Here is a 66,502-nt window from a genome sequence, read left to right as displayed (position 1 = left end):
AAACAATTAAAAGTGGGGAGGCAGTATTTGATCCTTTGAACTGAGCCTTACCAGCGACTCGGCGAGGACTTCCCTGCGCACGTGGGGGAAGCCCCGGCGGTCCAGCTGCTCCAGGTGGGCCTGGCAGCGCGAGTACGAGTAGGGCCGGCACAGCGCGAAGTGGTACACCTCCTCCTCGCGGTCGAAGGCGAACGTGAACGACAGCACGTACTGGTTGCGGTGCTCCGGCGAGCGGTAGTAGTACACCACTTGGTTGGGCAGCCTCTGCCTGCAACCCGCCAGGGTCCCGTCACACAGTGGGCCTGAGGACCGGTGGAGGTGGCCGAAATTCCGAACGCGTTTTGAACTCCAGAGTCGTTAAAGGGGACTCGAACCGAACGAGTGACCCCACCAATGGATTCCTCGTTCGGAGAGCAATCCATTGGCGGCCCTACACGTTTGGTTCGAGTCTTGTTCAGCGACTCTGGAGTTCAAAACCCGTCCGTGATTCTGACCGCCCCCACCGGTCTTCTGGCCCACTGTGCGCCAGGGCGGGGTTCTGATTGATTTTCAAGCCGGACCCCAACTCCAGTTTCACCAACTCCCGCCGCGGCTCGGCTCCGGCTTCGCGTTCGCGTCCGTTTGGGTGCGAACTCTGGCTTCCCATAGTTCCCGCCTTCCTCCAACAATGCGCTTGGATGCTGGAAGCCGAAACTAGCGGACCAAAGGACTAAAGCTCGCTAAAGCTCCTTACCACTTGGGCCTGGTGGTCGACCGCACGATGGGCGTCATCCCGTCCAACAAGTGGTTCTTCTTCTTGCTCATGTTGACGATGTTGAATATGACCCTCTGCAAGCAGGCCAAGCAGGGGCACAACATGAGCATGGGCGTAGGGCAGGGCGAGGGGCGCGCGGCGCGACGCAAAAAGTGGTGTGGCGTTCGGGGAACGCGCCGTCATCATTAATGCAGAGAATATTGAAATATGTGGGAGGGAATGCGACTCGGCGCTGGATGCTGGATGTTGGGCCGTGCGCTGCCGAGCCTGCCGGCGACAGCTTGTTACACCCCGACCCTTCAATACCCTCCCGCGCTCACACACGCTCCACGCTCCCGCCACGCTCCAGCCACGCTCCTCGCGTGCTTGTCCCAGGGTTGTCCCCTTCTCCAGAAACATACGGATTATACGCCACGAGCGCCGGGGGCGGCGCGCTATTGGCTTAATCATGCCTCCCCCCTCTCCACTCCCTCTCCACCCCCGACCCACACCCCATCCCCTGCCTGCAACCCTTCACCAACTCCGAGGCGCTCTCGACCCCGCCCCGCCCCGCCCCGCCCCGCCCCGCCCCGCCCCGTCGAACGGCTCCAGCATCAACTCGGCTCGCTGCCGGAGTGCTCGGAGTGCCGGGGCAAGATGCAACCAGAGTGCATGCATTGCAGTGCGGCGTTGCCGCATCGCCGCGGCGCCTCTACTCCGCTAATTGCTTTTTAGTAATTATTCCTTTTTTTTGGTTGCCGTCATTTGTACTCCGAAAGAGCGAGGGGCGATACTCCGTCCCCCGTGTGGTGCGAACAGGAGTGGCGGTCAAAGAGGGCTTTTGTTCTAGACTGGAATCCGCGAGGTTTCTCCAGCGCCTGCAGTGTAGGCAGCCCGGGCGCAGCCGAGTCGTCGGGACTGCATTCTGATCTCAGTCAGCGAGTCCGAATGCTCTCCGTTCTAGCTGCGCTGCGATATGTCACTCAAGCCACGGGTAGGCTTCGCTGGACGGGTTCAAGGACGGGTCACTTCACCCGCATGCTCCCTGGAAACTCCCCTGGAAACTCCCCTGGTGGAAGCTATCCCTGGAGACTGCGGCGTCGGAGAGCTTTGCGTCTGCCACGCGCGTGCAAAATGCAAAATGAAGTTTGACGTGTGCATTTGGAACGTCCCTCGCCGCCCAGTTGTTTTTTTTTCTCGTTTTCTATCTCGCTGCTTTGTTTAATGTCTTGCTATAGCTCGCCAGCCCCGCGTCGCGTCCAGGTCGGAAAGAAAGGGCGAACAGCGGACTCATTCCGAGAGCCTCGTCGCTCTGTCTCTCTCGCACTCATGGGGCGGCCCTCGGGGTGCGAGAGAGACAGAGCGACGAAAACGACTCTCGGAATCAGTCCGCAGCACTGTTGTGGAGCGACGTTGAGTTATAGGACCGGACCATGCTGGACTCGCTCGACTGGACTGGAGCGGCACCGCGGCACGAGCCACACTAGGGACCGGCCCCAGCCGCCCCAGCAGGGACAGGCACTTCCAAAAGTAGCCCCGCTCTCTGGAGGCCCGGCCCTGGCTCGGCCGCGGCGCTGGAGGCTTAGGGTGCCGTTGAAAGGGGGACGAACGAGCTGCTAAACTTTGTGGAAGTCCCCCGGTCCCTCCGGCGCTGCCTTCGGCTCGCCCTCCCCGTCCACCAGGACGTTGACCCCGCGCTTTTGGGTCGGCCTGTACGGGGTGCTTTCTGTCGGATTCATATCAGCTGAGACGCGTACGGTGTACGGCACTGCCACGGCACTGCGAGGGCCAGTGCTGGCCTCCCCCACCCTCTCCCAAAACTCCCCCACCCCACCGGGCTCCCCCACCCCTCATTCAAATGAGTTAAAAAAGCTGACCACGAGAGGGGTGCGGAGGGCCGGCTGAGCAGCGCCGGGGTACAGTCTGTACAGTCACCCGCAAGAGACGAGTACAGTGCGACACGTGCGCCACTGTTAAGGCCGACCCCCCGCGACCCGCGTCATAGCCAAAGCCGAAGTTTCCGCGCTGATGGAGCATGTCCTTTGGCTCCAAGTTGGGGCAGGAACCCGACAGGGAGCCCGACAGGGACAGGCGCGGCTTGACTGAGCCGTGCCAAGTTCAGCGGCACCGACAGGCCGACAGCGGACTGATTTGCTTTCGCCGCTCTGTCCCTCTCGCACTCACGGGGCACAGTGGGCCAGAAGACCGGTGAGGCGGCCAAAACTCCAGACGCGTTTTGAGCTCCAGAGTCGCTAAACAGGCCTCGAACCGAACGAGTGACCCCACCAATGGATTGCTCTCCGGACAAGGAATCCATTGGTGGAGTCACACGTTTCGGTTCGAGGCCTGTTTAGCGACTCTGGAGCTCAAAACGCGTCTAGACTTTTGACCGGCTGTACCGGTCATCCGGCCCACTGTGCGGCCCTTTGTACGCCCTGGCCGGCCGGGCTTGGGCGCCGAGGCGGCGAACCGCCATTTCGCCCCGGGCCGCCTTTATGTAAAATATGGAGACTGCAACGAAAATGGCACTAGCGGCGGCGGAATATTCGATGCCGCACAGGAGAGAGGGAGAGAGGGGAGGGGGAGGGGGAGGGGGAGGGAGCGAGAGAGAGAGAGAGGAGCCCGGCGTAAAGTTGTGTGTGGTAGGCGCTGGAGCGGCGCGCGCTCCGCGGGGCTGCAGGCCGCCTCCAGAACGGCGCGTTGTCTCTCTCGCACCTCGGCTGGCCCGAGCGGCCCGCTCGGCCCGCGCATGCAGGGAATAGAGCTCGCGAGCGAGGGGCACAGCGCGCGTATCATGCCGCACAGGAGATGGCGGGTGGAGACCTGGGAGACCATGGCAGAAAGAGGAGCCGGCAAATCTGTGTGTTTCAGCGCTTTAGCGCTTTCACGTTTCGCGGGCTGTTCAGAGTTTTCGCCTTCGAGAACAGCGCGTAATCCCCAGAATCCCGAGCCCGTCGGCCCGCCGAGTGGAGTGGAGCCCCCGGTCGCGAGCGCCGCCCGGAGTCGGCGGCCCGCTGGAGCCCTGCTGGAGCCTGGAGAAAGGGAGGCCAGGCAGATCGATGTGCAATTTCCAGCTTCCAGCGCTTCCAGCGCGGCATGCGGCGAGAGTCTCGGCCTGAGTACGGAAGAGAAAGCCCGCAGCCGGCGAAGCCCGCGAAGCCCTCCGACGCTGATAACGTGATTTCCACGTGAGCCGAAAAGAGTTCCCGCGGAGTAGAAAGAACAGTGGCGGCATCAACGCCCGCCCTCTCTTGTCTCGCTCTCCTTTTGAGGTTCGCAAGGAATGAGGCGAGGGAACGCCAGCAGGTGCCTTGCAGCAAACAGTGCGAACAGCTGACTCTGCCTGGCTGAATTTGTCCGGTTTCTCTCTTTCGAAATGCCGAATGGCCACGCCGATGCGGAAAACACCCCGCGTTTCTGCCGAGCAGACTGATTCCGAGAGTCGTTTCCGTCGCGCTGTCTCTCTCTTGCACTCACGGGGCGGCCAGTATCGGTGCGGGAGAGACAGAGCGACGAAAACGACTCTCGGAGTCAGTCTGCTGGCTGCCGCCATGCTGCCGCAACGCATCAATCCGATGCCCCCGATGTCATGATCGCGCAGCGGGGTGCAGGGCGGGGGACGCCCAGCCCAGCCCGGCCGCAACGCCCGGCCCGGCCATCGCCGGGATCCGGGATTTGGCGCGGAGACGTGCGCTGCAGCGATGGGGCCGGGCTGGGGCACAGTGGGCCAGAACACCGGTGGAGGCGGCCAAAGTCCCGGAGGCGTTTTGAGCTCCAGAGTCGCTAATATGGACACGAACCGAACGCGTGACCCCACCAATGGATTGCTCTCCGAACGAGGAAGCCATTGGTGGGGTCACACGTTCGGTTCGAGTCCCATTTAGCGACTCTGGAGCTCAAAACGCGTCTGGAGTATTGGCCGCGTGCGCCGGTCGTCTGGCCCACTGTGTGGGGCCGGGCTGGGGCCTGGGCAGTCTGCAGGCTCGTCCCGAGGAGTCGCTCTGTCTGCGTCGCACTCCAGGGGCGTGCCGGCGTGCCGCGGCGGTGCGAGGGAAAGGGAGACAGTGAGGGAACGCTTCGGGGTCGGCGCGGGGGCGCGGGTCGAGAAGGGGAGGGGGTGAGCGATTCCCAAGCAGTTTCCGCGGCCTCGCCCGCCGCGTTCCGACCGATGGTCCGATCCGCGGGCGGAGCGCGGAGCGGCCACTCTGGAAAAGTTTGGTGGAGGGCTGGGGGCCGGTTTGTTCTTCCAGCGAGTGGGCGCGGCGCACAGTGGGCGCGGCGCACAGTGGGCCAGAAGGCCGGGGGCGGCCAAAACTCTAGACGCGTTTTGAGCTCCAGAGTCGCTAAATGGGACTCGAACCGAACGTTTGACCCCACCAATGGATTGCTCTCCGAACGAGGAATCCATTAGTGGGGGTCACACGTTCGGTTTAGCCCACTGTAGGGCGTCGGCGCGGGGAAACAGTTTGAAATTGGCGCTCGGGCAATCACTCGCAGGGCCCCGGGTGTGGCGGTGTGGGGCGCAGGGTGCAGGGGTCGTTATAAGGGGGAAATAGAAGGAGATGAAAGACGGCTCCTCCCGGCAGGGCTTGAAGCCTCCAGGCTGGAGGCTGGAGGCGCCTGGAGGGGCGCAAATGGAGTAGGCTCTCTGTGCCCCCGCTCACGTCCCGGCCCGACCCGGCCCGGCTTGGCCTGTTTCGCAAACAACCAGTGCAGGAACCACGTAACGGGCAGACGCCATGGCGCAGTTATGATGGTATCACGCGTCGAGGCCGCCCCGCCCCTTTGGCAGGGGGTGCGCCGCCCCGCCGCCACGCCGCCAGGCAGCCCCCCGGCCGCGCGCCGCCACGCCCCGCGCTCTGCCCCGCCTCGAAGAATAGACTTTCCGAGTGTCAATGTTGCCTCGGCAAACACGGAATGGACTTTACTTGGGCGTCGCTCCGTCTCCGTCCGCCTCTGCCGAACGCGCCGGTCGCGAGAGAGACAGAGCGACGGAGTCAGTCTGCTGCTGCTCACACTGCCAGTGCACCTCCCCGGCCAGACCTTTCCCTTCGTCCTTTGGCCGCCTTTGCCGGTGCGCCGATGAGTAGCAGTGCCGCCCTCTCGCGACTTCCGGGTCGTTGCCGCCCTCCTCCCCTCCCCCTCCCCTCCGCCACTCGAAAAGCCGCGCCTCGGCCCTTGAGCCCTCGGCCCCTCGGCCACCGGAAGGCTGATACGTGCGACAAGCCCGCGTGATTTGAATACTTGGGCCACTCCCCGGCCAGGCCGCGGCCCTGCTCGGCCCGGCGGGGGGCTGAAGCAGGCTGAAGCAGGCTGAAGGCTGAGGGGTGCAGACCTCTTCCGAACCATAAAGTAGCGGCGGTTCGCTGCCTTTGCCTGCAGGCTGAGAGTCGTCCTCGTCGCTCTGTCTCTCTCGCACCTGTACGGGACGCCCCATGAGCGCGAGAGAGACAGAGCGACGAGAGCGACTCTCGGAATCAGTCGGCAGCCGAGCGAATCCGAAGGACCGCTTCACCCACCCCTACGGGGCGCCCCGCAGGAGAGCGACAGAGACAGAGCGACGAAACGATCCTGGGGAATCCTGTTGGGAATGGCTCGGCAGCCGCCCAGTCGCCAGCAGGCCGAGCAAGGCCTCACCCAGGTCAGGGAACACGGGGCGACCTTATCTGCCTGCGTACATGCCTGGACTTGTGCCAGGCCGGCAAGTGCTCTCGACGCTCTGTCCCTGTCGCACTCGCGGCGCGCTTCGCGGGGGTGCGAGCGAGACAGAGCGACTGTTGAGCCTGAAGGCGCACGGCGGTCCGCGACCTCCGCGGCGAGCCGCCGCGTGGGGCGTTGTTCGTTATTCCAGCGAATGGAATGAAAAGCAAAGGCCCCCGTCGTCGTCGGCGGCATGGCGGCGCGGCACGGCGCGGTCCCCGGGGCGAGGCTACAGGCCCCCGAGGTAAGCAAAGCAAGGGCGGATCCAGGGACGGGTTCAGGGGGGGGCGACGTCGTGAAAGTTGCCTACCTACAGGGGTTATGTGCGACTTTTTGCCTACCTTTCAGGCGGCTTCGCCGCCTTCAGGGGGGGGCGACCCCCCCATCGCCCCCCCCTTGGATCCGCGCCTGAGCGCGACAGTGTCGCGGCAGGGGAAGCGCGACAGTGTCGCGGCAGGGGAAGCGCGACAGTGTCGCGGCAGGAGAAGCGCGACAGTGTCGCGGCAGGGGAAGCGCGACGGCCTCGCAGCAGGAGAAGCGCGACAGTGTCGCGGCAGGGGAAGAGCGACAGTGTCGCGGCAGGGGGAAGCGCGATGACGTCGCGGCAGGTGAAGCGTGACAGTGTCCCAGTGACAGTAGACGATACTTCAAAAAAAAATTATAATAAAAATATAGGGTTGGTCAACTGTGGGGTAGGTCAACCTTTTTTGTTAATATTTATAACACTATTATTTATAGTCCCCCAGCGAGACGCGCTGTGCCAGCGTCAAACAGCGAGGCTGTGCCAGCGTCAAACAGCGAGGCTGTGCCAGCGTCAAACAGCGAGGCTGTGCCAGCGTCAAACAGCGAGGCTGTGCCAGCCTCACACAGCGAGGCTGTGCCAGCGTCAAACAGCGAGGCTGTGCCAGCGTCAAACAGGAGGCTGTGCCAGCGTCAAACAGCGAGGCTGTGCCAGCGTCAAACAGCGAGGCTGTGCCAGCGTCAAACAGCGAGGCTGTGCCAGCGTCAAACAGCGAGGCTGTGCCAGCCTCACACAGCGAGGCTGTGCCAGCCTTACACAGCGAGGCTGTGCCAGCGTCAAACAGCGAGGCTGTGCCAGCGTCAAACAGCGAGGCTGTGCCAGCCTCACACAGCGAGGCTGAGCCAGCGTCAACAGCGAGGCTGTGCCAGCCTCACACAGCGAGGCTGTGCCAGCGTCAAACAGCGAGGCTGTGCCAGCGTCAAACAGCGAGGCTGTGCCAGCGTCAAACAGCGAGGCTGTGCCAGCGTCAAACAGCGAGGCTGTGCCAGCCTCACACAGCGAGGCTGTGCCAGCCTCAAACAGCGAGGCTGTGCCAGCGTCAAACAGCGAGGCTGTGCCAGCCTCACACAGCGAGGCTGTGCCAGCGTCAAACAGCGAGGCTGTGCCAGCGTCAAACAGCGAGGCTGTGCCAGCGTCAAACAGCGAGGCTGTGCCAGCCTCACACAGCGAGGCTGAGCCAGCGTCAAACAGCGAGGCTGTGCCAGCCTCACACAGCGAGGCTGTGCCAGCGTCAAACAGCGAGGCTGTGCCAGCGTCAAACAGCGAGGCTGTGCCAGCGTCAAACAGCGAGGCTGTGCCAGCGTCAAACAGCGAGGCTGTGCCAGCGTCAAACAGCGAGGCTGTGCCAGCCTCACACAGCGAGGCTGTGCCAGCCTTACACAGCGAGGCTGTGCCAGCGTCAAACAGCGAGGCTGTGCCAGCGTCAAACAGCGAGGCTGTGCCAGCGTCCGCGGCAGGGGAAGCGCGACGGCCTCGCGGCAGGGGAAGCGCGACGGCCTCGCGGCAGGGGAAGCGCGACAGTGTCGCGGCAGGGGAAGCGCGACGGCCTCGCGGCAGGGGAAGCGCGACAGTGTCGCGGCAGGGGAAGCGCGACTGCCTCGCGGCAGGGGAAGCGCGACGGCCTCGCGGCAGGGGAAGCGCGACAGTGTCGCGGCAGGGGAAGCGCGACGGCCTCGCGGCAGGGGAAGCGCGACAGTGTCGCGGCAGGGGAAGCGCGACAGTGTCGCGGCAAAGGAAGCGCGACAGTGTCGCGGCAGGGGAAGCGCGACAGTGTCGCGGCAGGGGAAGCGCGACAGTGTCGCGGCAAAGGAAGCGCGACAGTGTCGCGGCAGGGGAAGCGCGACAGTGTCGCGGCAGGGGAAGCGCGACGGCCTCGCGGCAGGGGAAGCGCGACCAAGGGCGGATCCAGGGACGGGTTCAGGGGGGGGCGACGTCGTGAAAGTTGCCTACCTACAGGGGTTATGTGCGACTTTTTGCCTACCTTTCAGGCGGCTTCGCCGCCTTCAGGGGGGGGCGACGCCCCCATCGCCCCCCCCTTGGATCCGCGCCTGAAGCAAAGCCGAGCCAAGCCGAGCAAAGCGCGCCGAGCACGGCACTGCGACTTTCGCGGACTTGTTACGTTGCTCCGCGCAGGCTCAGTCTTTCATTACGCGCGGAATTTAATTTCCAGCCACTCCCTGCCAGATGTGCCCCGCGTGCCCCTTCGTCGGCGACGTCCTGGCCCCGGCCTTGGTTTTATCAGGGAGCCACCTCCTTTGAGATTGCGAGGAGATCGGGAGCCCTATAGAAATCCCCGCCGCCGCGTCGGCCTGGGGCCCTGGCCCTGCACACAGTGGGCCAGAAGACCGGCGTCGGCGGCCAAAATTCTAGACGCGTTTTGAGCTCCAGAGTCGCCAAACAGGACTCAAACCGAGCGTGTGACCCCACCAAAGGATTCCTCGTTCGGAGAGCAGTCCATTGGTGGGGTCACACGTTCGGGTCGAGTCCTATATAGCGACTCTGGAGCTCAAAACGCGTCAAGAGTTCTGGCCGGCCTTCCGGCCCACTGTGCTGCAGCCCCCGGGGCCCCGGAGCCGCGGCCTCGCCTCTGGAACGACGTGCTAGAAAACTGGAGCAGCGAGGCTGGGCCAACGGCAACGTGTGGCCTTTGTCTTGTCCATGCGAGTGGCTGGAGGCTGGAGGCACTAGGCTCGCTGCAGAAAACGGAAGTCTCACTCAGCTCGCTCCATTCTTCCCTTTCTGAGCCGCACCACTGGAAAGAGAGGCGTACACCGCGTCAGCCGTTTCCCAATTTCCATTTGTTTATTCCGCAGCCGATGTTTTCGGGTTCGTGTTACTTTTTCTCTCTTTCCGCGCGTTAGTTTGAGATGCAAACTGCGATTTGTTTTGTTTCCGCGCCCCTTCGTCGGAATCGTTCGGGGTCCGCGGGAGCGCGGCCGAGGCTTCGGCAAATCGGCCGGGACCGCGGCATGTCTTTGCATTATTTATCATCCACTCCCGCGCTCAACTCGCGTTCCTTCGGTGCCAACTGGCCGATGCTGGCCGACCCCGGCGGCCAGAAACAAAAGCTTCGCACCGCCGCCGGCGGCTGGTGGCTCTCCCTGGCGGCCGATCTGGTCATCACCGCCTCGCCGACACGACCGGACACGACACGACGCACCGGCAGTCTCATCCGTCTCGTCTCATTCATGCTCTGCCTCCTCGCCTCCACCTGCGGGCTGGCGGGGCTGGCCACCGCTCTCATCGCGTTGCCATGGAGACAGACGCCTCTCTCCCTCCGATTGGCTCAGACAGACAGGCAGCTCCTGTGTCTGGATCAATTGGTCGGACAAAGAGCGCATCTCTCACTCCCCGAGATGGTGTTACGGGCTTTCATTCAGCGTCTGCCGCTCATTTGTCATGAGCGGTTTTTTAAAATTCGGCATTCTTTATCAGCAGAACCGCTTCTGCCCTTTCCATTCCGAATTCCTTCTCCGGGCCGAATGCCACGAAGCATTCTGATTGTTTTCGTTTCCATCGGTTGAATATCAACCCCGGCGCCCCCCGATTCTGTCCGCGGGAGTCCAGAATTCCCTGCTTTCCCGTCGTTCGCGTTCCGTCATGTCGCGAGTTGCGTCCTCGTATCCACGCGGTAGAAGGCTGTTTGCACAACATAGTACCCGATTTGTCCGCGCGGAGGCGTGGCGCACGCCTGACCGCGCCGCCAGTGTAGTAACAGCTGAAGGCGGAAGTAGACGTCACTGCGTTGTTTCGGTTTCGCCACTCGTGTTGCACCACCACGCATCTGCCGGTATCTCCGTCTCCCTCGCTCGTCAAATATAGCTCCTATATTGCCACCGAGGCGTGAGGACGACGGAAATTTCGTTTCCTTTTTACCGATAGCTGTGTGGTTTTGTTTGCAAATTGATTGCAAAGTGTTTACGCTCCACGGGGTCGGCACCGCGCCGCGGTTGACGTCGAGAAGAGTTCGTCATCGTACGTGTTGTCCAGCCGTCAGCAAGCATGCCAGGCCGCGCCATGAAGTAAGTGAGTCATGTCGGGTGCACCATGTTGATCGAAAATGTCGAAAGCAAACGCCCGCTGTCGAATCTAGATTCTGTGGGACGGGGAAACGCGCGGGCGTTGTGCACACGATGTAAACAAGCGGGTGGCCGCGACTGTCAGTCAAGTGCAGTCAAGTGGCGGTTATTGGTTGTTGTCCCTCTTTTTGGAACGAATGTGGAAGTCGTATTTACGATGGCACCTGTCTGATAGCTTGGCTGGAATGTCGGCTGTGCTGCTGGGATTGAAGCAAAACAAGCACCAGCTTGTCGGCTGTCTGAGCGTGAGGCAGGGCCGCTCTGCCGCCGGCACGCCGGCGTATCGGAAATCCCTCTGCATCCGACACATTCACGGTATTATTTGATTCGCGTCATTATTATTTTCGGCGGCCCGGTCCGATCCGAACGTTTTCTAACACAAGTTCATTTCATGTTCCCACCCCTGTGTCGGGACGAGTTATTTTCACTCCGTTTTCACTCTTTTTCGTGTTTTCTGTGACTCGTTGCCTTGTTATCGATTTCCGTCCAAATTATGTGTCCCCCTCGCTGTGGAGTGAGTGCGGGTGGACGGGCGAGGGGCGAAGTGGCGTCGCGGGCCCGGGCAAACGGGCACCGCCACCAAACATTGTTCCGGTTTTTATCAGAAAGCATTCCTTCGTGAATGCGGCTGCCATCACAGCTCAATTTTTCAACAGTCGGCAGCGTTGACTTTGACAAGAAAGGTGGGGGTCACGTTGGGCTGCCTACCCGCACGGCGTTTCGCTTCGCCCGCCCCATTTCTTGCGGCCTTCCTTTCCGTTCCATAAATAAAGACATGAATTTTGAACGAGCGTGCGTCTGCGCCCTGTCTGCTGCGAGTTTGCAGGCCGTTTGTTGCGCCACTGTGAATCAATGCGTGACTCTGAGTGGGCGCACGCATCTCCACTTCCCCTTTCACGTTGTCACTCCCCTCCCTCCCGTCACTGTCATTTCCTCATCGATTTCTGCGCAAATTATAGAAGCCCACTCTGATCCCCTGTGGTGCGTCGGCGGCGCGGCGGCGCGGCCCGGCCTCCGCTGCAGACGGATTCCGAGAGGCGTTTTCGTCGCTCTGTCTCTCTCGCTCCAGTACGGGGCGCCCCGTGAGTGCGAGAGAGACAGAGCGACGAAAACGAACCTCGGAATCAGTGTGCCGGGTGCGCGCTGCGCGCAGGCAGCCGGGCAGGGCTTAGCGCGTCGTGTCGGGGCCGATATTACCCCGTAATGCCGCTACAGTGTCATTACCCCGAGCCTCCCTCGGCGCGCGTTACCCCGCATTACCCCGCGGGGCCCGAAGGGACCCCGAAGGGAGCCCCCCGCCGCCTCCATGCCGCTGATATCGCGTGGGGCTGTCGGGTTTTCTCAACAACTTGAGCCATTGTCCCACTGTCGTCGTTTTAGTTTCGGCAAATGGGTCCCCGGCACGGTGAAGACCGCCCCCCTCCCCCTCCCCCACGCGCGGCGACGATGGATCGCGCGCCGCTGGAGACGATGTCTTGAATGAAATTGATTTAAGTAGAGCGTGCCTCGCGACAGTGCTCGGCGGCAACGAGCCTCGCTTTGATATCGCTGGAATTCGCCTCCTTCCCTGCATGGTGCCGCCCCGCCCCGCCCGCTCCCCTTGTCTCTGTCGAAACCCCTCTTGGCTGGAGGGCTTTTCAGGCCGGCTGGAGCCGAGGCTGGAGCTAAAGCGTTTCGGTGCGAATGGGGAGCCGCCTCGTGAAAGGGGTCTGCTTGGGCTCCAGCAGGCTCCAGCGCGCGCGCCCCTGGAATTCCGCGAGCCGGGTGAAGCCTTGGCGTACCTGGTCCAGGCGGATGTTGTCGACGGTGAAGTGGAACCAGATCCGGAAGCGCGGGTTGCACGTGTCCGGCCGGATGAACAGGTCGTACTCGTACTCGTTGACGAGGTCCACGCGCCCCAGGTTGCCTGCGGAGTACGGCGGTCACGTCGCTTTCGGCGCTCTGTCTCTCTCGCACTCATGGGGCGTCCCGTTTCGGTGCGAGAGAGACAGCTATGAGGGCGTGGCCCAGAGGACCGGGTGGATGCGGCCAAAATTCTAGACGCGTTTTGAGCTCCTGAGTCGCTAAATGGGACTCGAACCGAACGTGTGACCCCACCAATGGACTGCTCTTCGAACGAGGAATCCATTGGTGGGGTCACACGCTCGGTTCGAGTCCTGTCTAGCGACTCTGGAGCTCAAAACGCGTCCGGGATTTTGGCCGCCTCCACCAGTCTTCTGGCACGGTACTGCACCTGTCTCGAAGGCGGCGTCGAAGCACAGGTGGCCCTTCTTGGCCTTGCCGCTGTGGCCGGGCGGCCGCATGACGACGCGCGACACGTTGCCGAGGCCGCCCTCGCTCTCGCTGTCGTCGCTGTCTGCAAAAGAGTGGAGTAGGCATGAGAAATCGCGCCGCACGCTCGATCCATCACCATTTAAATTCACTCCGCCCGGCCGGAACACCGGAATGGATTTCTCATACTCGGCTCGGCGACCGAGACGGATGGCGGGGCCGCGGGGCTGGCTGCAGGCTGATTCCGAGTGGGATGTCTCTCTCTCTCTCGCACTCATGGGGCGCTCCATTCCGGCGCGAGAGAGACAGACCGACGCCCGCACTGCGCGGAATCAGTGGGCTGGGCCGCGGGGGTGGGGCGTGCCGTATCTCCGCCGGCCAGGGCGGCCAGTCGACTGATTCCGAGGGCGGCCTTCGTCGCTCTGTCTCTCTCGCACTCGTGGGGCGTCCCGCATAGGTGCGAGAGAGACAGAGCGACGAAGGCGGCCCTCGGAATCAGCCGACAGGGCGGCCGGGGGTTGGTCGGTCGCTCGGACGGCTATTCCTCAACGCGAAGGGTAGCTCTGCGTTTAGGCTCGGGTTCGCGACACGCCCGGGATAAATGTCGCCGCCCGATGACGCATGGGCTGGGCCTGGTGGGTCGCCTGCCGGTTTGACAGGTCTGACGGGGCGGGCGGCTCTCATCTAGATTTGGTCGTTTGCCTCTCTAGCGAGTTGGAGTGTGTTATCAAGCAGGACAGCTGTTGCGCTGGCGGCGGCGCGGCGGGAGGGGCGCTTGTCTTCGGCCTTGACTGGGTGCCGCGCCCCGGGGCCCCGCGTCACTTGACCTGCACGATGAGCCCCCCGGGGGGTTGGGCCCCGTTGGGGTCGCCCGGGGAAAGCATCGGCACGTCGGCATGATCCATCCGAATGGCAGCAGGTTGATTCCGGAACGATGCTCGGTCGCTCTTTCTCTCTCGCACTCCCACGGGACGCCGCACGAGTGCGAGAGAGACAGCGGCCGGCGGAGCACGGGGCCGCTAATGTGGCGGCGGTAGACTGCGCGGGGCCGCGGGCCGTGGGGCGTACGCGGCGGGGGGTGGGGCTCCAGCGGGCTCCAGGCAGACTCCAGCACGGACGGCGTTTCCTGGTTCACCCCACCCCCTTCCCCGCCGCCCGTGCGGTCGAGGCGCGCCCCGCTGTCTGGCTGCGCGGCCGTGCCGCCAGGCAGCCAGCCAGCAGCCCAGCTCCGCCGGCCGCGCCCTCGCGCATCATCGCCGTCCTCCCCTCTCGCTCGGCCATGGCTGGCGGGGCTGGCGAGGCTGGCAGCGACCCCAGGGGACAGGGGTGGCGGCGCGGCGCGGGGCGGGCGGCTTTTAAATCCAGCGACCTGTGCCGCCGCCGCGTCTGCGATGTCTGCGACGTCTGAGGGGATGACACTGGCGTGGCGCACCGGCCAGTGGTCAGGCCGTCGGCCCGGCTGCGCGGCAGCGACTATGTACACACAGGGGTGGCGCGTGAGTGGCAGCGACTGTGCACCCGCTGGAGTGCATCGCGCAGCAGCGGCGCGGCGGCGCAGCTGTTTGGAAGGCCGCCTCCCTTCCCCGCTGCAAGTGTGTGTGTCCGTGTGCAATGTGCATGACGGGGACGTGCGCGTGGCCGTGCTGGTGCAGGCCGTGTTGCAGGCCGAGGGGGCGTGTACCTGAGTCCCCCATGGGGCCGGCGCCGGCGGCAGGGCGATGGTTGTGGATGGACTGGCGCGGCCCCCTAAGGTTGCAGCGCCCCCGGGGGCGCGGGGTGGGGTGGGGCGGGGCGGGGCGCGGTGCGGCGGGGCCGAGATGTCGCCCCCGTGCACCGCGCGGGCCGCCCGGGCCCCGCCCACGCCCTGGGATGCAGATGCGGCGGTGGCGGTGGCTGACGGCAGCTACCCTTGCCTGGGCGGCGCTTGGCGGCGCTTGGCGGGGCCTGGGCGCTGCTGCCGGCGGTGGTGACGGCGGGGTGGCGGCGGCGCCCCCCGTGCCTCCCCTCCCCTCGCCGCGCCGCCACCCTCCGCCGCCCGGCCACGCCTGCCCTAGCCTGGCGGCCTGGCCTACCCCCTTGCTTGGCTCGAATCGATTTTCTGCGACTCCGGCTCGTGGTACTCCGCGCGCCCCGCCCCACCCCGCCCTGGTGTGTCGCTCCGCGACGCCAAGTAGTGCCTGCGCTTTTCCGACGCCGTGGCCGCGGTTTTGAACACCGTTAGGAAGTTGATGTCCAGGTGGTTCTGGTTTTTCTAGTGGTGTGCACTAGGCCCGCCCTTGTCCGACGTTGCCCCGGTGGGCGCGGCCCCGCGACCCGGCGCGGACGGATTCGCGGCGTGCCGCACATGCGCCGGGACGACCGGGATGTTGCCCCCTCCCCCTCCACCCCCACCAGGAGCCACCCTTAGCCGAAGGCACGGGACGGCACGGCACGGGTAGGGCCGCGGCTCTGCCAGTCATTTAGTTTCTGCACGGTACGACTGGACCTTGTGTTCTGTTTGTAGGGAGTTTGTCGCAGTTTTTTGTTTGTTGTTTTCCCTTCAATTTTTGATCAGTTCGTGTTTATTTCGATATCTAGTTCCGTTCTCCGTTTTCCTGACGGTATACCACCACATTTATCGGATCGGTAGGTGATTTTTTCCTGTTTTTTGATTTTGCCTTTTAGCTCTTTGAGTTTGTCTGTCTCCTTTTGTTCGTCTGTGTTGCTTTGGATGTGTCTTGTTTTGCTTGGTTTGCTTGGTTGTGCCCCCGTCCCCTCACCGGTCACAGTGCTCAGTGCAGTGTAAAATCAGTGCAGGACTCGGTCGCGCGATGACGAAATGAAAAGTGCGCGACGTTTTGGAATAAAACAACATCAACATGACCAACTTGCTCAACATCTACAACAGCTACAACATGGGCGGCCCCTCCGGCCCCCCGTTCCCCTACTCCACCCTCACATCTACATCTACAAGCGCTGCAAGCAAACACATGTCATTCACCCCGCCCCGAGGGCCGCGAGGTGGTGCCGCGCCTGCGGCTCCAAAATGGCGATCCGCGGTGTCCGCGGCCTCTGCCTCCACCGCGGCGACCTCGTCGACGGGTGCGCCTGTGCCGAGGCAGCCGAGGCCGTGCCGGTGGCGCCGGTGGCCTCCACCTTGGCACAGAGTGAGTGTGCTAGCCTTCTCCGAGGACGGCGACGACGGGCCGCCGCGCCGCTGCAGTGCTCCACCGGCCTCGGCCGCGGTGTCCGAGGCCCAGCGCCGAGGTCCCTGCCCCGGGTCCGAGGCCGTCGGCGTCCTCCCTGGTGGAGGCCGGTGGACGCCGAGGGACGTGCGGGCGCGCGGTCTGTGTAGCTAGTCGCGTTTACCTTTCTAGCTAGACCGGGGCCTCGACCAGGGCCTCCAGGAAGGGAAGACACCCCGCGGAAAGGGTGGCCGCGAGGTGCAGTAGTTGATGTAGCTGGCGCATGGAGCTGCGACTCGCTTTTGATGTTTATCTAGTCGTCTCGCCGAATCCAGGCAGCTGGAGGTTGGCCAGTGGCGTGGCAGCGTAACGTGAGAGAGCATGTCACCCCGTCGGTGCATGTGTAGTAGTGGTAGCGAATGTGTGTGTGTGAGTGCGTGTGTGCGGGATGGCAAACACCTGTTCAAATGGCAGCAGCATCAAGTGCGTCTTTGTGCTGTGCTTTGGGGTCGCGGGTTGAGAATGAGCAAAAGGATGCGGGCGTGCTAGGCATTTTTTTTTGTAAAGGGACCGGCACACACGCGGCACGTTTGCGTGCGCGGTGCGTGCGCCGTGCGTGCGTGCGCGCCACCTAGCGGCGTGGCGTGGCGGTCAGGCTGGCACCCTCCCAGGAGCAGTGCGCGGCCGCGGGGGAGGGGGCACGGCGGGCAAGGGCGGGGTGGGTGCGCGCGTGCTAGAAGTAGTGGTTGGCGGGGGTGGGGCAGTGGAAATGCCGCGATGGAGATGAGAGATTAGGCCTGTATAAAAGCGCCCCCGGCGTGACGCGTGACGGGCCGGTGAGCGGCGCTCCGCGTGCGGCCCGTCGGCCCGCCGGGCAGTCGGCCGCACAGTGGGCCAGAAGACCGGTGGAGGCGGTCAAAACTCTAGACGCGTTTTGAGCTCCAGAGTCACTGAACTGGACTCAAACAGAGCGTGTGACCCCACCAATGGATTCCTCGTTCGGAGAGCAATCCATTGGTGGGGTCACACGTTCGGTTCGAGTCCCATCTAGCGACTCTGGAGCTCAAAACGCGTCTAGAGTTTTTGCCACCTCCGCCGATCTTCTGGCCCACCGTGGGCCGTCGCGGTGCTGGACAGCGCTGGAGCGGAGGCCTTCCACCCCGCCGGCGGCGGCCATGGCGGCGCCGGAGACACCTGCAGCCGCCACGCACTTCTCGTGCTCCGCGGCGAAGCCGGTCCCGCTCGCACCCCGACAAAGCGAGCCCGACCGTGATTGAGTGGCGAGTGCGCTATTGATGAAAATAGATGGAAGGTGCGAAAAGATGACGCGCGGGGAGCTGGCGGTGCTGCAGACCGAGAGTCGCTTTCGTCGCTCTGTCTCTCTCGCACTCATGGGGCGTCCCGTGTAGGTGCGAGAGAGACAGAGCGACGAAAACGACGAAAGCGAAGCGCGATGCCGCGTTCCGCGTACCGCCGGGAGGACGGGCCGCTAGAACGCTGGCCGCACGGGCCGGGCCTGCCGGGCCGGGCGAGACGGAGGGTGGGGTGGCCGCTCCCCTGGCCGCTCCCTCCCCCGCGCCGTGCAACCCCTCCACCCCCCTCCCCCCACCCCGCTCTCCTTCCCACAGGACCGGGACGGCACCGGGCCACCGAGCTGGCTGGCTCGCTGGCTGGGCGGTGCGTTGCGAGGGTTTAGTTGTAGCTCGGCACGCTCCCAGTTCGGTGCGCTTCGGGTCGGCTTTTATTTTTTATTATTTTTATTTTCTGTTCTCCCGGGCGTTACTCGTTCCGTCTTCGTTTTGTAGCTTTTTTTCGTTTCCTCAAGACAAACCGTCTGGTACGTGGATTTTTTTTCTGTTTTATTTTGTTTTTGTTTTCCTTTCCTGTGGATGCGTTTTGAGGACTTTCGTACCAAGGATGTACCAGTCGGTGCCGGAATCCTGAGCGTGGATGGATACTCTGGTTAGAATCTCCCCTTTGGCTTGACCGTTTGAGGACGTGGGACTTGGAGCGACGCGGGGCGGTTCGGCCTGGCCATTTGAATGCGCCGCTCGTAGACAAGCCGCAGGACTGCCAACCTCCCTGCACCGCCACTGCTCCTGCTTGCTCGTTGTGTGTTTGAAAGCGTTGCCGTTTTCCGGCGGGACTTAAGTCCTGAGACATCGGAAATCGGTAACTTTCGCCCCGAAAAGTATTTGCTTCGATATTGTAGGTTAGGTTTTAGGTCCTTGCGCTTTCGTCATGTTGCATCAGTTCCGTCTTTCACCCCTTTACCCTTAACCCTTACCGGTTTTCCAAGTGTCACCGTCACCGCACTCGCCTTTGTGGCTGTGAGCATTTTCGCCCCTTTTGGGCGTTAACAGTAGTTTTGACCGATTCAACTTTTACCGGCAAGAGATGTGAGTCTTTAGATTAAGATCATCTGTGCAAAACTGAGTATGTAGCAGTGCTGAAGCTGTGTTCCCCGCTCTTGAGGGTTGGCCCTGTGGGGTTGAGTAGAATGAGAATAGTCTAGATTTAGGTTCTGTCAACCACATGGCTGAAGTTATTAAGTGACTGTTCTGTGCATTTAGTAAATTACTTGTATTCACCATAGATTCATTGTTTATTTTGTGGCTTTTGTTTAAGGATGAATTAGTTTCACTAAATTTCTTAGGTTATGAAGTTTGAATGAAGGCTGCCATTGAATGCGGCAAATGCTGTTTTGTTTCCGAACGTTTTGTCTTTTGTGCAATTTAAACATGAATTGTACTTCGGTATTAGCTCAGAGCTTGCGTTGTTTATTGTTTTATTCCTGTCGAGTGGGATATAACGCTTGATTTGCCTGTAAATTTTTTAAACGTATCTGCTGTAAGCTTGTGAGCCTTATCACAGTGATGCCATGTCGATAGGTATTCCTGCATGACTTAGTACCCTTGAGCCAGGACCACAGCTACCCCCTTGCTCAGTACCTCAGGTCGCTTTGGAGCTGCATTGGCTCACCATTCCGGATGATAATTGTTGTCGACGAATCAGTGAATTAGGGCCAAGTAGTGAAGGGTGTTGAAGGCTGCTAGGAAATTCACCTTGATGTGTAATGTGGGGCAGATGGTTGCTACTGCACGTCGGGGCTGCGGGGGCAGTGGGCGTGGTGGTGGTGGTAGTGGTAGTGGGGGGCGGGAGTTGGCCATTGACCGGGGAGGCCGAGCCCAGCCTGGGCAGCCTGGGCAAGCCTCGGCTCGTAGGCCCGGAGGTGCCCAGCGGTCCCGTCGGATGCTGTAAGGGGAGGGTAGCGAGGTGACTGACTGGCGAGGCTGGATTGTAAGGGTGGGCTGCCTGGCTGGCTGCCTGGCTGCTCGCAGGCTGCGACAGGGGCGTGGCAGGGTCGCGCAGGGGTGCGTGGCTGGAGCGGGCTGGAGCGGCGGCAGGCTGTCTGCACGGGCCCCACCCTAGGCCCCCGAGCCCCAGCCAGCCCCACGTGGGGCCACGGCGGGCTCGGCGCGCCCTGCGCAGCCCTGCGCGCAACAATAGAGGGAGGCGCCCCTCCTGGAGCCGTTTGAGCAGGGCGCTTCCGTCTGTTTGTCTGTCTGGCTCTTTGTGTGCGTCGGGTCACCTGTGAAGCGCGACGCTGTGGCGGGGCGGGGCGGGGCGGGGCGGGGCGGGGCGGGGCCGCCGACTCCTCGTCGTCGGGGTCGTCGCCTCAAGGAAGGGCGCCTCCCCTTGTCGCGGAGGCCAGACTCGAGGGGAGCGGAGCGAGCGGAGCCAGACGCGAGGACCGCCGCAGCCGCCCCGCCCGCCGACTGATTCCGAGACTCGTTCTGTCTCCCTCGCGCTCGGGGTCGTCCCGTAGAGGTGCGAGGGAGACGGCGACTCTCGGGAACAGCCTGCAGCCGAATGAAAAATTGAAGGGCGAGCGGAGCGGATTTCGGCGACGCGACGGCGCGGCGGCGACGGCTTGTCGGGCCAATAAAAACCCCCGACAGTCAGGCAGATGGACTCGGCGTGGCGGCGCAGGCCGTGCCCGTCGAACTCCAGTGACTCCGCCGAGGGGCTGCTGCTGTTGTTTTGGGCTAGGCCTTCCCTGGCCGGCCGGCGCGGCGCGGTGCGTGGGGCGCTGCTAGGCCTTCCCTGGCGGGGCCTTGCCAGGCCCTGCCGGCCCGGCGATGACGGCCTGCAATTTTAATGGCTGGGTTTGTGGCGGCGCGGCTCTTGGAAAGGTCGTCCGTGTGTTGCGCGGGGCCGCGGGGGCGGCCGGGGGCGGCGCCATGCCATGCCAGCCATGGCCTGCGGTCGGCTCATCGGCAGTTGACCCCGCGGACCTTTACGGCCACGGCAGGGCCTCCGGGGTTCGACGGCGGCCTCGGGGTTCGGGGCACGCACCCCGCATGCTGGCTGTCCCCAGGTCGGCGACGGAGGCAAACGCCCCCGCGTTTGACGCCTTGGAGTTTTAAGACGGCAACGATGATCCAACAAGTGGCGCGCACGGCGGGGGCTCGGGGGCGCCGGGCTAACGCCGGGCAGGCAGGCAGGCAGGCAGGCGTCCAAGTGTTGTTAGTCCGTTTTAAAGGGCGCGCGGGCCGGGCTGGCCGCGCCGCGGCGTCGCGACGCCCATGTGGTGGTTTGGCGTGCGATTCGCGGAGTGAGTGAGAGAGCGTGGTGGAGCCTTGCCGGCTTTTGTTGGATCGATCTTCCTTCCCGGGCGTTGCCTGGCGTAGCATGGCGTTGCCACATTGGCGCAGCGCAGCGCGCTACGGCCGCAGACTCCCCGTCCAGACTATTGAACTACTTCCCTCTCCCTCTCCAGTGTTGCCGTCCCGCGCCGCCCCGTCATCCCTCCCTCCCTCCCCCGGGTCGCTAGTCTCTACCCCCGGTGCCTTCCCTTCGCCGCGGCCGCCGCCCCGCCAGCCCGCCAGGCTGCCGGGGTTGGAAAGGGGAGCGCGCATGGCGTGGCGTCGCAGCGCCGCGGTCTCGTCCGGCCGGGGCTCGTGTCGACTCGCTAATTTCTCAGAATCCGCCCACGCCACAGGTTCCGCCTTGTCCGGGTGCTGGGCTGTGCCCAGTGTAGTTGTCAGGTGGTGGAAGGGATCTCGCTCATCCCCGTGCTGGCCGGCCGGCCGGCGAGCTGGACGACGACGCCGCCATGGCCAACATGGCGGTGCTACTCGCTGAGTCCGGCCGGCTCGATACTGGCCTTCACTGGCTACCGGTGCTTGCTCGGTCGGTGCGCCGGGAACACTCCGCACAGTGGGCCAGAAGCCGGCGGAGGCGGCCAAAACTCTCGACGCGTTTTGAGCTCCAGAGTCGCTAAATGGCACTCAAACCGAACGTGTGACCCCACCAATGGATTGCTCTCCGAACGAGGAATCCTCTGGTGGGGTCACACGTTCGTTTCGAGGCCTGTTTAGCGACCCTGGAGCTCTAAACGCGTCTAGAGTTTTGGCCGCCTCCACCGGTCTTCTGGCCCACTGCTCCGGGGGCGCTGCTGCCGTCGGCCGGCGTCCCTCCCCGCGCTGCCGCTGCCGCCGCCGCGCCAACCCCATTGACAGCGTGGCTGGCTGGCCTGGCGGGCTGCACGCAATGCGTCCCCACCAGCCTGCTGCGCCTGGCTGCACCCCCGACGAGGCTGGCGACGCCCGGCGACGCCCGGCAAGGCGCCGAGACGGTGGGGCGTAGCGTCGCGTAGCGTAGGGGCGTGCGCGAACCTGCGTGCATGCGGAGTGGCGAGGTGGCCGAGGCCGCGGAGGCGTGGGCCGTCTGACTGCGTCGGTCCGACCTGTTGGTCACAACCTCCTCGCCGCCTCGGTGCAGCGCGCACAGTGGGCCAGAAGACCGGTGGAGCGGCCAAAATTCGAGACGCGTTTTGAGCCCCAGAGTCGCTGAATGGGACACCAACCGACCGTGTGACCCCACCAATGGATTATCCTCGTTCGGAGAGCTATCCATTGGTGGGGTCACACGGTCGGTTCGAGTCCCATTTAGCGACTCTGGAGCTCAAAACGCGTCTCGAATTTTGGCCGCTCAACCGGTCTTCTGGCCCACTGTGCCGCGTACGGCGCGTGCGGCGTGCCTCCGCCCTTGCAGGCTGCCCGTCCCGCGGTCGGCCAAGACGTCCGACTTGGCGCTCGCGGAGCGGAGCGAGTGGAGGAGCATCCCGATGGGACTTCCCTGCCGGTCTGGGCGCACGGCGCGCAGTGGCTCCTGGAACTTCTGGAAGGCCCGGGCGGTCGATGCTGCCTCCGTCGCCGCCCGGATGTGCTGGCCGGTCTGTGCTGTGGACCGAGCGAGTCGAGGCAGCCAGCCCCGGGATGTGGGCGGGTGAAAGGTCACAGGGCACGGCGGCGGCAGTGGCGGCGCCGCGACCGCTGCCTCCCCTCTCGGTGCGTCTCTGTCTGTCGGTGCGCGCTGGCGTCGCGTCGGCCGCACAGTTGCAGGGCGTCGCCGCGGCGCTCTGGGCCTCCACGTGTTATGAATAAATCGGGTGGCACGGCTCGCGGACCCGACCCCCGCGGCCCCCGCACAGGGCCCCTGCCCTGCCCCTCCCCGACCTAGGGTACCCAGGGCAGTGTGCCGGGTGCAGCCAGCGGCCGGCCGGCTTGCCCGGTTCGCGGGCCGGGGCCGGGGCTCGCCCGGCCCTCTAGGACGCCCTGGGCCCCGAAAGGGCGCGGGACGAGCCCCCTAGGGGGCCCGGCTGAGCCTCCGCCGGTGTGGGCGTCCTTGTGGGGCCGGGCCTCTAATTTTAGACTTCCCCAAACTTGCATGCCTGGAGCGCGCCGCTATTTTGGTTGGAGGCGGTGGCGCCGGTGGCTGTGGGGTAAGCTAGAAGCCGGGCCGGCCGGGGCGTGGCCTCCTGCCTACCGTGTGTGTCGTCGCGGGCCTGCCTGGCGCGCACCGCGTAGCCGCGTACCGCGTCATTAAGGGCGGTCGCTGCGCGGCTAATCGATAGTCGCCCCGCGCGGCCATGGCGGCTGCGTCCGAGCCGTCCGCGCTGTCCGCGCCGGACGGTCTGCTTTGCCGCCACGCCCAGCCGGCCGGCTCGCGCAGCTCGCGCCGGCGGCGCTCTCACACGCGGCCTTTCCGTATGATTGAATGGCGGTGGCTTCGCCCGCTCCACCCTCGCCCTCACGCAGCCCCGCGTGTGATCGAGTGGCGGCGACGTCCTCGGACGCAACCCTCTCGTACGATTGAATGGCGGCGGCGCGGGCGGCGCTGGCGCTCAGGACGCGTAGGCTTCGGTAGAGCGGTCGGTGGCGTCGCCCGGCGTCGCCCTTCGCCGTGCCGTCGGAGTGGCGGAGGCAGCGCCGGCAGCGGTGCCAGATTGGCGTCCCCTCGGCGTCACTGATCCGCTCCCTTCATCTCCGGGAGGCCCTTCCCTTCCCAGCCCTTCCCCCGCGGCCCAGCCGCCCAGCCCTGAGTCCAACCCCGCCCGCCCTGCGCCTCCCCGTAGTCCCGTCGCGTGGACGCAGCGGGCGTTGTTATTTGTTCGATACCCGGCTTCATTGACTCCGTCCTAGACCCTGACCCCGGACCACACCGGCGCCCTCAGTATGCCGAACAGCGCCTGGTCGCTCTGTCTCTCTCGCACCCCTGCGGGGCGTCCCATGAGTGCGAAGGACAGTGACGACAGCACTGCTGGCGTCAGCGTGGTGGATTCTGGGTGCACTCCGCTAGAATCCGGGGTCGAGTCTCGGCCGTCTCGGCGAGGCGATGGCTATGATGCTCGCTGACAGCCCGGCCCGCCCGGCTGGCCTAGAGGCTGGCCGACCCCCGGCCCTGGGGGGCGGGGAGAATTGGCGGTCGGGGTGAGCTGGGTCGCAGCCAGTAGGCACTGTGTTATTTCGGTTTCCATGCCCCGCCTCGCCCCGCCCCGCCCCTCCTTGCCTGATGCCTCGCCAGGCCACTGTCAGGCCGAGAAGTGCATTACGGATGACGCGAAGGGCGTGGAGGAGGGGAGAGGGAAAGCCCTGTAACCCGGGGAACAGATGACGAAAGTTTGAAGCAACGCGGACTCGCAGTTTTGGTAAAAAAAAAAATGTACGAGTAATTAATTTGTTGTTTTTGTCTTTTATTTGTCTGCAGGTTTGAAAAAAAATTTACAATGATGCAAAATGGAATGGACACGATGCCGCAGCACAACGGGACAATGCACACCAACTCGTCCCACAACTCCTCCGCGAATTCCAACGAGGAGAGCAAGACCAATTTGATAGTCAACTACCTTCCACAGACTATGACACAAGAAGAAATACGGTCTCTATTTTCATCTATTGGTGAAGTAGAGAGCTGTAAACTCATCAGAGATAAAGTCACTGGTAGGTTTAACTAGAGTTTGGCACCAATCTTGCATGTCTTGCATCTGGTGTCGACTCGAATCAATTTATGATGTTGCTTAAAAATGGAGTTATTTACCGTTTTACTTTTAATGGTGCAAAATTGAATTGTTTTTGTGATCTTACATACACAGGACAAAGTCTGGGTTATGGGTTTGTAAACTATCACAGACCGGAGGATGCGGAGAAGGCAATCAACACGCTGAATGGCCTCAGGTTACAAAATAAAACTATTAAGGTCAGTAGTTTGTGGTGTGATGCAGCCTCCATATTGTTTTGAATTGTCAGGTAATTTTTACATTATTTTATTAGGTTTCCTTTGCAAGACCGAGCAGTGAAGCAATTAAGGGAGCTAATTTATATGTGAGTGGTCTTCCAAAGAGTATGACTCAACAGGACTTGGAAAACCTGTTCAGTCCCTATGGCAGAATAATCACATCTAGAATCCTCTGTGACAATATGTCAGGTAAGGGTATCAGTGTTCTACTTCTATCAGTACCTTAATTTCCTGTTACTATTTGCCAACCTGTGGTTCTAATTTGTATGAAAAAAAAATCTTCAAGTATTTGTGATGGCCAGTATGTGCCCATACGCACATTGTGAATCGTTCACACTAAATTGCTTGAGGCATGACATGTCACTTTATGTATCTCATCTTCATCCATCCATCCATTCATTCACTCATTCATTCTTAAGTGTTGTGTTTTTGACATAGTCTAATTTCATATTTATTCTAACAATCTTGGATTTTAAACTATCAGTAGATTTCACTTCTTTTGGGTGAAATGTAGTTCAATAGTAAACTAACATAGAAAATTTGAAACAGCAATTAATTGAGCATGCAAGATGATGTTTTTATATAACATTGGTTATGTCTTGGGAGCTTGTTTTGAATCACCTTAGGCTGTGCAGTTTGGTGCTTCAAGACCGAGAAGTTATGGTTAATTTACACTGTATCCTAAAGCACATGCCATTTCACTTTTCGGTGGTGAATTTGTTTATCAGATGGGTTTAGTTATCATTTTATTTCTTTAGTTCAAATATAAACTTAACATCTGACATAGCCCAAGCAAGTTTTTGTTGCCATCCAATCATTGAAGAATCACACCATTCTCAAACACAGTCTTCTTTTGGTATGAGTTGGTTCGACTTGTTCATTTTGGGTTTTTTCTTGTTTCTTTCATAGTACGCCAGTTTGTGAGCGGATCGGACAGTGTTCCATGTACGTGAGTTAAATGTTTTGTTTTACGTATGGCTTGATGATACTGTTCGTCCCTAGTGTGTGTAGTGCACGGTGTGCTTATCTTGGCCGTGGTTTGCCTCAACTGCCACATTGCCCCTCTGTCTTGGTAATCCAAGAAATAGAATTACCGGTAGAAACTTCAGGGATTTTTCCCCCTCAGATATTTTTCCTTTCATGTGAATCCAAGTTCAAATCTGGTACAAATCTGGTTAGCAATTGATTGGAATATACATCCTTCACACATTTTGCTGATCGAACACAAAACCTGCTTCATATTATTTTCCATGACTCTCGCACAATATACAGTTTGAAATGCAGCTTATTTTTCTTTCTATTTTGAAGAGTTCATTTGATCATGAGACAATTTTTTAAACTATTGATTTGTGTGTGGGTGTGTGCATCTGGGTGTGTGGCTTTTTCACTGAAGTACTAACCTCGGGGCATTTTAATCAAAAAGTATTTATTGTTTGTGAGTGCACTTTGTTTTGCTTCCTATCCATACTATCCCCTCCTTTTTCGTTGGGAGTTGTCTTGTGCCCCTTATGACATCCACTAATGCTGAAACTCAAAATTGCTATGGAATCCAAAGGGGTGGACATTGTACATAATTTTTAAAAATTATGCTATTTTAATGACCATGCTTTATATTATGACTGCCATTGAATAATTACTTCAATTTTAAACTGTGCAGCACCTTTATTTTGTGTTGCTTATGTTTTGTTGGTTTTATTTTTCAGTTTCATTTTCTAATCAAAATTTAGTCTTGATTTTACACAATTACCACTGTTGCAATGTGATATGGTCGTGTTTTGGGATATCTGTGTGGATTTCCTTTGTCTGCATCACTTATACCATACCCCTGTTCATATTTTTCACTTTCATTTTCTCATCTCCTGCTGGATTGTCAGCGATTTGTTAGTTGCCCCTCTGCATGTTTATATCATCAAAGTGGCAGTGTGTTTGGTAGATGTTGAAGTAAAAGTGTCACTTTATTGCTGTGAAGGGTTTATGCACGGTTTCTAGTGTGAGCTGTACTCATGAGACCTTCTTTTCCAGGTCTTTCTAAAGGTGTGGGATTCATTCGATTTGATCAACGTATGGAAGCTGAGCGCGCCATTCAAGAGTTAAATGGGACAGTGCCGAAGGGATCAACAGAACCCATCACCGTCAAGTTCGCCAACAATCCTAGCAACAATAATAAAGCTATGCCACCACTGGCTGCTTACCTGGCTCCTCAGGCTGCTCGGCGCTTCGGTGGACCAATGCATCACCCCACAGGCCGCTTCAGGTACATTCCTTTGTCATCACCCACTCACCCCATTCTTTCCTATCCAGTTCGCTGCACCATGAATCCCTCCTTTTACCCTGCCCCATACTAACGTCTTGTGAAAAGTTAATTTGGGTATACCCTGTTTTGGTAGTTGTGTGGAGAGATCTGTTCCTTCATGAGAACCCAAAACTATAACCTAACTGGAAGTGGTGTCCCTTGGTACTTTTCGATTGATTTTACTTCTTCTGGGGTTTTAATTTTTTACTAGAATCAGACATAGATGAGGTTCTTTGGTGCTACCAAGTTGTATGCTACCAAGTTACCTTGACCATCTTAGCTGAAATTACAGCTGATTGAGGTACCACTGTCAGTACACCTGTTAGGATTTTGATGATTTTTAGTTGTGAGAATATCAAGCTGCTGTTCAAATGACACTATTTATGATCCTTGTTGTTAAGTTTGGTTGTGGTCATTTCTTTGTGCTTTGCATCTATCTTGCTTCGTAACTGAAGTAGCTATATCACATACTAACATAACTGTACGAGATGCCTTTTTCCTCCATCAAGTGTGCAAGTTTGGCGTACGATTTGTTACTATAGTTAATTTCATAATAATTGTATAATTATGCCAAATCTGACTAGATTTCACTGTTTCGAGTGTTAATCTCTGAGCATAGTGCATGCTGCACATTGGTTGTAGCAGTTTGTGTAAGTGCCTTTTGGCAGTTTCTTTTTTTGAAATCATTAATGTATGTCTTTTTGGATTTGTTGGAAAAAAGACAAACAAACAAAATGAGTAATCATGGTTAACAAAATGTCTTCTTGGAAGCTGCTTGTATTCTTCCGTGTTCCTTTTATCTTTTGAGTGCTGTGTGTGTGAGTGTGCGCGCGCGCGAGTGTGTGTAAGTGAGAGTGTGAGAGTGTGTATAAATTTTTATCTTACAATATGTGATATTTGCTTTAGCTCAGGGAAGGCCCTCTGTGCACCCCATCCCATGTGCTTATTTTGGCACAAACTTTGCTCTGTACCCTCATAGCTAACAGGAAATCTGAGAATGAAGAGAGATTTTACTACAGTTTCTTTCAAGTAGCTTTGTTCATGTCCACAATACTATGAGATTCCTTTATTACTTAGCATTTATCAGTTGATAACCTATTTCGAACCCAAAAATATCTAGTCCCAATTTCTTCAATTACATACACAATTTGTTGTCTGTTTTCTTTCTCAAAAATTTGTTTTTATTTCATTAGAGAGACATGGAACCACATTTGGTGCTGGTTAAATCACTGCTTTTACTTCTGTATCTTCACTGTTTTATTATCACTTTCTCTGCATATTACTAGTTTAGAACTCAACATTTTGCCTCGTCGTAGAAGTTCTCCCTTTCTATATGAGTGGCTTTATTTCCTGCTCGTTATTGATCTGCATTATGTACGATTTTGAAATATTTAAACTGAATTGTCAAACCAAAATTCTTTTGCCATTTTGATACTAATTGAGAAACATATCCTTGCCAAGTATCTGTAGGTTTGCATTATCATTCTATTTCCAAATTGAAACATTTTCTGTTAGGGGATGGTGTGCAGCTAGTTTGGGTTTTTAACACTACATGCTGTATGGTTTGATTGTGGCTGTAATGTCAAAGCTCTATATTTAATGCTTGCTCTTCATTGCTGCTTTTGCCAGTTATAAATAATGCCAGAAAGAGAAATTACACAGTTTTGAACACACATTAAACCATATAGCATGTAACTTTAGACTTTCTAGGTTGCAAATTTTGGTATTTCTTGTCTGTTATGTTGTGCTATATTGCTTATTGCCCTGCCTTTCCAACAAGCAGCCCATACGGACTGCCCCTGTGGCCAGACACAAGAGATAGGTGAGTATATACATTGTAGGTCCACACATCGAATCCCACCCACATAAGCATTCACACAATTCCAAACATAGCGTAGAATGGAAAGGCAAGGCAAAAATTGTGGGAACTCAGTATTCTCTGTTTCAGTTGGAACTTGGAGCACTACATTAGAAACTAGGCGAATGTAGATGCACATATTTGCTTTCCCTTTCATAGCAAAATTGGGGCATGATTTCTCTTACATTCCTTAGTGGAGCAATTCCAGGATCATTTGTGTGGCTCATAATCCAAGTTTTACTAGAAATCTTAGCATGGTTTTTTTATGTAGTGCTTCCAACAGTCCATTGTTGTTGTTAAATCAATTGTCATAAATCATATACTTAATTAATAAGCCTATAGTTGCAAATGATAAAACTTCGTTTTGTAACAATTTAAAAGCACATTTGTTTGTTTTTATACGTACCTCTGTATTTGCCTGCATGAAGTATTGATTTTGCTCCTTACAGAGTTTTGTAATGATGCATCAGTTATTTAGATCTCATTTAGTTATATTTTAAAACCACTTAGTTTAATGAGTATTACAACTTCTTATGAAACTGTCTGCGAATGAATAAAATAAAGTATCAAAGTATCTGACACCTTTAATCCCAGCTGTTGCTCATACAGATGATGCTCAAACAACTACACACATCTAAAGCCTGTTTCATCTTTCCTTCCACCTAGTCTCTCTGCAATGAGTTTCCAATACATCCATTTTATTTTCTTGTTATTCCCTATTTTGAAACCTTCCTCGGTTCACTTTTCATTTTATGTTCCCTCACCTGAAACTCCCTTATTTAAAATTCTTCTCTTAATCTTGGAAATTTGTCTAAACGTCTGGCCATCTGTTGACTCTTATGTTGATAGCTCAGGCCTAGGAAGTGGAGAGACTTATATTGCCGCCAACATTCCAAGGTGATTTGAAACAGGCTTTGTTTGCAGAATTAGTTCTGTAGAAAACTATAATTTTTGTTTCTCACCACTTAGTGTGGACTGTGGTAATTTGAAATCTTCTTATTTTCTGTCTTTGCCATTATCTTTGCCTCATTCTAGTAGAATCTAAATCCAGGGTGGAAGTACATGTGTAGCCTCACAGTTGTAGGGAAAAATCAAAGCTAGAGGGAGTGTTTGTAAGTGCCCAAATTGTATTTTATTCCTTGTTTCTCATGACAGCAACTGATTACCCAATAGAGCATTTATTCTTTCTCCCAGAGTTTTGCAGCAGGTTGACCCCAATTAATGAAATGTTCTGTGTTTTCCTGGATTAGGGGGTACAGAGTACAGACAAATTTATCAGGCCAGTTTTGCAAATCAATCAAAGAAATTTTTTATTAATGGGGTTTATTGTGATAAAGACTGGGACGTAAATTTGATGTGCAGCATTTTCCCAGGTTGCAATTCTTTACTTTGTTCTTTTCTTTTCTCTCTGGTATTCTGGTAGCTTTGATCTGACATGAGCTGTCTTGGTTTGAATTGGATTGAAGCGTGAACAGTGCTCGCTCAGCATCAGTTTGCTTGCCTTTGTATTCCTGGGATTATTCTCTTATGTTTGTTTGTGTATTTTGTTTTAGCACTGGCAAGACAATGCTAGCCATTAACAAAGGTCTCCAGAGGTCAGTATATTCTTTCTATTGAAGTGCATGCTTTAGACCTGTAGCTTCCTTTCTTTGGGTAGTATGGCATACATAACTGTTCAAATTTTGAAACCTTAGCATATGCACAGAAAACATAAAATTTAAAGACTTTGTTTGGTGGATATGTCCTTATCTACCTGGCAGATGATTGGATAATCAGTCTTCTGTTGAAAAAACAAATAGCCTTAAATCAAGAGTCTCTTTTTAGCCTCCAGTTATGTATTGCTTTTCTTTTGTGTTTTTCAAACTCATTTGCATGATTGTAACTCCTTTATTTTTCCCATGATAGTTTGAAAATTAATGTTACTGTTCTAAGAAAACACAAACAGTATTTGATTGCATGATCATGCGTCTCTCTCTAAATATTGGCAAGATCTCCTCATATGTTTTAGTAGTTAATTTTGATTGCAGCATGCTGTTGTACTAGATGCACACATTTTATTACATAGTCACTAAAGTTTTTAACTCAACAGCACTGCAACCCACAACCAATAATGAACCTATTATTTCGAAAGGATCTAATGCCCTTCATTTGACAGTCAGCTCCACATGTTCAGTCATGCTTCTCAAGTTATACTAGTTCACTGTGCAAATGTTAATTAAATCTCTTTTCAAAGGAAAGACTTTCTTTGGAGATCCTCCATTGTCACTATAGTAGCCATAGTTGTGATGGTGGCCCTTTTTCTGCATCAGATTAGTGATGTCTCTCTCTCCTGCCAGCAGGTACTCTCCACTCGCGGGTGACTTGTTGGGTCAATCCATGCTTCCCGGCAACAGTATGAGCGGATCTGGCTGGTGCATCTTCGTTTACAACCTGGCTCCTGAAACGGAAGAGAATGTCCTGTGGCAGCTGTTTGGCCCCTTTGGAGCAGTTCAGAGTGTCAAGGTGATTCGTGATCTTCAGACCAACAAATGCAAGGGCTTTGGTTTTGTAACCATGACCAACTACGATGAAGCTGTTGTTGCTATCCAATCACTAAATGGCTACACTCTTGGTAATAGAGTCCTGCAAGTCTCATTTAAAACCAACAAGAGTAAAACCTCATAAGATAAGCCTGGGTGTATAAATTATTTTGCTGTGACTTGAGCTAGTCAACTTGGGAGTATGACCTGAAGGCTTAATTTGTCTCAACCTCATCCTTGTACTTAATCATCAATTATTTTAAGGTTTAGGATAATCGCAAAGTTGAGAGGGAATTTTCTATGATTGTGAATAGCACTGTTTGTTACCATATTTAAAGGTTGAAATCTTCCATTATTTAAGTGAATGTCTTGGGACAAATTTAGCGTTCAGTTGTTATATCTTCATCTGTTAAAATGTCCTGATGTTAAAATGAAATTGAGCTAGTCAGACTAGTGCAAAATATGTACTACCTTTCCCCTATCCCTGTTTTCCCTTCCCTGCTGGCAGAGATTGCCAGACATACCAAGTTCTTATTTAAACTTCATTTGTATTCCTTGATATTGCTTTGTTTGGCAGTTGTCTGCCAGCTAATTTTGTTCATCCAATGGTGAGAATATTTTAAGTCAACTTGCTCACCTGCCATGGCATCCACTATTCATGAATTTTAGTTTTGTGTATTTCAAAATGCGTATTGCTGTAAATTCAGCAAGTCAAACTTCTCATTTAAGTTTTTTAAGTTTTTTCTTTTGTGTGTGTTTTTCTTGCCTTTTGTATACTTTAAACTCACTTTAACTGGTTTTGTATGCACATTTATTTGCTGCCGTGCTCAGCAGTAACTTAGATTTTTTTTTTGTTTGGATTGTTTTGTTTTCATTTGACTGTGAAACTTCACTGCAGCTTTTTTCTAGTGCACATCATTTGTGCAGATTATTTTTGTGGGTGCATTGGCCATGTGTGCATTGCATACTTAAGTGCAATCTTGTGTGCTCACTATGAGTCTTTCACACAGATTGCAGATCATAGCTTTACTTTGTATGTTCAATGTATTATTGTGTGAATGAGAAGATGTGTGTGTATGTGTGCGTGTTTATGAGAGAGAGTGTGTGTGTGTGTGTGTGTGGATAATATACTGTACCTGTATATTTGTTTATATACCACTATAAATGTGTATTTATTAAGCCTACTGTTCCATAACGTGACTTTATGATCAATTCTTTCTTTCTTTTGTACTACGTGCATTGTAGCGCTGTTATGAACTCATGTGAATGTTTTGCTAGTCATTTACTTTAGTGTTATTTGTGGTCTGTTAAATGATGTTGCATTTACTATGCCATCTTGAGTTATGGTGCAGTAGGCTGAGAAACTTGAGTCCACACACACATACAAAAGTTGTATTTGTAACAATTGTTGCATCTGTGTAGCTATAAAGATTGGAACTTGACATATTGTCATGTTCATTTAGCTTGGTGTTGTGTTATTGTTTGCATTTCATCACTACCTTTGGCATCTGGCTGTGTCAACTTAATGTGACTACGCTGTGTTTTGCAGCATCATGATGCTATGATTATTATATTTATTACCTTAGTTGTCTTCTGAGGTGTGTTGATGCGCCAAACACTTTGCGTAAGAATGATTTCTCTTTTAAGGGACTTCCAGTATTGACTTTATAAGGAAAATGAATTTGCACAGCATAATACTAAAGTACAGTTATGCAAATGATCAGGTAACTTTATCAAATATACTGCCCAACAAGATATGTTGACTTCCAGAAAGAAATTTATTTTTGTAAGACCGCATGTCAAATTTAACAAATGCATTCCTAGGGCAAAAGATTTTAATGAGCCGTAATGAGAAAACTTAAGAGTAAATTTGAATTAATCTATCAAATGGGACTACATTTATGTTTTGTGCCCGATAGATACTTCTTCCTTGAAAGGATTGCTCGTCCAAAGCACACAGTGGGAGGGATGTGCTCCACCCACACCGTAAGTACTAATTGTACTTATATGCTATTTGTACTGTACCATACTGAAGCACTAGGCCTATTTACGTCACGTAGCTCTGGTATGGCACAAGAATCTGCCTCAGTGCTGTGGGTTGTACTGATTTGCTCCAGGGGATATGGCAGTGGTATATCATGAAATCAGACTGATGAGTGAAATTACCATAATGAATATCAAGGGTATGAATGAAATGTATTTTAATAAGTGATGGGAGGGGTAGGGGAGGTGAGGGGACACGTGAGATGGTAGTATTATTACTGTTAGGTACAGTGCTGTACTGGTCTCATAAGCTGTACCAATCAAGTGCAATATCACAAATGTTATAAGTGTGTCAAATAATATCCTCCTTGGCTCTCAGGATGACTAGATGAATACTTCTTGAGAGAGCCAGCCGTGTTCCCTTGGGGCGAATCATATTTAGGCTTAAGGAGAATAGTCACCTAAGCTGCAGGAAATGTGACTAAACTTTCCTATTTTCTGAGAAAATGTGTCTTAAGTCGCTGCTCTATTGTTAGATATAATTATTGCACAGAGGAGTGGTCTTCTTTGACTTGATAATGGAAGCAATAAGAGAATTATGAAACTAGTCAAATGTTTTTAAAATATCAGTAGCACTATTTAAAGAGAAACAAATACAATGAAACATGGTTTTCGTTAGAATGCCATTTAATGGAGCCAAAATATTCTTTTAATTAGATGGTTTGACTGTAAAACGAAAATAAAAAAGTGTTCTATTTTGAAAGTATTACAACCCTAGGCAAAGCCTAGGGTTTGTTTTGTACCGGACTTTGTATGCAGACCACACAGGTCTGGTAGCGGTAGCAGCAGTGACCATAATGACAGATTTTCAGGTGATTTATTTTCTATTCAAAAGTTGGCTGTTCACCTTAATCTAATGTTAAAATGATTGTAAACTAATAGGGGTATAACTCTCTGTACATACATTATCTGAGATTAGGAATGATATAGGAAAACTTTTGATAAAAAATCATGCTGTTATAGAAGTAAGAGTTAATACAGTAAGCGGATTTTTAAAAGTTGAATGTACTCGTTTCACTTTCCAGTCCTATCATTAAAACCAACAAATATTACTTTGAACATTCCTCATCTAATGAATTCATTATTTCTTATTAAGGGGCAGGCTGTACCCATGGACCTAGATTTATTATTGAACAATGAACTGGCCTTCCCATCTACTGAGGTCCAGAGCTCATTATTTCACCGGTTGGCTTTGAATCAAATCCTATTGTCGCTTTGAAGCGTCATAAATCACAAGGCATCTCTCATTGATGCAGTAGACAGATCTGGGCCTTTCTCTGTTGATGTCTATCATTTTTTTCTCTTTATGTTCAGAGCATTGTTAGTGTAAGACACAAAGATGACTTATGGGTGAAAATAAAGCCCAGATCTTGTATATAGCTATCTTCTCTGGGTCTCAGACTGTTAAAGTTTGTTAAGTATTATTGGAGTACCTGGATTGAACGTAGGGCCGTAGTGATAAGCGGCTTCTGTTGGATCTAGTGACTTTTGGCTGTTGGAGCATGGAGAAAGAAAATGAGAAAACTTTCAATAATGAAATTTAAAAAAAAAGAAACTTATGAAATCTTATGAAAAATGAGTCTTCTTCTGAACTGTCTGCCAAGGTTTTATGATCTGTGCCCTAGGGACTTGGGAAAGCATTGAGGTGATTTATTCAACCCCAAATGTAATGTGAATGAATCGGATGCGTGGCCAGAGCCAGATCACTCAAACTTGCTTTAATATTTTTGGGTTTAGGTTGTGGACGCTGTTTCTGCATTTATCCAACTTTATTATTGTGATCTGTGCTGAGCGAATTTGCATACAGTTAAAATCACTTTGAAGCTTAATTGGACCTCTTTGTTCTAAGAAACTTAAACCAGCTGCAATTTGACCACAGGTTCATGAACTTAGTGTGGAAAATGATTATTATGTTACTTTGATATATTTCTTGTTCTTAATTATTACCAATACGTATTGTGGTTTGCTTGATTATGGGCGCAGCTATGCTCACTTGTTTTATTCTTTCTATTTAGAGATAAGATCAGTCAAATGCAGTCCGTATGCGTAAAATCATGTGTTGCATATGACACAATGGATAGAACTGGATGCGTCTCTTTGCAACACATGTTAAGCTTACACATCTTACAACATTCCTTTTGTAGTAATTTCTTTTCAATTCAATTTGGGAGGTGTGACTATATCCCAGAAAATTACGTTTTTTTCTTGACTCTTGGTTTTTCTTTGCCCCCAATTTTGAAATACTCCCATAGTTGTGTGTGATGTACTTTGATATTATGAGATGATTTGGAGCTCACTTGTTGTAGGTCATGTTCCAAAATTTATCCAAACGACTTTGTTCACTTTTTGGCCATCATCTCTGGGCAGATGTAGGTATTATCAGATGCAAACATGTGCTCGAGCTCCAGTTCTTCCATACACATTTTATCATGGAAATTTGTGAAAAATGGCCTAAATTTTATTGATCCATGACTACAGATGTGAGAAAGACTGCTTTTGAAGGATCTTGCTTATTTATTAGTATTTGTAATCATCTTTGTGTGGTGTAATTTCTAGGTTGTAAACGTTGATACCAAAGGAAAGTGGGCTTTATGCTCCTAAATGACTCAAATATTTGTGTCTAAGCATTCCATTGTCTTTTGTTTAAGGAACTGGTGGTTTCTGTATTATAGCCAGCCCCACAAAACAGTAATGCAAATGCAACAACAGGAAAGAAATTGACACGGTCATAGTTCTGCTATTGAGACCATCTCACTGCACTTATTTCTTGGTGGTCTCATCAAAAGTCACCGTTATTTATGAATTTGGTCAAGGCTTCTCTCAGAGATTTTGCTTGTACATTTCTTTTCTGTCGTCACAACTGAAAAGCACCACTTATGAAGTTCATCCCAGTATCTTAAATTACGTTGATTTTAATTAAATTTATTTATTGATGCAGTTGTGTAACAAGCTTTGGTGTTTAGCTCTTAGACTGAGTTTTATTGTGCTTACTTTAATGTCTTCAAAAACTCATTTTAGTATATTGATTATTTACAATAACAAATATTTGTACCAAAATTATTTAAAGCCATATGCTTTTACCAAAAAAATGTTACTTCAAGGTACAAAATTGCTAGATTTTGTGTTTATTTGTGTGTTAGCTTTATTTATAATATGTTACATGATCAGGTGCAAAACTGGCCAACAATGTAGGTTTTATGAGTTTTTCACTTTTCAAACATTTTGTCATTAGCTTGTGAACCTCTGTTAAGAGTATGTGTTATACAACCAAATATTCATTTTCTTTCTTTTTATTTTCTTTGCAGTTTTCTGGTCTAAGTAAAATAATGACTCATATTAATGTCTCCTCATTATCCTTTTAATCTTTCAAACTATCACAAAATTCACTGACATCATACAAAAATTCTTAAACAGTTTAATCTAAACTCTGAGAATATCTAGCACATATTTTAAAGAAGGGCTTGTTTCGATGGTCCAAGTACTTTGTCAATACTGCCATCCCTTCTATGTGAGCTACCATAGTCGCAGTATTATTTTCTGGCTCAAGGTGGAAGGCTTCCTCCAGATTACCCTCATCATCCCGATCAGGCCCTAGGTAATAAACTTCTCCCCCATGTTTCTGATGTTCGACACCGAAGTACAAATGGACATCAATGCCAGTCATGTTGTTAAGTGGATCATCGTCTACCAGCACAGTGTAGTCTCCTGCCTGCCACCGCTGCACCTCAAACCAACACTTTGGAGTTGACCTAGAGTCTGGGTCAATATCCACAGTACACTCTGACAGAAACCAAAACCAAAGTTTAGACTGAAGAAGCTTGAGAAATTGAGAGACAACCACTGGCAAGCTCGAAGGCTTTGCTACATGATATCTTCTATGGTTGGCAGGTCCACATGCTTCCCATTTGATTTTTAAATTGGTCAGAGCGTTTGATACTTCTTCAAATACTTCAGGTTTTAAAAAATTTGGAAGGCTGATGCTCAACTCTCTTTCAAACGAAGGTTTCACTTGAGCGTGTGTCTTAGGGTCCAGCCAAGTGGAATTGACAAACTTATCTAAAGAGACATCTCGAGGATTGATAGGGGTAAGCATTTTGGGCAAGGGGGCATGCCACACTACTTGTTCGGGCAACGCCTCTCCATGATACCAACCATTGATTGACAGGCGAACAGATTTTGGATTGATAATCTCCGATACTTGATGGTAAGAATTGTGAGTCACTTCAAAAAAGGCAAATGACCCATATGCAGGGAAAATAGATTTAACTACATCTCTTGGTTGATTCTCAGAATCACAGTCAAATAAATCAAGAGAACCTCCATCCTTCTCATGCCAATCCTTACAGAGGTAGAAAATGAATGCCACACTACGGTCATGAAGATTGTCATCATGACAAAGCAGCCTGTCAGTATATTTATATTGTGATGCTGTTATAGTCATCTTGTCAGAAAACTTTTTTCCAGTAACTCTCTGAACAAATGCTCGTAATGGTCCTTTGATTAACTTTACAATAGCATTAATAGCAGGATGAGAATTATTTGCCTCTGCTACACAAGACTGCTGGCATGAATACAAGTCATTTAACATCAGGTTATAAGGCAGTTTAAGAAGTTCTTTGCAAACGTCATCGAGATGTGAGTTATATCTCAACATTTTCTTAACAACACAGTGCTTGAATGGTGCCGAATCCACATTGAAGACATTATCGTCATATTTCTCACCATTCATCCAAATTTCTCTTATTTTCTTGTGCTGTTGAGACATATAAGGCTCGAGGGGAAAGATCAACTTGTCCACTTCCATCACTTCCATGTCCTTAACAGCCCAGGAATGAGTTGAAGTACAATTTGGTGAAGCAGTTTTCAAGAGTTTCTGAGTTTTCTTGGGAGCTCCATTCCTCTTCACTGGAGGGACATTGGCTGGAGGACAAAGGGGCTTCCTCTTCCTTCTAGTTTGTTTGGTCCTTGCCATAGTTGATCCTGAAATAATAAAAGCAGTTGAAATGGAGACTACAAACACGAATACCAGAAAACCTAACCCAACAGCCGACTTCTTTGTATTACCTCAGTCGACAAACAAAACCGATTTCCGATACCGGTTACACTGTGCAACCACGTCGATCAAGGACATGCACCCACAGAACAAATATCAAGATCGACGCGGGAAATCGGTCAAAATGTCAAACGAAAACAAGCAGCACGTGTAACCTCCCCGGCGCCTATCAATAAAAGCAGACGACGAAAAAAGAACAAAAGAAGACGGCGCAAAGCAAACCGGGAGCGCGAAAGAGCGCCAAAGGTTTAAACGGGTCTAAACTGCTGTCGCTGTCGTTCGAAGGAGACTGGTTCATCTGGAAGGGACGCAAAAAAAATCTGTGGCAGCACATGTAAACGGCTGCGAGACTGAATTGTTCGTTGTGTTGCCGGCCCTCAACAGCAACACTTGTCGCAAAAAGATGCAGTGAGAGTGACAAGGAGGGCGACCGCGGTGACGCGGTGGCGGTCAGTGGCCCGCGCACTGATTCCGGACAGTCGTCAGTCGTTTCATCCATCGCTCTGCCTCTCTCGCACTCCTACGGGACGCCCGATGTGTGTGTTAGAGAGAGAGAGAGAGAGAGAGAGAGAGAGAGAGAGAGAGAGAGAGAGAGAGAGAGAGAGAGAGAGAGAGAGAGAGAGAGGGCCATGCGATGAAAAGACTCGTCGGAATCAGCCAAGCGATTCAGAAGATCGGTTTATCGCCGCGTCTCTCTCGCTCCCTCATGGAGAACCCCGTGAGTGCGACAGAGACAGAGCGACGATGCGCCTCCTATGAATCGCCCGACAGTGTGGTGGCCGCTGGGCGACGACGGCGACGCCGCGCCAGTGGGTCCAGTCCAGTCGCCCGCCCGCCGCGCCGCGCCGCGGTCCGTCTAGTGTCTAGTCCGCGACCTGCCGGACCTGCCCCGCGATGCGCAGCTTGCTGCTCGCGTTGCTCCTGGGGGCCGCGGCCTGCTCGGCGGCCACCCTCATCCAGGCCGAGACCCCCGAGACTCCGGACCAGCAGCACGGCCCTGAGGAGCCCCAGGTAAACAGAGAGCGAAGCAGCGAAGCGCCTGTGAGGTAGGCCGCCAGCTCGACTTGCAGCACACCGACGTGGAGAGGGTGGCCTACCTTGCGCCTGTGGGACGGCAGGGGCAAGATAGGCCACCGTCTGCACGTCCGTGTGTTGCAGGCCGAGTCGGCGGCCTACCTCACAGGCGCTAAAGGCCTCAAGTATGCTGCAAGTCAGTGACGCTGCAGTGCACAGCCGCCGAACCCGCACAATGAAACAGCCCTTGGTTGGCCACAAACAGGGACGTCAAACCAGGCCGGGGCGAGTCTCGGTGCAATGCGGTCGTGCGTAACGATGCTCAAACCCGTTGCAGGAGATCGCCTACGTGAGCTTTGACGCCTCCGACAAGTTGAAAGTGACGGTGCTGGAGACGGACGACCCCGAGGAGGCCGAGAAGGACATCCCGGCGGACTATGTCGCCAAAGCCGTGTACAGGAACCTCATCAACCAGACAGGGTACGCGACTGTCGCACAGTGGGCCAGAAGACCGGTGGAGGCGGCCAAAGCTCTAGACGCGTTTTGAGCCCAAGAGTCGCTAAACAGGAGTCGAACCGGATGTGTGACCCCACCAATGGATTCCTCGTCAGGAGAGCAATCCATTAGTGGGGTCACACGTTCGGTTCGGGTACCATTTAGCGACTCTGGAGCTCAAAACGCGCCTAGAGTTTTGGCCGCCTCCACCGGTCTTCTGGCCCACTGTAAATCGCTGGCGTTTGCTACCTCAAGTGACGGTGTCTGAGCCAGCGCTGCTTCGCCTCTTTCGCGCAGGTGGGCGTACCTGGAGCTGCAGACCAACGCCGCCGTGGACGACGAGAGGCAGGCCCGCGCCGCCGGCGCGCTGGAGGGCTACCTCAGCGCCGGCATCCTGCACATGCACGTCAACAACGTGGCCAGGCCGTTCTGTGACGGCCGCCAGGCCTTGTGCGCCAGGATCCAGAAGTTCCTGGAGAGGAACCTGGGCTGGGTGGGCAGCATGGTGAAGAAGCAGGCAGGCAAGGACGTGTACTGGCACCAGGTGTGTAGGACGATTCGCAATGCTTTTGGCGATCTCGAACTTCGCGCCTCAAAAACAGTTCTCCCTGTCCAGGTCAAGCTGTTCTACGTGCAGCAGGACGCGCTGCTTGAAGGGTACAACCTGAAGCGAGCCCAGGACCTGTCGCTGCCCGAGCTCACCCAGAACGACATCCTGTAAGGCCCGCGGGAGTGCATCCAATCCAATCATCTTCCATTTCTGCAGAGCAGTCTTTGTCGCAGTCACGCGCGCTATCGGCGCCATTTTTCAAAAGCGCGGCGGATTGTGTGGAAAAGTAGCGGAGTGCGGATAGCCGGGCGATAGGGAAGCGCGACGACGACGAACACAAAGCAAGTGGCTGGGGTGGCGGGGCGGGGCGCTCTGGGGTGCGGGAAGAGATGATAGCGGGCTGACCTTTGAACGCGTTCGCGCGCGTGCCCGTTGCACCGAGTTTCACAGCAGTCTGCAGGGAAGGACGGCGTACCAGAAATACGAAAACGAGTTCCTTTGTCCGTCCGCATGTCGAGTACCGGGAAGCGCGATGACGTCGTGACGGCTTGGGCGTTGCAGGTGGCTCAACGTGCAGGGCGACCTGGAGGACCTGGTGTCGGCGCTGGCGTCGAGCGAGGACGGCCTGGACAATGAGGCCACCGTGATGGAGCGCGGGCGCGTCCTGGGCTCCGGGTCCTGCTCCGCCCTCATCAAGCTGCTGCCGGGCAGCAAGGACCTCTTCGTGTCCCACGACACCTGGAGCAGCTACGAGACGATGCTGCGCGTGCAGAAGAAGTACGTGCTCAACTACCAGATGGGTCCCGGCCGCGCCCGCTCCGAGCTGCTGCCCGGCCGCGCCATGAGCTTCTCGTCTTACCCCGGCGTCCTCACCTCCGGCGACGACTTCTACATCATGTCCACCGGGCTCGTGAGCCTGGAGACCACCATCGGCAACGGCAACGCGTCGCTGTGGCAGTACGTCAAGCCCGTCGGCCAGGTACGTCGACGTTTCGATCCCCGGAACGTTACACGTTGGGCCAGACGGCCGATGGAGGCGGCCAAAATCCCGGGTGCGTTTGGAGCTCCAGAGTCGCTAAATGGGACTCGAAACGAACGTGTGACCCCACCAATGGATCACGCTCCGAACGAGGAGTCCTGGTGGACTCACACGCTCGGTTTGAGTCCTTTTCAGGAGTCGAACCGGATGAGTGACCCCACCAATGGATTCCTCGTTCGGAGAGCAATCCATTGGTGGGGTCACACGATCGGTTCGGGTACCATTTAGCGACTCTGGAGCTCAAAACGCGTCTGGAGTTTTGGCCGCCTCCAGCGGTCTTCTGGCCCACTGTTCACCGGTCTGCTGGCCCACCGCGCGTTACCTTGCCGTGGGCACGCTTGATGGCTTGGACTTCCCCGCCCGCAGGTGGCGGAGGGCACCCGCTCCATGGTGGCCAACCGGCTCGCCACGAGCGGCCGCATGTGGACGCAGCTCTTCTCCAAGTACAACTCCGGCACCTACAACAACCAGTGGATGGTGGTGGACTACACGCGCCTCGTGCCGCAGTCCGAGGGCCAGTCCAAGAGCGGGCTGCTGTACGTGCTGGAGCAACTGCCCGGCTTCATCAAGGCGGAGGACCTGACGTCGGTGCTGCTGAGCCAGGGCTACTGGGCCTCCTACAACGTGCCCTACTTCAAGGACGTCTTCTCCATGGGCGGCAACGAGCCCCTCGTCAGGAAGTTCGGCGACTGGTTCACGTTCGAGCACAGCCCCCGCGCGGAGATCTTCCGTCGCGATCAGGTCAGTCCAGCGCGATGGGGTGGAGTACGCTGACACGCTGACACTCACTGGTTGCGAGAGTCGTTTTTTCGTCACTCTGTCTCCGTCGCACTCGTGGGGCCTCCCGTAGGTGCGAGAGAGACAGACTCTCTGAATCAGACTGCTGGAAGTGGAGCCGCTGGTACGGCACGCGACGGGACCATGACGCGACGCCCATCGCGACGATGAGCACTGCAGGCCGATTCCGAGAGTCGTTTTCGTCGCTCTGTCTCTCTCGCACCTACACGGGACGCCCCATGAGTGCGAGAGAGACAGAGCGACGAAGGCGACTCTCGGAATCAGTCTGCTGCCCAACCTCCCACCAGGCCGCGTTCGCCGCGTTCGCGTCGCGTTTCGCGAACCGCCGCTGAGTGTGTCCCATCCCGAGTCCCGCCCCGCGAGCAGGCGGAGCAGGCCGCGTGCAGAAACACGCTGGCAGTGCCCACGCGTCCGGACGCAGCCCGCGACGGCCGCGACGGTGCCAAAGCGAATGGGGCCCCAGCCAGCCGGCCGGCCAGCCAGTCCCGGCCGTGGCCCCGGCAGCACCCGGCAGCCATGGGCCAACAGCCGGTACGGGACGCGACGCGAGCGCGGCGAGTCTAGCGACGGAGTCGAGTCGAGCCGGGCCGAGCCACGTGTTTGGGTCGGTCGGGGCGGAGCCGAGCCGGCGGTCTGTACTTTATTAACACGAGGCGCCGAACTGAACGCGGTAGGCCTCGTCCAAGTGCACTGGCGGCACTAGCACAGTGCGGGGCGGGGGTGGCCGAGTGCCGAGTGTCATCCATTGTCGCGCGCTTCACCGAGTGCTTCCGTGTGTACAGGGCAAGGTGTCGGACCTGCAGGGCATGTGGCGCCTCATGCGCTCCAACGACTTCAAGAACGACCCGCTGTCCGTGTGCAACTGCACGCCCACCCACAACGGGGAGAACGCCATCGCGGCGCGCAGCGACCTGAACCCCGCCGACGGCAAGTACCCGTGGGGCGCGCTGGGCCACCGCAACCACGGCGCCACGGACACCAAGATCACCTCCAAGGAGCTGGCCGCGTCGCTGCGCTTCCTGGGCGAGTCCGGGCCGCCGCACTACTCCGAGTCGTGCCCCGTCTTCAGCTGGAGCACGGCCGACTTCGCCGCCACCACGCCGCACCAGGGGCTGCCTGACGCCTGGAAGTTCCCGCCCGTCGTGCACCCCTGGGCCTGGGGCTTGAACCACTTCTAGTGCCGCGTGCCTCCCCCCACGCCGCAGCACGCGCGCCGGCACCGGTATCCACGCCCACCCGCCCGCCACCGCCGGCTGCGCAGGCCTGCTCATGGCGTCGCCGGCAACCTCGCACCGGCAGCTGCTGCAGCTGGATCGTGGCCTCGGCGGCGTTGACGGCGTTGACGGAGGGACGGTGTGCCTACCGCTGCCTCCGTCGACACCGTCGTCGTCCTCGTCTTCGTCGTCAGCGGCGTCGACGCTGACGGATGACGGTCTAGTGTCCGTGGACATGGCCGATGTCGCGGGCGACGACTTCTCGGTGTGCACCATGAAGACGGTGTCCGTGTCCTCGCTGCTGATGCCCTCGCCGTGCTACATCGTGCTGCTGCTGCTGTGCCCGCCCGTCTTCGGCTTCGTGCTCTTCTTGTTCGTGCAGTACTTCGTGCCCGTCCTCGTGCAGATCCTCATGGACATGTGATTCGTCGTCCTGCTCACCGGATTCAATTTCCTTTTCCCCCTTGGATGTGATAATGCAGGCAGGCATGGTGCAAGACTGAAATTAGAAATTTTATTTATCATTTGTTAGTTTAAAACAGTGTTAGCATGTTAATATACTTGACTTTCTGCTTTAAATCTGAATGATTATTGTGATAATAAAGAAATAGAACTACTAATTTCGTGTTTGTGTATGTTTCCCACCACGCAACTGATCGCTAAAAAAAAATAAGATAAATCTGAAAGCAGTATGACACAAAATTTCGAAGGGATTAAAGATATCATCAGCTAAAACGTAAAAAAAAAGAAAATTAAAAAATTGTCATTTGTCATGTGGTCTCCCCTCCCGCCCGATTTCCGCAAACTAAATTTATCATACACCACTATTTCTCATACACCACAAAACACAACACTAGCAGACAACTATTTTAACCTAGTCTGCATGCGTTCTATTTGACTCACAGGACAGTAACATTTTTCTCTATTTTTTTCCATTCTAAGCCACCTTATATACATCTGGTTATGTTTTTAAAATTTGTTTGTTCGTTGTTGGCCTAAATTCAATCATGTGGTTTGCTCTGAGGCGAATTGTGAACGTTGGAGCAAATCAACTTACAAGCTTCAGCAAGTTATCTTGTTGTTGTGGAATAAGAAGTAAGACCTGTGCCTCCCTGGAAAAACAGAATTGGCTCTCCACGCAGGCTCCCATGCACCTACAAGATATGTCAAATCATGGTAACCAAGGTAATTCTACCAGTTGCCAAAAAGTCAAACTGAATCCTGAGATTGACGATAGACCTTACAAATTATCCAAGGAACAAGAAGAATTTCTGACTCAAGGAAGTGCAGAAAATAGGCTGAAGTTAGATGAATTTTTACTGCAATTGCAAACATTTAGGGAGACTGGAACAGAGTTACCTGATGTGGTGAAACTTGAGGACTTGTGTAATATGTTACCTCTTGCTTATGTCAAGCGATTGCGCTATTTGACATACTTAATGAAGATTGAATACAAGTCTAAAATGCAAGTTCAACGAAAGGCAGCCAAACAAATTTCCCGCAGTCAGAAGATAGAAAAGAAGCAGGAGCTGGAATCGAAGTTGGAGCATCCCTGGCTCGAACACAGTAATCTCATGATGCCAATCCATAAAGGGCAAATGAACCATTTTTATAACTCCAATTCACTTGCGGCAAGTAACTCATGTTTCACTCATTTTATTTGTGTAAATTATCAACACCCAGACCAGAGTATGTATTCCAAATCTTACTTATCGATCATGTTTTTATTTCAGGGGTTACTTTATGGTCAGAAGGTCGTAATAGATTGCTCCTATAACTCGTATATGAATGATTTATCTATAAAGCTCACAGCAAAACAGATATTATTTTGCTTCTACAGCAGCCGCAAAAACCGAAGACCATTCTCGTTGTATATTTGCAATCTAGATTATGATAGCAGATTAATGTATTATCTGAAGAAACTTCATCCAGGAGTATTAGATGTTCCCATCAGCTTCCACTCAAAATCTTATACTGAGCTTTTTGACAGGTATGTATAAATATGAGTGTGGATTTGTAGTTTTACTGAAATTTATTAATCTTGTTGATGCTTTTCAGGAAAAAGATTGTTTATCTTACACCTCATTCATATACTGTATTAAACTACAACCCAGAAGACATTTATATCATTGGTGGTTTTGTGGATAAACAGCAGCTTGAAGTGTCTCGATCCAAGGCAGAGAATGAGCACTTACGGTTTGCTTCTTTGCCACTGGACAATTATTTGAAATGGAAGAGTGGATCCAGGAGCCTTTGCCTTCATCAAGTAAGTCATTCTATTTTTTAAATTGTTATTTTTATCATTACATTTAAAAAAATTAAGAAATAGTGTGACTTGAATGATATTGGATTATGTTCAATTGACTCTGTTTTTAGTGTCTTGACATTCTCTTGGAGGTGAAGAACACAGGGGACTGGTCAAAAGCTCTTCAGGCACATGTGCCCTCAAGAAAAATCAAACCCTTGTGACTTGTAGTTTGTGACAAGTTTAGCATTACTGCTGGAAAAGGACCAGAAATAAAGTTAACTAATTGAGTACGCTGACTAGTTTTACTTGGATACCCTAACAAAAAAACTTGCTCAAGGCATAACTCATGCACATATTCCCCAGGAGACATTTTCAGAAAATTATGCAGAGGTACTTTGGCACAGCAGGAAACAGCCTCACCTGAACAAAATTTTAGTAGTCCGATCGCCGGGAGACTGCCAATTTTTATCTATCTGGACTCAGTACACGCTCATGCTGTGCACCTCTGAACAGTGGTGCCGCTAGGGAAGGCCACCAATTCGACACGGCGACGGCGAGAACTCTTTTGCATGAGTGACTAATTGCAGCAAGGCTTGTTTGGAAGAACTTATCAGGTATTTATTTATATAGACAGAGCCGCGCCGCCAAGGTAGGCCACCTCTTCGGCACGTCACAGGGAAGACGTGCAAAACCATGGAGGCATATTAAGCTTAGTTTATCTCCATGGCAAAACAGGGCACGTGTAGGCAAAAGAGTTTTTCTTATCGGGTTCCCACCTCAAGTTCATTAAAGCTCAAATTTGAAAACTCGTGGGCACTACTTTCTTTTATTTTTATACCAATGCTGCCAACCTACCAGCTGTCTTACATTCGTCTACTTCATTTTTTAAAGAAATGCTCAGAAGAAATCATAGGGGCCAGAAAAAATTCGAAAACCTTACTGAAAGTTTGAGCATGAGAGTCAATGCTTAAAACATAAACCTTTTAAAACGATAGTCTCTTTTCTGAGGGAAAGTTTTTCCTAGCCGTTGGTACAACCTTTCCAACTCGAGCAGAGTTTCGAGAAGGCGGAGGAGAATGGCGGCCATGATGGTCGATGTAAACATTCAGACGACAAATTACAGGTTCTATTGACATCAACCCAATTTTTAACTGTAACTCGAGGTTTTACAAGGGATTTGCTTCTTGGATGACAAGATAATGCTCCTCTAATCTTTCAAAATACGGGGGACGTACGAAGACTATCGCTCGCTTGCATACTATTTTTCTGTAGAAGATTAGAAGAGGGGGCGAACCGGTCGGTGGTGCACTAGAAATTGCTAGCAATGTGGCTGTTTTATTTCCAAAAAGCATCAACTGCTGGACTTCTTTTATTTGATTCATCAAGATAAATAATTAGTACTTTTGAGCAAAGTACTGTTTGTCAGTTCCTTGTCAACCAATAGTGGTTAAAAATGGTTTCCGAAACCCTTTTTGCGAAATATGTTCAAGTGGCAGTTGTGGTCTTAGGATATTGGTCAGTACTGTTGAATTGTTTGAATTTTATTTCTGTGTATCTCTGAAAAATACGACCATTAACATATTTTGTTTGGTTCCACAGGGTTGTGTCTATAGTCACTGTTTTTGTGAACAAAACGTTGTTCAGCAGTGACAAGATTGATCTAGATGCACCACTATTTGTTACTTGGTTTCAATGTGTTACTTCTACAGTGATATGCTTCACTCTCAAAGTTCTTGCTTCCACATTCCCAAACAAAGTTTCATTTCCCTCTGGCACTCCTCTGGATCGAGCTGTTTTCAAGAAGGTAGGTTTCCATTTTATTTTCACCTAAAAACATATTTGAGTGAATTTCGGCACAGGGCATAGATGGTTCCTTTCTCCTGTTTCAGGTTTTCCCACTCTCTGTGACATTTGCAACTATGATTGTGTCCAACAATTTATGTTTGAAATATGTTGATGTAGCGTTTTATTACATAGGCCGTTCCTTAACCACGGTTTTCAATGTGATATTGTCATATTTATTTTTAGGTGAGCTTGGTTGTGTGATTATGGAATTAACTTAAGTGGTTACTGTCTCATCATGCTGGCAAACTACATGTGAATCTAAACTCATGCTTTGTTTTACAAAATAGGTCAGAAGACGTCTTTACCATCCATAGGGTGCTGTATTGTGATTATATCTGGATTTTGGCTGGGCATTGATCAGGAGAGTATAGCAGGTAAAAGCATGAGCCTGACTTCTGCTTTTCACTTAGTTTATCTCAATTATGACTCCTATTCCCCATTCTATGACACTTTTCCATTTTTAAATGTTTAGGGTCTCTGTCAGTGACTGGAACATTCTTTGGACTTCTCGGTTCACTGGCACTTCCACTTTACTCCATTCACATGAAAAATGTTCTTCCAGCTGTAAATCAAGAGGTGGGGTTTGGAAAATAATTTCTGTAACTATATGTCATTTAGACTTTCTAATATGTCTGTTTTTATTTTTATTTCCAGATTTGGCTTTTGTCATACTATAATAATGCATACACTTCCATAATACTCATACCATTAATGGCACTTAATCATGAAATACCAATTGTGCTAAACTATCATGGCTTATTCAGTCTTTATTTTTGGATGCTGATGACAATTGGAGGGGTTTGTGGATTTGCCATTGGTTTCTTCACAGGATTACAAATAAAGGTAGAGGTGTTCTCTCAATCTCCCTCTTTCTATTTTTAAAGTGAAAAATTTAAATTCTGTTTATACTGACTTGAAAGTTTCACTGCCTTGACTGTAATGACTTTGTTGGCAGGTAACATCTCCACTGACCCACAACATATCAGGCACCGCCAAAGCCTGTTTCCAGACTGTTATAGCTACCCAGTGGTTTGGGGAAATTAAGTCTGGTCTTTGGTGGCTGTCAAATTTCACAGTCCTTGGTGGCAGTATGTTTTACACTTATGTGAAACAGCAGGAAATGAAGAAGGAATATTCATTAGTCGGCCCAAACAAAGTGTGATACAAATGACAAATCATGTGATGTAAACAGCTAGTGTAGTCATTGAATGTTAAATCTTCATTATGCACTGAACTGAACATTGTCAAAATACCTGCATCTATCGTTCCTCGATTCAGTAGATAAATTAGATAGAATGTGATCAGTGTTACAGTTATGTTGCAGCTATGTCTGTCGTACACTTTAGTTAGTCATACCCCGCAAAAGAATCAATTTCAAATTTCATAGTTGTTACTTTTTGAAATATTCTGTTGTCAAGACCTTTTATCTCTTTCTGTTTCAACCTGTCTTGTGTTTGGAATTGAAATCTTACTTCATTATCCTCATTGTTATAGTATTAAAATCTTTTAAGACTGAAAGGCACACCTTTGTTATGTTATAGTGAAAATAAGGCCATTTTTTGACCAAAATTTTGTAACATCATTTTATGCATTGAAAGGTACACACTTGAAATCCTTCCTTTAATCCATAATCACTTCTAACTTCCATGAGTCGAGAAAAAAAAAAAACCTTAAAAAAATTACATATTGTCAAGCTTTAAAAATTGAAAAGATCAAATTGAGACACCAAAAAAGTGATAAAAACAAATACTAGAATTGGGACCTGCAATTGTCGTTGTTTGTTTTTAATAATAAAGTATCTTGTACATATTCACTCAGAGTTTAATTTTCTTAACGTCCCATGCATCTTTATTGTATCAGTTTCCAAAAAAGAAAGTTATAATGAAAAACCCTGCTTATATTATGAAATGCAGCAAAAAAACCCAGGCATTTGGCAGCAGTCAAAATTAATTTATGACTCTTCCTCTGTTGCTTCATTCTCTCAAGACGTGACAAGGACACGCAAATTGCCCCCTGCCCGCAAAAAAAAAAAGATCAAAAATCAACAAAAGACCAACTATACAACTTTTGAATGCACCCGCCTCTGAACTGAACCAGTTGTTTTGTGACGGACCCTCTCGGCGCTCCGACAAGGCGCTGACACATTGGTGCTTGATTAGTTGACGGACCCACCGACCCACCCCCTCGACTGCCTCGCTGCCCGCTACCTTCTCGACGCGAAGTGCGTCATTTGGAGCCACCACCGCGACGCTCTTTCGCTGTTTCAGAGCGCGACAGTGGCGTAGCAGGGCGTAGCCAGCGCAGCAGCAAACTGATCCCGAGAGTCGTCGTCTCTCTCTCGTACTCATAGGGCGTCATGTATGGGTGCGAGAGAGACCGAATCAGTCTGCAAGCCGCCAGCAGAGCCAGTACCAGTGTGATTCCAAATAGCGCTTCGTCACTGTCTCCCTCGCACCTCCACGGCGCGCCTCAGGAGTGCGAGGGAGAGAGAGAGACGGAGATGAAAGCGCCGTTCGGAGTCAGCCTAGGAACGGACCGCGTCAGCGCGGCGTGCATCGCTCTCTGGGCGCCCCGCGCCCCGGTGGGGTGGGGTGGGGTTCGTCAAAACGCACGTGTTATTTTCTGTCGGCTGGCGGCCGCCCCACCCCGCCCCGCCCCGCCGGGCCGCGCCGGTTCGGTCGGCGTGCTGGGCGTGCTGCGGGGCACGGCACAGGCCCGCCCCGCCTCGGCCTGCGTGGTCCACCGCGGCGGGGCGGGGCGGGGCGGGGCTGCGACGGGCAGGGGCGTGGTTGCCCGCCTAGGCGCGGCGCGCGGCGGCGCGGCCCCAGCCAGCCAGCCCGGCCTGGCCGTCGGCCAACACCAAGAAGCAAGAAGCAGCTTTTGGTGGCGTCGGGGAGCGTGGGGGAGCGTGGACGCGCAGTGGACGCGCGGTGGACGGGTTAGCCCGGCGTGGCCGTGCTAGAGACCCATGGGCTGCCACTGCCACCTCGGCGCGTCGTCAGCGACCATGGGTCGTCGCGATGGTCGTCGCGATGGTGCTGGCCATTGTCGCGGCCTCCGGGACCGCGGGGACGACCATGGGACGCCGTCGGGGTGCCTCGTCCCGGACACCAGCCCCGCCGCCGAGCCGAGCCGCGCCGAACTGAAGGCAAGCGCGCGCGGTGCCCCGCTCCCCGAGCTGGCCGTGCTCCTTGCTAACAAGCACGAGCACTCCCCCGGCACTCCGACACGCGGCCCTGCGCAGCCCGCCCTCTGGCGCGGCCGTGCCGCCGCGGCCCCAGTCTTATTCCGAACGGCGCGTCGCCGCTCAGTCTGTCCGTCTCTCTCGCCCCCGCGGTGCGCTCCGTGAGTGCGAGAGAGACAGGGCGACGAAAGCACTGCTCGGAATCAGCCTGCTGGCCAACATTTACGACGGGGGAAGCGTTCCGAATCAATCCGGCCCGTCCCTCCACTGTACAGCCCTGCAGACCTTCAGCAACAAGCCCCGTGGATCCTGAGCCCTGAGGGCCTGGCCCGGCCTGGCCTGGGGGCCGTCCGTTTACTACGTAACACTAAAACAAAGGGACGGCCGCGTCGAGCACCAGGGATCTAGGGATCTAGGGACGGCCCCCGTCCAGCTCGGATACGACAGCGAGTGCTTCGGCCGCCAAATTTATAGTGGCGGTGACGAACAGCGGCAATAACCGAGGACGCGCTGAGCCGAGTGCAGCCCGGGGTACTTCATCATCAGCGCTGGAATACTTCCTGGCCGGCCCTTCAAGATTTGGAGGCCCTCTCCCGGCGGGGCGGGGCGGGGCGGGGCCGCCAGGCCGGCACACAATGGCGGTTATATGGCAGACAAAACAAACTAACTGCTTCATAAAGCAAGGCGAGGGCCCTCAGAAAGGACACTGCTAAAAAGAAGCGCGAGGGCAGCTCTTTCGCAGTGTGGCTGCCGCGCTGGCGTCGCAGCCGCCGCACGTACGTCTCCGTCTTGCTGAGGAGGCACATCGCTGCGCGCTCCGCGCCGACTTCCACGAGGCCCTGCTGCACGTGGCCCCTGCACGTGCTCCGTCCCGTCCCTCTTGTTGCTGACGAGCAGTTCCCGCGAATAGGGGAGATAGGGGAGCCTCCTCGGCCGCCACGCCGCTACCCGCTCCGACTTCACGCACGGCCCCACCAGGAGTGCCCGGCGAGAAAGACCGGAGCCGAGGCCGCGTATTTCGTAACGCCGTCCATGAAGAGCGACAAGGATGGCGCCATGGCGATCCCTCTCCCTCTGCCGCGTCGCCGCCGGACCGGAGCGCCCGGCAGGTAGGCCTCCGGGGCGCTCTGGTGCGGGCGAGTTGCCTACCCGGCGGTCCGCAGGCGCTTTGCCGGCGGCGGTCGCGCGTCGAACAGCCGGAACGCGTCACAGTGGGCCAGAAGACCGGTGGAGGCGGCCAAAACTCCAGACGCGTTTTGAGCTCCTGAGTGGCTAAATGGGACTCGAACCGAACGTGTGACCCCACCAATGGATTGCTCTCCGAACGAGGGATCCATTGGTGGGGTCACACGTTCGGTTCGAGTCCTGTTTAGCGACTCTGGAGCTCAAAACGCGTCTAGAGTTCTGGCCGCCTCCACCAGTCTTCTGGCCCACTGTGCACGTCTCTTTCTGGAAGGCTGCCGCCGCCCCGGGTTCGAACACCCACCGCCGCCGGTCATTTAGCGCAACACGTGCAGCAGGGACGACGGGGACGCGCGGACGCCGTCGGGTCGGACTCTTTTCTACTTCCTGGCTCCCCTCCCCTCCACCGGCGGGGCGGCCGCGGCCACGGTCGCGATGCCAGCGTCACTTACATCAAGGCGGGCTTGGGCTCGCGTGCGGCCCCACGGCCTCGGCAGACTCCCCTGGGCCCGCCGCACCCAGAGCCACCCCGCCCATCCCATAAGCCCCGGCCCAGCCCGCCAGCCAGGCAGCCAGCCAGCCCGCCAGCCAGGCAGCCAGCCAGGCAGGCTAAACGGCAGCAAAAGTATTAACAGTCGCATTCGTTTAAATTAAGAGGGGCGCCGGGGGACCGGGGCGCGGCGGACAGCCTGGCCGTGCGGCGGACTGAAGGACGGACCCCGGAAGGGAGGGGGAGGGTTTGCATCCGCGGGGGTCGCGTGCCTTTTCAATCAGCTGACTTTGTTTCCCTGGTGAACGGTTTCCTTTCATCGCGTCCGGACAAAGCCGCCCGGAGGAAGCATGCGCGGCGGGGCCGAGGCCGGGGCGGGGAGCCACCGAGCCGCCACCAGCCGCCACCCCGGTCGGTGCAGGGTGCACTCCCTGCAGTCCCATGCCTCGGCCCGCCGGCCTGGCCTACGCTCCCGACCTAGCCAGTGTACCTGCGCGACCGCGAGCTCGCAGTGCACGCCGCAGCGTTGGCAGCACCGCGGCCCGCGCTCCTCGCTCCGCGGTTGGCAGCCCTGCCGGCCCGGCCGGTGCATGTCCGAGAGAGAGGGAGGGAGAAAGAGAGAGACAGCTGCAGGCCCGCGTCCCGCGTCCACTCTGGCCGCGGCGCCGCGGCTCGCAGAGGGCGAGCCTAGCTCTCGGCTCGCTGCTCAATTTAGCCCTAATCTAAAACCGAAGCGCTTGGCGTGCTTGCCGGCTGCTCTGCCTGGCGGGCTGGCGGGCCGGCGGGCTGGCTGTGCCTCGTCGTGCTCGGCCCTCGGCACCCTCGGCCCGGCAGGAGCACGGCCGCGCCGCCGCGCCGCGCCGCCCCTCGGCCCGAGAGCGCCCCGGCCCGCCAGTGTGCGTGCGGCCGTGCGCGTGCCACCACGACCGGTCCACGTCATCGCGCCGCTCATCGAGGCCCTCACCGTGCACGGCTGGACACGTGTGGGTCGGTGCTCGAGCACGCGCCACGTCGCCGTCGGGGAGTCGGTGCACGCGCGGGTCGTTCACGTCGTCTTGGACGCGGCCTGAGAGAGGAATCATCGCGTTGTAGAACGAAGGGCGCTCCGGTCCGGAGTTACTTTGTCCACTAGTGACGTCTACCCGGAGTTACTTCCTACCCCACTGACGTCTACCTGGAGTTACTTCCTACACTAGTGACTTCTACCCGGAGTTACCTCCTACACTAGTGACGTTTGCCCGGAGTTACTTCCCACACAAGTGACGTCTTCCGGCAGTTACCTCCTGCACGAGTAACGTCTGCGCGGGGTTCTATCACGAGTAACATCTTTCCGGAGTTACGAGTGACATCTGCCCGGAGTTACGAGTGACATCTTCCCGGAGTTACGAGTGACATCTGCCCGGAGTTACGAGTGACATCTGCCCGGAGTTACGAGTGACATCTGCCCGGAGTTACGAGTGACATCTGCCCGGAGTTACGAGTGACATCTTCCCGGAGTTACGAGTGACATCTTCCCGGAGTTACGAGTGACATCTGCCCGGAGTTACGAGTGACATCTGCCCGGAGTTACGAGTGACATCTGCCCGGAGTTACGGGCGACATCGTGGCCCCGCGGCGTGTCCGCGGCCATGCCCGCCGCAGCCTGCACGGGGCCCTCGCCAGCCGTCGCCTCGCCCGCCATCGTGTTAGTGCAGTGCAGTGAATGAGTGCAGTGCAGTGAATCAGTGCAAGTGCAGTGCTCTTTGGATATCCGCCGCGCCGCCGCCCCGCCGCCCCCTGGATGCGAATGGGATTTTAACCGGCGCGCCGACCGGGGCCAAGACCAGCTTCACCATGGCGAAGATGAGGTTAGAATGTTGTGCTTTTCCCCTCCCACTCACCCCATTCCCCGCAACGTGCGTGCAACGTGGCGGGGTGCTGAGTCAAGCGAGAGGATCGCTGGTGACGTGAGCGTCGGACGACGCCGACGACGACGGTGGGGTTCCGTTAGTAGAAATAGTTAGTAGAAATATTCCAGACGCAATAAAGTACATACTACACTGTAAATGTCTTACGGTGAAAGGCTGCACCAACATATTATGGTGGAGATTTTCTCCATAACACCAACGAAATTCGTCAAGAGATCTATAAGGTACAGTGAATTCTCAATGGTATGTTATGAAGTCAGCTGCACCACCATAATATGGAACATTTTCACCATAATATGGAGAATCTTCACTGTACAACATTTAGAGTGTATCATCTTCTAGAAATTTGAAATAAGAAAATGGAACGAAAAATATGGAACTCTACACCCCCTCCCCAGTCTTAATGGGGAGGCCTCCTGCTTTTTCTTCGGTGTTCGGGATGGGAACCGGTGCTATCAGGTACTTAGGTTAATCCCGTCGACGAAACAAGCGTTCGCCGGGTGCCCCTAAGCTCAGACAGCAGCGTGAGGTGGGTTCTTGACGCAACAGAATTGGACCGGCCCGGTCAAAATTTGGCAAGAAATTAGGGGAGTCGAACCGCCAACTCCAGCTCGGGGAACTGACGCCTCTACACCCTGGACCACCACGGCTCATGGTCAGGGTTTGAACCACACTGGGCGAGGCAGTAAAATTAAATGTTAATGTTTGTTAGGAGTTGAACCTCCGACGTGCGGGCCTGTTGCACACGGCTCCGCTCTGATGGCCTCGAACCGTTCCCCAAAAAGAGAGCCATAGTCGAAACAAAATTTGAGATGCTGATATTCGAACACCGCACTGCTCTAGAAACTGAAGAGAGTGCATGGCATGCTCCTCCTAGGAGTCAACCACAAAGCACACTCTTACCAAGAGCATGCTTGCAAGCACACTCTTCCCAGGAGCATGCTTGGCAAGCACACTCTTCCCAGGAGCATGCTTGACAAGCACGCTCTTCCTGGGAGCATGCTTGCAAGCAAGGAGAGTGCTTGAAAGCATGCTCCTGGGAAGCGAGTGTGCTTGCAAGCATGCTCTTGGGAAGAGTGTGCTTTGTGGTTGATTCCTAGGAGGAGCATGCCATGCACTCTCTTCAGTTTCTAGAGTGTGCAAAGGTTAGAGTCATAGGATTTCGTTACATTTTCTAATTTCAAATGTCTGGAAGGTGATAGGACTTTATTGCGCCTGTCGGTCAAATGATATAGACCCGATGATTCGAGCTGTCCCCTCTTTTCTCAGAATCGGGATGCGCACGCTGTGTAGTGTGAACACAGGCACACGGCTGCACATTTCACTCTCTCACGCACACCACCTAGCGCGAGGTGGAGGCGACGGCCTTCTCCCTCTCTCTCTCTCTCTCTCTCTCTCTCTCTCTCTCTCTCTCTCTCTCTCTCTCTCTCTCTCTCTCTCTCTCTCTCTCTCTCTCTCACACACACGCACGCACCATCGGCGCCGTCAAAAGGGAGTCAACCGGGTCGCCGGCGGCCAGAGTCTCTGCTTGCGGGGGGTCTCTCCTCTCTCTCTGCTCTCTGTCCCTCCCTCCTCGGTTCGGTCCGTTCGGTCTGTCTTCCCGTGTTCCCGCGTCCGCGCGGTGTCCGCGCACGGCATACCGGTTGTCAGGGGGAGGGGGGGGGAAGCGTGAAGCGGCCGCCCGTTCCGGCATATTGAATCGCCCTCCGTGAAAATAAGAAATCCGTGTTTATTTTTACCGCGCGGGATGATGGTGTGTGGCGGTGGCGAGAGAGAGAGAGGGGCAACAGGGAGGGGGACAGGTAGAGGCACCGGCAGAAGCCACACGAGTGCCAGAGTGTTACCTGAGGACTGAGCAAGCACACGGGTCGCAGGGGCGTAAAACTACGCCGGAAGTAAGGGAGGGGGAGGGGGGGGGGAGGAGCGCGGCAAATCGGAAACGCGCAAAATGAGATGGCATTGATGTTTGTGCCGAGCGGCAGGCTGATCCCACTCTGTCTCTCTCGCACCCCCAGCGCTGTCCGTCGGAGTGCGAGAGAGACAGAGTGCCGGTCGGCCTAATGACCGGGGCCGTCGGGGACCTCCTTGAGGTCCTCGTCTGTCATCGCGATGGACAGCGGACACGCTAATGCTCTTCAACTTGGCGGGAAAGAGAGGCATGCTCGGAGGCAGGACACCCACAGGTCGAGGCGGCCGACGAGGAACCGACGGCGCAGAGGACCATAGTGGAGGAGGTCAAAATCCCAGACACGTTTTGATTTCCAGAGTCGCTAAATGGGACTCGAACAAAAAATGTGGCCCCACCAATGGATTGCTCTCCGAACGAGGAATCCATTGGTGGGGTCACACGCTCGGTGTGAGTCCCATTCAGCGACTCTGGAGCTCAAAACGCGTCCAAAGTTTTGGCTGGCTCCACCGGTCTTCTGGCCCACTGTGAACGGGACCGGCGCGCTTGGCCAACGTGATAGCGCAATAAGTTTCACACTCTCCACGCTTTGGTTTGTTTCCGTTTGTTGTGTTGTGTTTTTCAGCCAGCCGGGTGGTAATTATCATTCATGAAAGAGGAGTCCCTAATGGACGTACGCCAGCGCAGAGAGACACGCCAGTCTGGCAATTTTTGGACTACTCTCTCGCCGCGGTTTGCAGTGTGCTCGATGCACACAGAGGTTTAGCAAACGTTGCCGCATTTTTTTCAACACAGCGTTTCTGTCCGGAATAATGTCAGAATTTTTTTTCCAAAAAATAAAAACAGTCCTAATCTTGCTTGTTGAGTTCACACCAACCAGCTTAAAAAAATTCAAAGAGAAATCTGCATAGATTGGAACCCTGAATGAGATGAGGAAGTGCTCAGCGAGATAGGGATTTGATACAAGGCGGTATCGAGTGTCCGAAGAGTTCTTTTCACTACAAACTTAACTGTCTACTGAGTACACACTACAAATGCATGCTTGCAAGTACACACTTACAAACGCATGCTTGCAAGTACACACTTACAAATGCATGCTTGCAAGTACACACTTACAAACGCATGCTTGACGCATGGAGTTATACGGCGTCAAGCATGCGTTTGTAAGTGTGTACGTAGTAGACAGTTAGCTTTGCAGTGCACTCTAAATGTTCTACAGTGAAGATTCACCATATTATGGTGAAAATGTTCCATATTATGGTTGTGCAGCTGACTTCGTAACATACCGTTCAGAATTCACTGTACCTTATAGATATTTTGACGAATTTCGTTAGTATTATGGAGAAAATCTCCACCATATTATGTTGGTGCAGCCTTTCACCGTAAGACATTTACAGTGTGTTGCCGCGCCGTCTCTCCCGCACCCCTGTGGCCCGCGATAGTGGGACGGAGACGGAGCGGCGTGTTTTGGTATGGGACTTCGATAGAGAGTCTATGTTCACAACAACAGGCGGAACCAGTCTGCACTCCGCAGGCCGCGGTATCGTACCTCTTGAGTCACCCTCTTCCCTGGTCACGTGAGTGGTCGACCCCCGGCATCCCGTCTTTGCAGTGGGCGGGGCGGGGCGGGGCGGGGTGGCGCGGGGCGAGGAGGGATAAAATCGCCTATCTCCCGTATGATTGAATCGCAAACCAATCTGGGGCGTGGCTCGACGGTGCGGTGGCAGGATGGCAGGGATGTGGTCTGGTGGCCCAGCATGGCCCGGCATGGCCCGCCAGCAGGCCTCTTGCAGCCCCACTGCGAACCGACCGACCGCGGCCAAACCGCCGAACCCACACGCAAGAGGAAAAAGCGTACAGTTCGCATGTCCCATACGGGAGGCAGGAACCGAACGTGTGACCCCACCAATGGATTCCTCGTTCGGAGAGCAATCCGTTGGTGGGGTCACACGTTCGGTTCGAGTCCCATTTAGCGACTCTGGGGCTCAAAACGCGTCTAGAGTTTTGGCCGCCTCCACCGGTCTTCTGGCCCACTGTAAGGCGTGGGGCTGCGTCCGAGTGGTGCCGATGGCGACGATGGCGACGCAGCCCGCTTGCGGTGACGCACGGCGGGCTTGGCAAGGGGGCCGCCCTCCGCGCCGCGAATTTCCCGCTTTCCCGATTTCCCGCTGCTCGCCGAGAGCCCCGCGCCCCACCTGGGAGGGCGGAGAGGCGCCCCGCGGAGAAGAAATCCAGGGCTGTTATTGTGTTTTTCCGGGGAGGAGGAGGGAGGGGGATTTATTTGAAGATGCGATACAGGGCGGCGCGTCTGACAAGTAATTTGTCTGTCCAGGCCGGGCCGGCCGGGCCGCCTCGAGGCCTGCCCGGCCTGCCTGCGAGCGCGACGAGCGGGATGTGGGTCGCTATTGGCGGGCCGTGGCGGCCGTGGCGGGGCACGCTGGGGCGCGTGCATGATGGATGGCCGGCCCCGCCAGCCCCGCCAGCCCCGCCAGCCCGGCGTGGCTTCAAGTACGGCCTGCTGTACAATCACACACCCCGCCCGCCGCCCTGGCGGAGCTGGCGGCCGCGAAGTAATGAATCTGTAAATTATTCCCTGTAATTGCCTGGCTTGGCTGGCTGCTGGCTGGCCGGCTGGCTGGTGTTGCCGCGGGCGCTTTTCGGAGCGCGGCCTCTGCGGTGGACCGCCCTGGACCGCACAGTGGGCCAGAAGACCGGTGGAGGCGGCGAAAACTCTAGACGCCTTAGCTCCAGGGTCGCTAAACAGGCCTCGAACTGAACGTGTGACCCCACCAATGGATGCCTCGTTCGGAGACCGCCCTGGACCGCCCTGCACCGCGTGCGGTGGCGCTGGCGGTGGCCGCCCCACCGCCTGGCGGCCTCCGCGGCGGTGGCCCTGTGGTCCCCGATGAACCCAGCGGCCGAAGACCGAAGCCGGCCAACTCGATCGGCGCGCACAGTGGGCCAGAAGACCGGTGGTGGAGGCGGTCAAAACTCTAGACCCGTTTCGAGCTCCAGAGTGGCTAAATGGGACTCGAACCGAACGTGTGACCCCACCCATGGATTGCTCTCCGAACGAGGAGTTCATTGGTGGGGTCACACGTTCGCTTCGAGTCCTGTTTAGCCACTCTAGAGCTCAAAACGCGTCTAGAGTTTTGGCCGCCTGCGCCGGTCTTCTGGCCCACTGTGCAGCGCTCTGCAGGCAGCTGGCCACCCCTTGCAGGGAGAGCGAAAAATAACAACACCCTCGGACGACAAGCGGACAGCGAGGAGCAAATCCACCCTCGCCGGGACTCGAACCCGGGGCGGCGGGGTGGCGCGGTGGCGGTGCGTTGCCAGTACAGTGTACCAGGCGAGCCTGCCGGCGCGCTGGCGCCATCAAGTCGCGGAGGGCGGCGCGCCGCGGCGGGCTGGCGTGGCGGTTGGACTCTAGGCTGCTGGCTGCCTCGGCCTCTACTTGTGCACCCCTTCCCCCTCCCCCTTCCCCCTCTCCCTCCCCCGCCGAGGCAAGGGCCTGGCCAGGGCCGCCCGCCACCCACGATTTCTGGGAGGGCGATAAGGGGAAGAGCGAGCGGTCGCTGTTTCAATGAAGGCGATGGCTCCGCGGCCGGCCAGGCGACCCGGGGCTGCCGTCAACGGAAATCAAACTGCCGATCGGCCGGTCGGCATCGGCGCAGTTAAACTGACCAGTCCCGCCCTGACTTACGCCCGCGCCGCACGCAGAGCCACGCAGAGCCACGCACCCCGAGGAACGGGGTGGAACGGGGTGGAACGGGGTCGCTGGGACGCGCACGGTGGGCCAGAAGACCGGTGGAGGCGGCCATAACTCTAGACGCGTTTTGAGCTCCAGACTCGCTAAATGGGACTTGAACCGAACGTGTGACCCCACCAATGGATTCCTCGTTCGGAGACCAATCCATTGGTGGGGTCACACGCTCGGTTCGAGTCCCTTTTAGCGACTCTGGAGCTCAAAACGCGTCTGGCGTTTTGGCCGGCTCCACCGGTCTTCTGGCCCACTGTGACGCGGCGCCCCTAAAAAAACGCTGCGTTTGTTAAAACAAATCCTTTGAATTTTAGTCATACAAATTTTCGTAAACATAAAGGAATGATTTTGAGGTGTAAAGATGCACCCTTCGTTTAAAGATATTTGATTGATTTAAAGAAAAACTTCATTTGAATGGATTTTCTTTCGAATCAATGAAGAGTTTTTGTGGGTGGCGCGGGGTGGGGAGGGGACGGAGCGCAGAAGGCGCAGAAGCGCAGAAGCAGTTCCGACAACAAAGCCATTCTCTGGGTCAAACAAAAGCGGGAGGCGAAATTCAGTGCAAACAGTGCACCCAGTCCGAGCCGGTCATTAAATGAATGAAAGAGCAAAACGAGGGAGGAAAATAAAATAAACGAAAGGGCATTTATCGAGTGATGACCCACAGAGCTGACGGGGTGCTTTTTGAACTGCACCGCACAAACGGAAACCAACCAGACCCCCATGCACGCCACACAGGGTGGAGAAAATATGGGAAAATGGGCGCGTCACCCTCCGGGACTCCAGCAAACCCGATTGAAAACGGGGATAAAGGCATTGATTGGGTTGGCAACCCTGATCCGCCTGCCTGCCACGTGCCAGTGTGCCGCCAGTGCGAGGGGGCGTTGTACAGTGGGCCAGAAGACTGGCGGAGGCGGACAAAATTCTTGACGCGTTTTGAGCTCCAGAGTCTGACTGGCTACAGCCAGTCAATAGTCAGTCTCGTCTACCCTCGGGTCGGGTGATCGATCCCCAACACATCTATTTATCTTTTGACTGACTATTCCACTGCGGATCAAACCCGATGCCTCACCCAGCTGTCCTTACAGATCTCGGTGGCGGAGAGCTCAAAGGCGTTCGTAATTGATGTCCGAATTGGAGGACCGATTCCCAGCATTCACACATTTTTACTGGCTGTACCATTCTGGCTCGAACCCATGGCTTCAATCACTTCCTTCCACAAACACGATCATACCCACGAGCCGCGGTGGCCGTGAGCAGAGAGGCGTTGGGTCCCAACACCAGAAACCAGGGTTCGATTCCCGTTCGATCGCGAATGTTTTTTTACCGAGCTTGCATTGCACGAGAGCGGTTTAATGATACAAAATCAGTTTGCGGGCAGTGTGCCTCTCATAGCTCAGTGGTTCCGCTGCTGGGCAGGGTGACGCAGACTCCTGACTACCAGTAGCATGGCCCCTGAGTGGGAAGGGGGGGGGGATGGTTCGAAACTCGCCTACTGGGAAAGGTGGCAGCCTGGCCCACTACGAGAGGACTCCTCCACACCACGTGACCAATGACCGCCAATGACGGACCTGCGGTAGTTGTAAATTCCGAGGTTGCTCCTGCGGTGAGATGGGGGAACTGTCTGGTGAGCACCACTCCCGCAGGGAAGAGGGCCGGTTCGCCGGGGTGCCCTCCTTCGCTGAAATTTTCTTTATCGGACCGGACAGCACGCAGGTCGTACAACAAACGAGGTCGGACAAAATTTTCGGCGGCTGATTCACCGGCAGGTGAATTTTGAGCATGTCGGACAAACGATGTACAGCCCCCTTCGCCGTTCGGTCAGGAACTCGGTATCGCTGAGCTTGCTCGACTCACGTCCCCGGAACGCGCGCAAACTATTCTCAAACAAAACGGAACGCATCGCATCGGCGAAACACTCCGCCGAGCCCGGCTGGCCGGCCGACGCCCGCCCGCTCGACCCACAGCGCAGCTGCTTCTATCTGCTTCTGTTTCTATCGCCGGGCCGCGCACCCCGCGCACAGTGGGCCAGCAGACCGGTGGAGGCGGCCAAAACTCTCGACGCGTTTTGAGCTCCAGAGTCGCTAAATGGGCCTCGAATCGAACGTGTGACCCCACCAATGGATTGCTTTCCGAAAGAGGAATCCATTGGTGGGGTCACACGTTCGGTTCGAGTCCCATTTAGCGACTCTGGAGCTCAAAACGCGTCTAGAGTTTTGGCCGCCTCCACCGGTCTGCTGGCCCACTGTGCCGCGCCTGCCTCTATCCCGGACCAGCCGGCCGCGCTCGCCCGACGCCGCAACGCCGCGCAGGTGTCGGCCGCGCGTATTCTATCCTCGTCTCGTCTCGTCCCGGCCCGACTCCCCCGACGGCATGCCGACGGCCAAGGCAGGCCAAGGCGCGCCGAGTTCGCCGCTCCCTGGCACGCGGACCTCTGTGAGTGTTTGTGTGTGTGTGTTTTTGGTGTGTGTGTGTGTGTGTGTGTGTGTGTGTGTGTGTGTGTGTGTGTGGAGGGAGAGGGCGGCGCGTCAGTCGGTCTGTAACGAGCGAGACGCGAAAAAACACCGGTCGCCACGAAGCACGAAGCGCTACCGCGATGAAAATAAACTGGAAGGGGTGGGGGGAGGAGGGGCAGGGGGCGTCATACATGCCTCGGGGTGACCAGCTGGGCTGGCCGCGTGGCGCGGCCGCGTCCGTCTTGAGGGAATGGCAGGTTAGGTTGGACAGCACGCCTCGATTGCGGTTTATGGAGAGTCCCCGACAGAGTCCCCGAGGCGGAAGGGCGGGGCGCGGCGGGGCGCGGCGGTGCCGGTCTGGACCGCGGGCCGCGCCGCACCCCCCGCCGGCCAACAACTCGCCATCGACGACTTGGACGCGGCTACGCGGCGAGCCAACTGGGCCAATTCGGCGTGGTGCCTGGTCGGCGTGTTCCGGACACCCGGCTGGCTGCAGTCCTGCAGCCCCTGCAGTCCGCGGGGCCGCTGCAGCACGCGCAAGCACACTGTTCCACACTCGACCACACTGTACTGCAAGCGTTGAGTCCTGCCTGGTCTCGAATCATGCAGAGTATCATCCAAGTTGTCTTCCCCTCGAATCAAGCCGCTCTCCTCTGCGCCCCTCGGACACAGAGACAGTGGTCTGCCGTCTCTCTCATGTGTCAGTGCACGGCGGCGTCCTCTCTCTCTCTCTCTCTCTCTCTCTCTCTTCTCTCTCTCTCTCTCTCTCTCTCTCTCTCTCTCTCTCTCTCTCTCTCTCTCTCTCTCTCTCGCACCCAGACTACGAGGGGAATGGTACTGGGAGGGGCATACAGAGCGACATCAGCGCACGCTCTGTTCGCAAAGCAGCAATTTCACATCTCTCTGTCTGGTCAGGCGTGCCCGTCCCTCGCATAACCAACCGCCTCTTAGGTACTCGTGCCTGCCTGCCTGCCTCTGTCTACCCGTCTGTCTGTCTGTCTGTCTGTCTGTCTGTCTGTCTGTCTGTCTGTCTGTCTGTCTGTCTGTCTGTCTGTCTGTCTGTCTTGTCTGTCTGTCTGTCTGCCTGCCTGCCCTTACCCCAGCCCCGTGTCAATGCCCGTCACAACCAACAGACGTCGTAATTCGTAGCGGCGGCCAGAGGGCGCCAGAGGGCCCCTAGGGCCTCGAGCCGCGGCCCCGGCTGCGCGGCCGCGTTTTAGTGCCGCGGGCGGCGGCGGTGGGAGCCGCGAGGCGCAGCAAGGCGCGGTCCGCCGGGGACACTTGGAGATACACGCCGATTGGACGCGCAAACCATCCGGGACGGCCTTTTCAGCAGATGACATGCACACTGGCAAAAAACGATTCGCCCCACCCCCGCCGCACACTGTGGGTCAGGAGCCACAAGACCGGTGGAGGCGGTCAAAGCTCCCGGACGCGGTTTGAGCTCTAGAGTCGCTAAATGGGAATTGAACCGAACGTGTGACCCCACCAATGGATTGCTGTCGGAACGAAGAACCCATTGGTGGGGTCACACGTTCGGTTCGACTCCCATTTAGCGACTCTGGAGCTCAAAAACGCGTCTAGAGTTCTGGCCGCCTCCACCGGTCTTCTGGCCCACTGTGCCTCCCCCGCCGCCCCACCTGCAACGTAATGGGGCGGGCAACGCTTGCTGCAAGTGGCTTGGCCAGTTTGGCCCGCCCCCCGAGGGGCCCCGACCGCCGGGAAGAGTTACTGCTTGCACTGCTTGCAGCGCTTGCAGCGCAACAATGTATGCAGTTTTGCAGCCCCTTGCTCTGCCCCCCCCCCCCTCCCCGCTCTCCTTGCGCCCACAGAACGGACGTCCCCCATCAGGGCCTCGCGAGGCGCTGCACTGGAAGGCGTTGCACTGCAAGGCGTTGCACTGCAAGGCGTTGCACTGCGAGGCATTGCAAGCTGCAGCTCGCCCTCGCTCGCCTCCCTCAACGAGTTCGCACTGCTGTGAAGACTGCGAAGGCGGCGACAGCCCTGCATGGGGAATCGACCCGGACCTGGTTCAGCCCTGGTAGGTTCACCCTGCCAGCACTGCCCGCCAGCCCCGCCTGCCCGCCTGCCTGCTGCCAGCCCCGGCGGGCCTCCCTTGCATCTCGGAGAGGCGGCTCTGCCCCTCCGTCTGCAGGCCATGCAAGTTTAATCCGCGCCTGATAGCGCTGCTTTCAAACGGAACACTTGGTGACCCTGTTTCGACCCCGTCCCGACCCTGTCCCGACCCTGTCCCGACCCTGTTCCGACCCCGTCCCGACCCTGGTCCGACCCTGTTCCGACCCCGTCCCGACCCTGTTCCGACCCTGTTCCGACCCTGTTCCGACCCCGTCCCGACCCTGTCCCGACCCTGTCCCGACCCTGTTCCGACCCCGTCCCGACCCTGTTCCGACCCTGTTCCGACCCTGTTCCGACCCTCTCACGAGCCGAGACGCCCAGGTCACAGCGCCGCCGCGCGCTTACCAACACCAGGCGCACCGCAGCGGAGAGGGCCGGGACGACGGTCGCGAGGACCTCACCGGGGCCTGCGCATCACTAACCCGATCTGTCCTTGATTAACAGGATGGCCGGGCAGGGCTAAAAGAACGTCAGACTACGTACTTTTAATTTTTGGCGGAGGGGAATAATATTTTTACTTGCAACATGCAAGCAGTTGCAAGGGGAATTTAGCTCAAAAAGTGGTCAGTCTGCACTCTAAATGTCTTACGGTGAAAGGCTGCACATTATGGTGGAGATGGTCTCCATGATTCAAAAGAAATTCGACAAAATATCTGCAAGGTACAGTGAATTTTGAACTGCAAGTTACGAAGTCAGCTGCACCACCATAGTATAGAGAATTTTCACCATAATATGGAGAATCTTCACCATAATATGGAGAACCTTCACCAAAAGACTTTTAGAGTGTACAGATTGATTGCTCATCAACCTTTTTTTTGGAGGGAGAGGAGGCACACTCTAGTGTTGTTTCAGTCAGGTTTTGTCAAGGATCGATCCACCGCTTACTCGTCCCGCCTGTTTAGGCACCAAACTCCGCCAAACCTGCAACAAATTTAGCCACATTTTACGCGCTAATCACCTCCAGCTCGCCTGCTGCCTGGAGCCATGGCTGGTAATTCCCTCGTCCCCTCCCCTCCCCCGCCCTCCCCTCCCCCGGTCCCCAAGGCCGCGGCTGCACCGTAAATCCCGCGTTTATTCTGCCTCCGCTCCGCACCTGTCTTCCGGAGAGTCGTCCCCCGCGGGGGCCATTTTGACGGAAGGGCTGATATTTATCTTGAGGACGGCCCGAGGGACGGCCTCCCCCGCCGCGAGTGATTCCGGCACGGCGCGGTGCGGCGCGGCACGACACGGCACGGCATGGCACGACACGGCACGGCATGGCAAGGCAAGGCGCGCCACACGCCAAGCCGCGCCGCCCCTAACCACGCGCCATTGTTTGAATTTCGCGCCGCGTGTTCCAAAGCACAGCGACTTCCTTCCTGGCTCGGCGCGGCCCGCCGCTGCCAGGTTTCGGCTTTGACGCGGAGCATGTGTTCGTTCCTCTCTTCCTCCTCTGACGGCGAGGCGCCCGATCCCGGAGGATCGTTTCGTCGCTCCGTCTCTGTCGCACTCGTGGGGCGTCCCGTAGAGGTGCGAGAGAGACAGGGCGGCGCACAGTGGGCCAGAAGACCGGCGGAGGCGGACAGAACTCTGTACACGCGTTTTGAGCTCCAGAGTCGCTAAATGGGACTCGAACCGAACGTGTGGCCCCACCAATGGATTGCTCTCCGAACAGGGAATCTATTGGTGGGGTCACACGTTC

At 55.1% G+C, this 66,502-nt stretch overlaps 5 protein-coding genes across 34 annotated transcripts; 4 read left to right on the top strand and 1 right to left on the bottom strand.

Moving 5' to 3' along the window:
- Positions 1-10,075: 10,075 nt before the first annotated feature.
- Positions 10,076-36,880, top strand: LOC117651658 (ELAV-like protein 1). 30 transcript variants are annotated; one of them, XM_034395857.1, is made up of 10 exons: positions 10,076-10,093; positions 10,650-10,756; positions 24,304-24,536; positions 24,683-24,792; positions 24,867-25,020; positions 25,741-25,776; positions 26,854-27,085; positions 28,905-28,946; positions 30,536-30,577; positions 31,319-36,880. In XM_034395857.1, the coding sequence occupies exons 2-10, from the start codon at positions 10,737-10,739 to the stop codon at positions 31,644-31,646; spliced, it is 1,197 nt and encodes a 398-aa protein (XP_034251748.1). In that variant the 5' UTR covers positions 10,076-10,093; positions 10,650-10,736; the 3' UTR covers positions 31,647-36,880. The 30 variants fall into 30 exon arrangements, with proteins under 30 accessions (XP_034251748.1, XP_034251757.1, XP_034251770.1 ...); XM_034395858.1 differs by lacking the exon at positions 10,076-10,093 and adding an exon at positions 10,112-10,524; XM_034395866.1 differs by lacking the exon at positions 10,076-10,093 and having other exon boundaries at positions 10,109-10,756; positions 26,866-27,085.
- Positions 36,881-38,842, bottom strand: LOC117651654 (prolyl 3-hydroxylase OGFOD1). Its single transcript, XM_034395853.1, has 2 exons — positions 38,609-38,842; positions 36,881-38,524 (listed from the first exon to the last, which is right to left on the bottom strand). The coding sequence occupies exon 2, from the start codon at positions 38,514-38,516 to the stop codon at positions 36,960-36,962; it is 1,557 nt and encodes a 518-aa protein (XP_034251744.1). The 5' UTR covers positions 38,517-38,524; positions 38,609-38,842; the 3' UTR covers positions 36,881-36,959.
- Positions 38,843-39,421: 579 nt separating this feature from the next.
- Positions 39,422-44,327, top strand: LOC117651651 (putative phospholipase B-like 2). The gene is made up of 7 exons (XM_034395849.1): positions 39,422-39,608; positions 39,949-40,091; positions 40,404-40,650; positions 40,723-40,823; positions 41,218-41,635; positions 42,062-42,436; positions 43,276-44,327. The coding sequence occupies exons 1-7, from the start codon at positions 39,492-39,494 to the stop codon at positions 43,669-43,671; spliced, it is 1,797 nt and encodes a 598-aa protein (XP_034251740.1). The 5' UTR covers positions 39,422-39,491; the 3' UTR covers positions 43,672-44,327.
- Positions 44,328-44,539: 212 nt separating this feature from the next.
- Positions 44,540-46,245, top strand: LOC117651659 (mitochondrial ribonuclease P protein 1 homolog). The gene is made up of 4 exons (XM_034395890.1): positions 44,540-45,338; positions 45,441-45,697; positions 45,766-45,973; positions 46,084-46,245. The coding sequence occupies exons 1-4, from the start codon at positions 44,715-44,717 to the stop codon at positions 46,174-46,176; spliced, it is 1,182 nt and encodes a 393-aa protein (XP_034251781.1). The 5' UTR covers positions 44,540-44,714; the 3' UTR covers positions 46,177-46,245.
- Positions 46,246-47,016: 771 nt separating this feature from the next.
- Positions 47,017-49,613, top strand: LOC117651661 (GDP-fucose transporter 1). The gene is made up of 7 exons (XM_034395893.1): positions 47,017-47,470; positions 47,555-47,759; positions 47,845-47,983; positions 48,088-48,174; positions 48,273-48,376; positions 48,455-48,643; positions 48,756-49,613. Exons 1-7 carry the CDS (start codon positions 47,409-47,411, stop codon positions 48,960-48,962), a joined length of 993 nt encoding a protein of 330 aa, XP_034251784.1. The 5' UTR covers positions 47,017-47,408; the 3' UTR covers positions 48,963-49,613.
- The last annotated feature ends 16,889 nt before the right edge of the window (positions 49,614-66,502 follow it).

The sequence above is a fragment of the Thrips palmi genome, unplaced genomic scaffold (assembly GCF_012932325.1).
Source record: "Thrips palmi isolate BJ-2018 unplaced genomic scaffold, TpBJ-2018v1 HiC_scaffold_6, whole genome shotgun sequence".
Lineage (NCBI taxonomy): Eukaryota > Metazoa > Arthropoda > Insecta > Thysanoptera > Thripidae > Thrips > Thrips palmi.
This window is presented reverse-complemented; position numbering and strand designations above follow the sequence as displayed.

Bases quoted from the DNA above. Each gene is read 5' to 3' on its own strand.
- LOC117651654 (XM_034395853.1), bottom strand. From the start codon at position 38,516: ATGGCAAGGACCAAACAAACTAGAAGGAAGAGGAAGCCCCTTTGTCCT.
- LOC117651651 (XM_034395849.1), top strand. From the start codon at position 39,492: ATGCGCAGCTTGCTGCTCGCGTTGCTCCTGGGGGCCGCGGCCTGCTCG. The intron at 40,092-40,403 runs GTACGCGACTGT...TCTTTCGCGCAG, and splicing joins AACCTCATCAACCAGACAGG to GTGGGCGTACCTGGAGCTGC. The intron at 40,824-41,217 runs GTAAGGCCCGCG...TGGGCGTTGCAG, and splicing joins CTCACCCAGAACGACATCCT to GTGGCTCAACGTGCAGGGCG.
- LOC117651661 (XM_034395893.1), top strand. From the start codon at position 47,409: ATGGTTTCCGAAACCCTTTTTGCGAAATATGTTCAAGTGGCAGTTGTG. The intron at 47,760-47,844 runs GTAGGTTTCCAT...CTCCTGTTTCAG, and splicing joins ATCGAGCTGTTTTCAAGAAG to GTTTTCCCACTCTCTGTGAC. The intron at 48,377-48,454 runs GTGGGGTTTGGA...TTTTATTTCCAG, and splicing joins TTCCAGCTGTAAATCAAGAG to ATTTGGCTTTTGTCATACTA.
- LOC117651659 (XM_034395890.1), top strand. From the start codon at position 44,715: ATGTGGTTTGCTCTGAGGCGAATTGTGAACGTTGGAGCAAATCAACTT. The intron at 45,339-45,440 runs GCAAGTAACTCA...TTTTTATTTCAG, and splicing joins ATAACTCCAATTCACTTGCG to GGGTTACTTTATGGTCAGAA. The intron at 45,698-45,765 runs GTATGTATAAAT...GATGCTTTTCAG, and splicing joins TATACTGAGCTTTTTGACAG to GAAAAAGATTGTTTATCTTA.
- LOC117651658 (XM_034395857.1), top strand. From the start codon at position 10,737: ATGCCAGGCCGCGCCATGAA. The intron at 24,793-24,866 runs GTCAGTAGTTTG...TTATTTTATTAG, and splicing joins TACAAAATAAAACTATTAAG to GTTTCCTTTGCAAGACCGAG. The intron at 25,777-26,853 runs GTACGTGAGTTA...CTTCTTTTCCAG, and splicing joins CGGATCGGACAGTGTTCCAT to GTCTTTCTAAAGGTGTGGGA.